Source organism: Primulina huaijiensis, chromosome 18, assembly GCF_012295235.1.
Source record: "Primulina huaijiensis isolate GDHJ02 chromosome 18, ASM1229523v2, whole genome shotgun sequence".
Taxonomy (NCBI): Eukaryota; Viridiplantae; Streptophyta; class Magnoliopsida; order Lamiales; family Gesneriaceae; genus Primulina; species Primulina huaijiensis.
This window is the reverse complement of record NC_133323.1, coordinates 19,494,548-19,566,636: the sequence shown is the minus strand read 5'-3', so window position 1 is coordinate 19,566,636 and position 72,089 is coordinate 19,494,548. Positions and strand designations below refer to the sequence as shown.

General features: G+C 34.0%; 5 protein-coding genes and 1 long non-coding RNA gene across 7 annotated transcripts; 1 reads left to right on the top strand and 5 right to left on the bottom strand.

Annotated features, from left to right (window-relative positions):
- Window positions 1-4,041: 4,041 nt before the first annotated feature.
- LOC140963987 (uncharacterized) lies at window positions 4,042-4,491 on the bottom strand. Its single transcript, XM_073423466.1, has one exon. It carries the CDS (start codon window positions 4,489-4,491, stop codon window positions 4,042-4,044), a length of 450 nt encoding a protein of 149 aa, XP_073279567.1.
- A 793-nt stretch (window positions 4,492-5,284) lies between these two features.
- On the bottom strand, window positions 5,285-5,904 carry LOC140964952 (probable calcium-binding protein CML29). Its single transcript, XM_073424952.1, has one exon. It carries the CDS (start codon window positions 5,869-5,871, stop codon window positions 5,401-5,403), a length of 471 nt encoding a protein of 156 aa, XP_073281053.1. The 5' UTR covers window positions 5,872-5,904; the 3' UTR covers window positions 5,285-5,400.
- Window positions 5,905-6,434: 530 nt separating this feature from the next.
- Window positions 6,435-12,626, bottom strand: LOC140964525 (mitogen-activated protein kinase homolog MMK1-like). Its single transcript, XM_073424382.1, has 6 exons — window positions 12,343-12,626; window positions 12,108-12,237; window positions 10,438-10,575; window positions 7,871-8,203; window positions 6,880-7,060; window positions 6,435-6,787 (listed from the first exon to the last, which is right to left on the bottom strand). Exons 1-6 carry the CDS (start codon window positions 12,546-12,548, stop codon window positions 6,612-6,614), a joined length of 1,164 nt encoding a protein of 387 aa, XP_073280483.1. The 5' UTR covers window positions 12,549-12,626; the 3' UTR covers window positions 6,435-6,611.
- An 18,979-nt stretch (window positions 12,627-31,605) lies between these two features.
- Window positions 31,606-33,984, bottom strand: LOC140964119 (uncharacterized). The gene is made up of 2 exons (XR_012172822.1): window positions 33,700-33,984; window positions 31,606-32,610 (listed from the first exon to the last, which is right to left on the bottom strand). It is a non-coding gene; the product is annotated as an uncharacterized lncRNA (long non-coding RNA).
- A 3,313-nt stretch (window positions 33,985-37,297) lies between these two features.
- LOC140964832 (histone acetyltransferase of the MYST family 1-like) lies at window positions 37,298-42,337 on the top strand. 2 transcript variants are annotated; one of them, XM_073424788.1, is made up of 9 exons: window positions 37,298-37,666; window positions 38,184-38,272; window positions 38,453-38,512; window positions 38,967-39,176; window positions 39,434-39,502; window positions 40,301-40,462; window positions 40,927-41,020; window positions 41,265-41,407; window positions 41,900-42,335. In XM_073424788.1, exons 1-9 carry the CDS (start codon window positions 37,342-37,344, stop codon window positions 42,101-42,103), a joined length of 1,356 nt encoding a protein of 451 aa, XP_073280889.1. In that variant the 5' UTR covers window positions 37,298-37,341; the 3' UTR covers window positions 42,104-42,335. The 2 variants fall into 2 exon arrangements, with proteins under 2 accessions (XP_073280889.1, XP_073280890.1); XM_073424789.1 differs by lacking the exon at window positions 40,301-40,462 and having other exon boundaries at window positions 41,900-42,337.
- A 13,710-nt stretch (window positions 42,338-56,047) lies between these two features.
- On the bottom strand, window positions 56,048-56,671 carry LOC140963986 (uncharacterized). The gene has a single exon (XM_073423465.1). It carries the CDS (start codon window positions 56,669-56,671, stop codon window positions 56,048-56,050), a length of 624 nt encoding a protein of 207 aa, XP_073279566.1.
- Between the last annotated feature and the right edge of the window lie 15,418 nt (window positions 56,672-72,089).

The following is a 72,089-nucleotide window of genomic DNA, read 5'->3' as shown; positions in this document are numbered from 1 at the left end:
TCTATTCGTGTGATACTTGTGATTGGCGCCTTGCGAAATCTTGAAGTACACCAAATGGATGTAAAGATATCTTTTCTAAATGGAGATTTAGAAGAGGAAATTTACATGGAACAACCTGAAGGATTTTCTGCGACTAGACAAGAAAACAAGGTTTGTAAAATGGTGAAGTCTCTATATGGCTTAAAACAAGCACCAAAACAATGACATGAAAAATTTGATATAGCTATGATAGAAAGTGGATTTAAATTCAGTGAATGTAACAAATGTGTAAACATAAAAACCACTGAAAATGGATATGTCATTTTATGACTTTATGTAGATGACATACTTATCATTGGTAGTAATGATAAGATTATCAAATCCACCAAGAAGTTATTGAACTCAAGATCTGATATGAAAGATTTGGGCTTAGCCGATGTAATCCTTGGAATTAAAATCCATAGAACATAAGAAGGGCTAGTCCTAAGTCAGTCACATTATGTTGACAAAATACTTGAGAAATTCAATAATGATGACTCTGCATTGGCTAGAACTCCGATAGATACCAGTCAGCATCGATCAAAGAATCGAGGTGAGACTATGTCTCAATTAGAATACTCTCGAGTCATTGGAAGTCTGATGTACTTAATGAGTTGTACAATACCAGATATAGCTTATGCAGTGAGCAAATTGAGTAGATTCACGAGTAATCCAGGAGTTGAACACTGGAAAGCAATTATCAGACTGCTAAGAAAATTAAGGTACACTCGTGATCATGAGCTGCATTATACCAGATATCATGCTGTTATTGAAAGATACAACAATGCAAATTTGATATATGATATGAAAGACTCAAAATATACAAGTGGATTTGTATTCACTTTAGGAGGTGCTGTAATTGCGTGAAAATCTTCTAAACAAACTGTAATAGCCAGATCTACGATGGAATCTGAGTTTATATCTGTTGAGAAGTGTGCTGAAGAGGCTGAATGGTTGCTTCACTTCTTAAAAGATGTTCCAGGATGGGAAAAACCAGTGTCGGCTATAAGCATACATTGTGATAGCCAATCTGCGATTGGAAGGGCACAAAATAAAATGTATAATGGTAAGTCTAGGCATATACGTCGTAGACATAATACCATTAGACAACTACTCTCAACTGGAGTTATCTCTGTTGCCTTATGACCCATGCTATCACAGTTATAGTATTTCCATAGAACTTCTTCTTTGAAATGCCTCCTTTGGGTCCCATGTTCTACCTTTTGTTGGAGGAGGAAAATGTTCTATTTTTCGAGCTTTGACCATGCTCGACAATATTTGCTTTAGCATATACATGAGAAAACAATCGTCTTTCCGAACTCTTGTTGTCTTCCTCGATACGAAGTCGAACAATGAGCTCTTCAACATTCATCTCATTTCGCTTGTGCTTCAAGTAATTTTTGAAATCCTTCCAAGCTGGTGGTAGCTTCTCAACAATAGCAGCCACTTGGAATGATTCGCTCAAAGTCATTCCCTCACCGTGAATCTCGTGAATAATCACTTGGAGTTCTTGAACTTGGCTGATAATCGGTTTTGAATACACCATTTTAAAGTCCAGAAAGCGGCCAACAAGAAACTTCTTGGCCCCAGCATCCTAAGTTTTGTACTTTCTGTCAAGGAATTCCCATAGCTCTTTAGCTGTTTTCTTTTCGTAAAACACGTTGTTGAGCGAATCGGCCAATCCGTTTAGTACATAGTTTCGGTATAAGAAATCAGAATGATTCCATGCCTCAACCGCACTAACAGATTCAACATCTCCCTCACCCTCATTGAGTTTAGGAGCATCCTCAGACAGGAATCTGGTCAAGTACATCATCGTCAAGTAGAACAGCATCTTCTACTGCCACCTTTTGAAGTCCACACCAGTGAACTTCTCAGGTTTTTCACCGTGACTGGCTGGGACAGCAACCGCAGCAGCACGTGGGGTTGCATGAGGGACAACCTGAGCCACAGTAGGGACAACATGACCAGTTCCCTTTGCACGCTGGTTTCAGTAGCCATATCTGAAACAAACCACGTAATGAGCAAAATCTGTAAAACGAACAGAAGAAGAACGTAGAGTAGTAGGAGAAAGTGGATTTCGGCGTGTCTTTCTTGGCTAGGCACCAAGAGTTGGGGAGGCGAAGCACCAAAAGCCAAGCCATGTGAAAGGTCTCAACCAAAAAAATAAAATAACAAAAGATGGCATAGACTGCTAGGTGATTTTTGCCTTGATCGGTCCGACATTCGACTCACCCAGGTCGCGCTCTTACGCTTGCACACAAGTCAAGCCTTTTTCCATTGCAAATCGGGCCAATGATTTGCACCCCCTGTGCCGACGTGCGTGAGAGAGAGCCTCTTGACCAATCATTATTACACCTCCACAAAGTGTAACACAATATAAATTTAACTATACCACTTTAATTTTCTAATGTGGGACAAACCCATCTTTTCGAATTTCCATCCACTTACATGGAAAAACCCATAAACCTCAAGCCCATAAACCTCACATTTAATCCAACAAATTGTACATAAAAGGCGTACCATGATTAGGGTTAAAAGTTCTGAGTTAAAATAGAATTTTATTGTTCATGGCAACTAGATGTGATTCAAGTAATATCTCAAAAACATAATTAAGGATTTAATATGATTTTTATCATATCATCAAATATATTTATCTAATTTAAGAACAACATACATAAAACTATAAAGTTCTGCTCATGAATATCATTTTCAATCTAAAGGATTTTAAATCCTCAATACAAACCACTCGTCTTGTTGGGTGAACTTTAAATCGAGAATTTTGATTTTTTTTTTAGTTGTATTCTTTTTTCATATCAATGAATTGCAAATCTTTGTTTCATGTACATATCAAATATCTCAATCTAAATACAATTTTAGATTTTTCGAACCAACACGTACTTGTTTCGTATTTAATAAAAATTTTGGTACGTATTTTTTATTCATTTATTAATCAAAATATGAAAAAAAAATTATGTGTTATATAGAAACAAAAGCCAAAATTATAATCCATCTTAAATATAAATATATAGCCGCTATGGAAAATGGGCATAGTGTTTGGGCCTAGTAGTAAGGGTTGAAACTCACTGTTGTACTTAGTTCTTCCATTCGTGTTATATTTTACTAAAATAAATTCTGTTTGCAAAAATTATTAAAAACTAAACGCATTAAACAACATGTATGAACAAAATACAATTTATCATTAATTAAATATTCGATTCATATATTATTTTAAACAAATAGATAATAAATTATATCTCAAGTACAATAAATGATTAAAAAAATATATTGATGATTTTTTTAATTAAAAAAATAGATGAATCAAATGTTTTGTCTGTGATTTATTTTTGGTGTTTAGTGCATTTCCTTTTTAATAATTTTTGTAAACAAGGTTTGTTTGAGTAAAGTGTAGGATGTCTTGAAGCATTAAGTGTAACTGAGGATTTCGTTTTCAGTCCACCAAATTGAATAATATTGGCCAATTTGTGTTGCCTAAAGCCCAATGGGCTTTTATGATGGCCCGAGCTGATTCAAACGTGATCTTTTTTCCACCTTTTTCTAATTGGCAATTTAGAATGAAATGTAATATATGGAAATTTTAAATTTCCCACTGATGGCATTATTTTTAAGATGACAAAAAACTTGTGTGAGGCGATCTCACGGGTCGTATTTTGTGAGACATATCTCTTATTTGGGTCATCCATGAAAAAATATTACTTTTTATGCTAAGAGTATTACTTTTTATTGTAAATATCGGCAGGGTTGACCCGTCTCACAGATAAAGATTCGTGAGACCGTCTCACAAGAGACCTACCCTATTTTTAAAATTGATCTTGTTTATAGATTTAATGAAAACTTCAATAGAAAAAACATTCCCTAATTGAAAACAAATTCAAATTCTCCAATGCAACCAAACGCATTACAAAAGACAGAATAACATATACCAAAATAAAGTTCTTATTTCTCATGATTACATCACTTTATATAGTATATATTATAGATAAAATGCAAGCAGATTTTGCATCAAACAAGGGCATTCACCACAAGTTCCAAATCCTTGAAACTTATAACAGCTTGAGTCCCAAAATTAGTAATTGATGCCACGAGTTCTTCAGAATCAGAGGGAGAGAACTGAATCCCTTCTCCGACCATAGCGTTACGCAGTTCTTCCCCTGTCAAAGTACCCCTTCCCGAGTTCATACGCGTTATAGCACTTTTAAGTGCTTTTCCGAATTCATCAGTAGGGCCGAATTTGTCGACGCACAGATCAAGAAACATTGGGATGCTTAGTTCCCCGTTTCTGCGCAACGTGGCCCTGATATTCGCCACTTTCGTCAGAGGTAATCCTCTGATTTTTTCAAGTTCTTGAGCATTGATCGATCCATTCTTGTCGGAATCGGCAGCATGGAATTCTTTGATGAGACTTAAGGCATGCTTGAACGGCTTGATTTGTTTGTGGTAGGACTGAGCCATGGTTTGAGATGGAAGAGCTTTCATGCACGGATATCTATATATAGACATTATAAGAATCCGTTGTTCAAATTCTTCGAGAAAACGTACACCTGCAATCAAGATTCGATTCCCACTAATTATTAAAGTTGAGAAAAATAACGTACATGCATATATAAGAATCAATACTCTATTTCTTTAATAAAGAAAAGGAATAAAAGAATAGAATCGATGCTTAGCTTCCTTACAAAGAGATCGGAAAATAAAGGATAAAGATCAAGGAAAGAATCAATGCTAGCTCTACGTACCATGCATTAATATCTTAACACACAAGATAAACTTGAAAAATCTCGTAACCATGAAATTTGATCCCGATATAATAATAATAAAAAACCCAAAAATTAACCACGTCTTCTACTCTGATCATGATCATATGAAAACTATAAACGATATTTTATCGTATTATTAATTAATATATAAACTCGGAATTGCACGATGTATTTGAAAATTTTCATTTTGTAAAAAATCATAATAATTTGAAATATGTTATACTTGACATATTATAACTCCAATGTCTATGAACATTATATGAAAAAGCTTACCGCGCATCATTAGCTAGCTTCAGAGACAATACAAGTATTGATGTGTGTAAGAGATTGGTACGTACAGGTGCCTCCATGGAGTGAAAAGGAATGCAAAAGTACTAAGTGTAATTTATTTTATTTAATTTCCATAAAGAGCCAAAGATAAAAGAAATTGAACTTCAATTTCCTTGAATTATAAAATACATGAAATTTAATTTAAAAAATTATCGAAGTTAATCAAATGTTGTTTTTCATAAGATATTAAAAAGAAGATAACACCAACCACAGACTGGATTATTTGTACTTATTTTACATTATATGTAAATTAAAAAAAAGCCACTGCTAAATTTCAAACAAGTGCATTCACAATCAATTCCAAATCTTGAAAACTTATTGTCCCTGCATGCCCATCTCCACCTATTGATGCCACAATATCTTCACAATCATCCAAAGACAATTCAATCCCCACATTCTCTATGACTTCACACAACTCTTCCCCTGACACCAAATCATCCTCTTTCAACTTCAGTTCTTGCAAACCACTTTTCAGTGCGCTTCCGAAATCGCCAAAACCCAAGTTTTGAACGTTCAAATCAAGAAACTCCGATATATTCAGTAGCCCATCTTTGTTTGTGTCTCCCTTCTGCATCATGTCATTGATATCTTGTCCACTTAGGTTGTACCCAAGTGATCCCATGATCCCGTTTAGCTCTTGAGCGTCGATCGAACCGTCGTTATCTGAGTCGAAGGCATGGAAGGCTTCTAAGAGCCTTAAGGCTTGCGTTAGTGACTCGATTTCGGTGAGGATGGAGTGAGCCATGGAGGTTGGGTTTGAGGTGGGTTCTTGTAGGAAGAACTATCATGGAGTTATATAGTTGGGGAATATGTTGCATGGTGTTTGGTCATTGTCAAGCTTGTCTTTTGTGCTTCAATAATGGTAGAGCATTGTTGGTTCATATGCTTTGGATGTTCTATTCTCATATTTAGTTATGTGGAATAGAATTTTTATTATTCATGACTTTTCCAAAGATTTATTGTCCCTTGATTCGTACGAGTAAGTTATTTTTGTCTACGCCATGGTAGCATAATTATTGGAATTTTTTGTAGGTTAAAACATTTAGATATGGTCGAAAGAAATGACATTTGATTACATTTTATGTTTTAGGAATTTTGAATTACATATTTACTGTCAACTATGTTGTTTATATATTTTAAAAAAAAAAACTATTTGATTTATCTAATCATTCACACATCAATCAAGACAGTTTAACCTACCTTTGAAATAATTATACGATCACATATTTCTTATATTTAAACAAAAACTACGTTTCACTTCCACAAAAACCCATCAACCTGAACCTTCGAGCGTAGAAAGCTTGCACAAAATTAAGAACAAATGAAATAACTCCAGAACAACCAAATCATAAGTCACCGGATGTATTCTAAAATCGAATCCATCCAAGTTTTTGTTCAATAGATATATACATAGATCCATAAAAGATCAAATAAAACAGTTGAAACTTGACAAAATACAGTAATTTAGTACCAAATGACAACTATTCACACACACTGATATTCGGGATTGAATGCAAGAGCCTCCATGTAAATCAGCTCCTTCATCTGTTCCTCGGTCAGAGCATGCTGCTCAAAGTCGAAGGTAAAAGGTGTCGTGCAAATAGGCTCATCGCTTATATCATGCAATGAGTTCAGATATGGATGTGCCAATGCATCTTCAACTGATATGAACATATTACAAGTAAGCAAATTTCTAAGATATAAGAACAGTTTGAATTCAATGAATCAAACAAGGTAGGACAAAGTTTCTTACCTGTAATCCTTTGTCTAGGATCGAATGTCAGCATCTTCTCAACAAGATCGATAGCGAGAGGGTGGACACGAGAAAACTTTTCGGTAAATGATTGACGATGATAAGGAGGGAGTTGCTGTATGTATCTTTTAGCATTTTCATTCAGACACCCCATCTCAGATTCTGATGGGGTACCGATCAACTGCAAAGCAAGAAGAATCGTATTCATGAGCAAGCATGGTTCTACGAGTCGGTATAAATTACATACATCAGCCAAAGTTTTTAAATGTAATGAGCAGGATATTATTTTCTATTTATTTTTAAGGTATATATACACAGATAATGTTCCTTTCGTAAAGGAACCATATAATGTCCAAAACTAGTCCCTTTTAATGAAAATCACATCGCCAACAAGCCATTCCTGATATCAGATAACCAAGTATTTCAACTCATACGGAATTATTTGCAAGTCAAAACCATCCAATTCAACTAGGTTTTTGGAATCTGCATGATGCATCGAGTACAAAAGATACAAGGAACCATATAATTTCCAAAACTAATTCTGATTAATGTATGTCACATCGCTGGCATGACAAGCTATTCCCAATATCAGATAACCAATTATTCAACTCACACGAAAGTATCTGCTAGTCGAAACAAAATCCAATTCAACTGGGATTTTGGAAGCTGCATGATGCATCGAGTACAAAAGTTTATGCTGCCCGTATTTTCTTAAAAGAAAGTATCACGTAATCCTCTCTTATACTAGAGATTCTTGAATCGGAAGAATGAGAAATTCTGGCTCAATTAAGTCTACATTCACAAGTACAAAGAAAGGAACACAATTTCCTGAGATTCTGTTATTATGTATTCAATAGCAATAACAATACAATGAATTCTAAAGGGTAAAATTGAATCAACATAGTCAAACACATGTCGAAGGCAATAAAAAAATCTGATAATCTCATACAAAACTTTGATATACAAATGGAATTTCCGAAAGAATAGATACCTCCAAAAGTAGCCGTAACTGATGAACGTGATCTCTACCAGGAAATAAGGGCTTACGATCCATTAATTCCACGAAAATGCAGCCCACCGACCATACATCAATAGCTGCAGTATAATCAGACGAGTTTAGCAAAAGTTCAGGAGGCCGATACCACCTTGTCACAACATATTCAGTCATAAAATCTGTTTCGGATGTGACACGTGCCAGTCCAAAATCACATATCTTCAGGTCACAATTTGCATTCAGGAGAAGATTGCTAGGCTTCAAATCCCTGTGCAGAACATTCGCTGAATGAATGTATTTCAACCCACGGAGGATTTGATACAAGAAATACTGCACCAAAACACGAATATAACTAGTTTAAATCAAAAATATTAAAAAAAAAAATACATGATTCCACAAACAACATAAATTTTTTCTAATACTAAAGTAGAGGTGTGTTGTATTTATTAAATGTTAAAGAACAAGGCAAAAGATGGAATAAAATCTACTTGGAGAAAACGTTAAATCTATTCAAGCGAAATATTTAGGGGTTATTCGGTTTCATTTTTTTTGGGGAGGGGACTGGAGTTTTGTAAAGCGTAAGGACAAGATCGATACCTCTGAGTTATATAAGATCGATACCTCTGAGTTATTTGAACTCATGGCTAACCATATAAGGAGTGGGGTGAGAGAAGTACTTGGAGAGACTAAAGGGAAAGGACAACACGACAAAGAGAGATAGTGGTGGAACAATGTGGTACAACAAGCCATTAGAGAAATGAAAAGAAAGTTCAAGAACTGGCAAGAAGCTAGAGACCAAGGATTGTATGAACTATATAAACAAGCCAAAAGACTCAGTAGCAAAGCAGAGTACGGAAAAGTTAAGCGTGGGTAGACATGAGATGCAGAAAGTAAGACATCTAGTGTTCCATCGTAGAACTAGTGCTAAGGAAGTAACAGAAGCACTGAAGAGGATGATACCGTGGAAGGCAATTGGAACGGATGAGATACCAATTGAGGTATGGAAATGTCTAGAGGAAGTTGGGATCCAATGGCTGACTAGTCTCTTTAATAGGATTTTAGATATAAGGAAATATTCAGAAACTTGGAGACATAGTATTATAGAACTAATTTATAAGAATAAAAGAGTTATATAGGACTACTCAAAGGGATTAAGCTTATGAGTCATATCATGTAGGTATGGGAGGGAGTGATAGTCTGATAGAGCGGAGACTTTGGAGTATCACTACTGTATCAGAGAACCAATTTGATTTTATACCAAGTAAGTCAACAATGGAAGCTATTTTTTTTATTAGACAAATAATAGAAAATATAGAGAACAACATAAGAGTCTGCATATGGTATTTAACGACTTAGAGAAAGCTTGTGATAGAGTACCTAAGAATTAATCTGGTGGATATTTAGAAGGAAGCATGTGCTTCAATGCTACATCAAATCATTAAAGATATGTATGAAGGTGCCATAACTAGTGTGAGGTCTACATAAAGGGATGTCATGTGAATTTCATGTGGTAATAGAACTTCATCGAGGATCGACTTTAAGCCCTTACCTCTTTGCTTTGGTTATGGATGAGCTGATGGGACATATTCAGGATGAGGTGCCTTGGTATATGTTATTTGCAGATGATATTGTCCTGATAGACGAAATTAAAGATGTAAATAAAAAATTAGATAGATGGCGTGAAGCTCTTGAGAGTAAAGGTTTTAGAATTAGTCGCTTAGAAATGGAATATTTAGCTTGTAACTTTGGTCTTGAATCTAGACGAATAGGTAACCCAATTGAGATTGACGGTCGAGAACTCCTAGAGAGTGAAGTTTTTCATTATTTAGGATTAGGATTAGAGCAAGGTGGATGAAATCTACATATGCATAAGAAGGCAATAACAGATATGTGCATGTTAAGATGGATGTGTGGCAAAACGTGAAAAGATAGAATTAGGAATGAAATGATTATAAGCTCTTTAGGTTTAGGCCCCATAGATAATAAGATTAGGGAGAGACGTCTAACATTGTTTGCTCATGTGAAGAGGAGATCAAACACGGACTCAATCCGAGTATCGGAAATATCTTAGATTGGAAGGTTAATAGAAACAGCAGAAGGAAAGGTAGATCATTGAAAATTTGGATAAAGGTGGTTAAGGAGGATATCTAAGATCTTGGTTTAAGAGATGACATGTGTGTGTGAAAATCACTTAGTTTGGAGAAGTAATATCCCTGTAGCCGACCCCGCAACTAGCGAGAATGTGCTAGGATGATGATAAACGGAAGAAAAGTTATGAAAGGACTTAGCTCAACTTGTTCGATATTTGATCAACACATGAAACTTCCAAGTTTACAGACTTCATTTCCTGTGGTGACAGCTACCAAACTATCAGCCAAATTCCAAACTTTCTCCTCCTCATCCGACTACTCTTTTTCCAAGTTCTTCACATGACCCTTGTCATTTCTTTCTCTACAGAAGGATGCAACTCTTTTTTTTTTCCAAGAATCTTGGGGGTGCACGCCATAAAGCCTAGATGCAAAGCCTTAATATAATGTACATTTCAAATTTAACACTATAAGAACCTGGCAATGCTCCTCTGATAACCCTTGATTAGAACGGATAATTTGATGGAGATCGGTGTCCATAAGTTCATACGCAATGTACACATCGTTAAATGACTCCCTCTGAGAGGGTGGAATTATATCTCTGATAGCAACCACCTGCAAAAATAGAATGCATCAAGGGCGACTAAATGTACTAAATTATTAACGAAAAGAATGCCAATGTGTTTGTTTTCGCACCACAAAAGTCACTTATTCTGCTTAGTTAATAAAGTAGCGGAAGTTCTGAATTTAGCAATTAAACACACTTGATGTTGGGTATAATACTATGATCACATATGAGAGTGAATGCTCTGTGCTAACAACATAGGCCAGGAGCCAAAAATAGAGAAATGAGAAAATTGCAGAACTGCCTTAGCGATTATCAAAATGACTAGACAAGTAAGATCTTAACAGGCTGTTTCAGAGTAGGAAATTTAATTCTCCACCTGAAAGCCACTTTCTAATGCTCATGTGTTCCATGATGACTAGAGTTTTCCAGGTCAAATTGACACAGCATGAGAAAGCACATTTATCTTTCAAAACAGTGTTCCGTTATAGGTGTACCGTGTACATAGTTAAAGTGCCAAAATTACACATCCAACATTGGATAAAAAGTTAAAAGATATTCTGTTTCAAGAAAATTCCAAGATATCCTGGCAATTTGGTGTCGTTCCATCTCATTTCTTCAAAAGATCTATAGGTATCTACTATACTTAGGTTTGGCCAAAGGCTGTCCACACCAAGCTGCAAATTCACACATGAAACCTTAAGACCACGACTCGCCTACTAATTTTATCCAAAAATCATTTCCTTTTAATATGTAATTCTTGATTGATTGACCATCAAATTTTAATGTGCTTGAATTAACTTGAGGAGAGTAAACAAAATAGAATCTTTTCCTTTACGAAGCCAAGAATAGAACCTTTCTCCTAAAAAATTACTATCGTCTGACAACGCAAATCAGCAAGATTTTTCTCCAACAAACTAAGAACCAAATGCTTTACTAAATCGAAATTATAAATCATCCAAATGAGAAACATTAATAATTTCTGAAAGGTTTCTTTCTCTATATAGATTCATTGATTCAATGAATCTATTACATTCTTAAGAATTTCAAAGCTAAAAAACACAACTAAAAACAAGCCCCACGAGTCCTCAAAATCAACCAAGTCAAGCATAGCATGACTGAAAATAAAGCAAACAAAGTTTAATCAACATAACAAAAATAAACATGGAAATGCTCCACTGATCACAATTTTTTCCCCACGAGTCATCAAAATCAACCAAGTCAAGCATATCATGACTGAAAATAAAGCAATCAAAGTTTAATCGACATGACAAAAATAAACATGGAAATCCACCGATCAATTTTTTTTAACACGGCTATATAAAAAAAAAACCATCATAAAATAACACAAAAAGTCAGGTTTGTTCTTAAAAAACGAAATGTAGTTTCTTTGAGTTGTTCGATTCTATTGATTGATAAAAGATTAACCACCCCGCAAAATATAAAAATTGCACACATTACTATAGTTTATCGAAGACATCACTTAAACTCAATGAATTTTCTTAATTAACCGGGCTACGCTGCCTCTGTCATGCCCACAAGAATAAATATATAATCAGCACACGAGTATTAATCTACTAACGTTTTCATGATCCATATGACGAAGCAGCTTTATCTCACGCAGCGTCCTCTTCCCATCAATTTTATTGTCGAAGGCATTAGCCACCTTCTTTATCGCCACATGCTCATTAGTCTCCGAATTCAATGCCGAGCTTTTCAGCAAAAATCAAGTCAATTAGCGCACACTGACAACATAAATCAATAATTAAAGACATTGAAAAAACACAGAAATGCAAAGAGATAGAAATCTTTCATACCAGACGATGCCGTATGCGCCTTTACCGATGGGCATGATTGGGGGTATATACTTGGATGTGACCTCGAAGATGTTGCCGAAGATGTTGTATTGGATAAATCTTCCTCCGTGACTCAGAGTCGCGGGAATATGATCAATCGTCGGCTTCGGAGGAGGTGGCTGCGCCTCCGACATCACGGCGTCCCCCGGCTGAGCACCGCCCTCCATTTTCCGTTGCTCTGATTTGCCAGTTAACAAATGAAACACTGACTCACTCACTCGGCCATTTATTATGTGTCGGCTTTTTCAGTTTCCTACCACTATTGGTCGGCAGGGTATTCAATTAAATAAAGACTATATTTATTTTGCTACTAATTTTTGGAAATAAATTTTATTAATAATCAAATCAAAATTTATATAAGACAGTCTTATGAGTTAATTTTTTGAAACGTATATTATTTTTAGATCACTCATTAAAGAATATTATTTTTTATGTCAAGATTATTACTTACTTATTATTGTAAATATGAGTTGGGTTGGTCTGTCTCACGGATCTTTATGTCAAAAATATTAATTATTTATTATTGTAAATATTGATAAGATTGACTTGTCTCACTAATAAAGATTTATATACCGTCTCACAAGATACATACTATTCAAAGTATATAAATTACATAGGAAATATCTAAAATAAGTAATCATACAATCAATTCAACATTCGAAATATATATAATTGAATTATTTACGAGGAATTTTGTTCTCAAAAAGTCATCGATTTCATGCATTCGATGTGTTATAAATTAAAGAAGACGTAACTCAATGCTTCATATTCGAAGTAACAGGTACTCTATACGCGGGAGAATACAGGATTTATGTGTCATGAATCAAAAGATGTCGACAGTAATTCAAGAAAGCCTATCGTGGTTTCTTCTCGAATCATGAAAGCACACGTGTTTGAACAACAAGGAATGCAAAGGTGTTTGAGGATTCTGCTGGTTATCTTGATAAAACTTTCTGTGTATATATATTTTAAGAAATTGCTTCGGAATGACATGTTTATATGATGAATTGGATTTATCATTATTCCAATAAAAAGTTGGCGTTGATCATACAGCACAGCTATAATCTGCTAGAAATTTATGAATTTGAAATGACATCTCTTAATGAAGTGATATGAAATCTAACGATTCGAAATATATGAACTGACATGAGATCTCACTGGTTGTTATTTCAAATCCTTCCAGATTTCAAGAAGAAGATATTTGAAATATCTACTTCAATAGTTTACCTAAACATAGTTAATGTATTTGAGTGAATTTGAAATTCACTCGTTTCAAATCCTACTATCTAAACACGATCAAACTTTTATGTTGTAAATGAGGTATTATGTGTTGCCATATTAATTAATTAATGAAATTCAACAACAACCCAAGTATAAACCAAAAGGTACGTACGACTCCAGAACAATTAGAGTTATGGCAAATTATGAAACCATTGACAAAATTGTCGATGAAAAGTCATTAGTTTTGACATTTATGACGTCAAATATTTATTCTCAAAAGTCAATAACTATGTCAAAATAATGTATTCTCGATTAATAAGTAGGTATGGGTAGAGTCAACGACTTCGTATCACAACTTCGTAAATTAAATACCACACGAGCTAACTTGCATTTCTTCAACTGTTAAGTCATTACGAACTATGTGGAAATAACCATCAAACAGGAGAACAATACACATGGGGGCCGGCCGATCGGAGAGAAACGATCGNGACTCCAACTCTCAAAATTTTTCCGTATAACTCTGGCAGATCTTTTACAACACAATTTAAGGCGTTGTGCTGAATTTCGGAGTCCTGTCGGGCAGCATGAGCTATGTCATGAACTGGACAATAAGAATGATTTTTTAAATCATCCCAAAACACTTTCTCATATTTGTCGTCTGGAATCAAGAAGAGACGCTCCTGACTGGAGTAGTCGCTTCACAAAAGGATGATATAAGAGCTGAGCAGCCCATTGGCCGCGAGCTTGGATCTGTTAGTGTAGGTTTCTAGCGAGCCAACTTGTGGCGTGGATTTTATTAATTCTTATGTTAAAACGATCTTTATTTTAATAATATTTTACGATTTTATCTAATTATGAATTTTACTTTATCTGTATGCATATGCAAGCTGCATAGATAAAACTCTTGAATATACAATAGGTATCATGAAATCTACCACTCAACTTAAGATCGTGAAACTCATTAGGAAGTTTACTGTATATTCTAAATTGGTTCCTAGTTGATTTAGCCGCATAAAACAAGGATAAAGATTGCTCGAGCTTGAAACTAGCATTTGTTATGTAAACATCATATTTCTTTGGTGAGGGCATGAATATGTTCATTTATACATATGAGTTATCATTTGATAATGCATTGAACAACCATCCATCGGACTTTCGGGTGATTATCAATTATCGAATGGAATAGTACGCGGTTATGATTGTACACCATTAGTCCTTAGACCCAGGACAACATAGAGGCTCTGCGTACTAGCATGCAGTTTGACTCGTTTACCGACTCTACTGAAGGTCATTAGGTGGTGAAATTAGGTGTAGTTTAGAAATATATAGGAGTCAATGTATTATAGTGGGGGAATCTCCACTCACCTACGAGTGAAGATATCATATGTGATCTGATGAGTTAATAATGCAAGAAATCTCTAGCTAGATTAAGACATGTGTTTTGAAAATGTGTTTCCTCAGTTACATATATCATGTAACTATTATTACTCAAAGATACATCACATCATACTTGAATTCATATGCAACTCTAGATATACTAATAGTTACATATTCGATCAAGATATATGAGTTGAAGGGACCGTATTGTGCGTTAACCATAACTTAAGATTCTTGCAGTCACTATCATGATAAATAGGGTATCATGGGATGCTACTAGACGCTCTTACCATGATCCGATAGGTGCAATCAGGCTTGAGTTTTGACGCTGTTGATCAATGGGTTGATGAAAGAATGAGACTAATTAGGATAAGCCCAAAAAAGAACAAATGTTGTTATGAATCATGAAGTTGTCAAATAACGGCTAGCTGTATCCTTAAATCATTGAGGGTCACACAAGTATCGAATTCTGTGCTCTTGTTGAGATAGTCAAGTTTAAAAAGTTGAATAGGGTGATTGTAGTTGATAGAGATCAAACAAATTGGCAATAAAGAAGTTTATAAATAGTTCTTATATTTTGGAAATTGTTGAAGTTAGCTTAACTTCTAATTAAGTGTGGAGAGTATAACTGCCTATTTTAGTGAAGGAGTTCACAAAACTAACATCTTCCAAAAATGAGTCAGTGCAAATTTTTGCCTTTGAAATTTTCAATTTTCATTATATGAATGAGATTTGTACTCTCGATACATCGTTTTTGTCTGATCGTGATTATAATGAGTTCACAATCATTTATTTAGTAAATTTAGAATATACTAATTAAATAATAAATTAGTAATAATGACTACTAGATATTAGATTTTCATAGAATATTCTAGAAGAGTTTAGAATTAATTAATTAATTAATTAATAGTTATTTAATTATATAAGTATTATGAAAAGTTGAAAAATACAACATAGAAACATGACTCATTCATGGATCAATAAGGTTGGAGAATGCTAATACAACTCTAATTAGTAAGAGACCTAGTTATATCATAAAACCTTGTAGATTTTTTAACGGGAAAAAGAAAAAAGTTAGAATATTAATAGGATTCTAACTTAAGAGTCCTAATAGGATTCTAATTCAAGAAAACTAGTAGGATTCTAGGTCAACCCATGAAATCTACAAATATGACAATGCATGTTATGTTAGAATGATATAATTTTTTTATGTTTAAAATTACTCAAAAATTCGACCACCCTTGTCCCATGAACAAGACCTCTGGCCGATCCACCTCCGTCCACCACCACCGACTGCCGTCGCCTACCGCCGTGGTTCCGCCACCTTCCGACAAAATAATCTCAACACAAATTTCTTCTATTGCGAAGTAGAACAGGAATCCATCTTTCGATCTTGGACTTGATTAGGCGATTGAAGAAAGGTGTTTGATCCAGTAGATCGTTCTTAGGGAAATATATGAAGGTCCAGTATATCCGCATAAAATCCAGAATAATTAAGAGCCAGCGTTTAAAACGCAAAGGTAAACATCTTATCACCTTGTGAATGAATTAAATCACACGACGCTCAAGGGAAATTTGATTGTAAAAACAAAATTTTTAAACTTCCGATGCTCCTTGGGTGCTAGATAACGGTACTCCAACTGTGGTATTAGAGCCTAGGTTTGTCTATTGTATAATTCATTGTTGTTTTTGTTTAAATCTTTATTACTAACCACTTAAGAAATTACAAAAGCGCAAGCCTTAGCTTGAAAATCAGATTTCGAACACATAAAGAAATTTTGCGGCTGCCCAGAACTATTACAGGCAGCACACATGCACAAAGGCTGCCCCGGCAATTCTGAGCAGCAGCGACTTCATAGCAGGGCGGTTCGCTCTGCCTGAGAACAAGACTGCTCGACCCATCTGCTCGTGCAACTCAGGTAACAGGCACGGTAATGGCAAGCTGCCCGAGATGGTCTCGGGAAATTCTACCCCACGAACTCGAATTGTTTGGGCCAAATGCGATTTTGTGATTTTTGTAAAATTATGGGTCAAATTGATATCTTATGAAAATTTGATAAAATTTACCCTGGAGAATAATTTTGATAAATTTTGGAATTTTCTTACAAAATAAATAGTTCAAATATGTTTTTTTCATTTATGTTAAAATGTGTTTTATAAGAAATTTTAATTGCTAATAAATTAATTGGAGAATTGATAAAGGTATTTGTTCAATTTATTTTAAATATAACAGTTAGTGATAAATTTACAATATATGTGATTTGATAATATTTGATATTATGTTTTTATATAATATATAATATTATAAAGTAAAACGATGATTGCGAGTCATGACCAAGTTGTTAAGTGTATGTTAGGATATTTAAAACATGATGTATTGTTATTTATTAGATAATTATTAAAGTGCGCATGTGTGTGGCCTGTTCTCATCTTGTATCTCAATGTGCAATTGAAATTTAATGTAACTATTAGATTAGTAGCCAGTAGGAGGTCAAGATTTCAAAATGGTGGCCTTAGATCCTTAAGAGTTTTGAAGATCAAAGACATGTAAAATATTGGAAGATAATATAATATTGCATTTCCATCTCTGTATTTACCTATGTTTTGAACTTGGATCCATATTTGCCTTATACGGATCAATTAGCTCTTCATTATCGATCATCATTTATCATTTATAATGAATGTGACATATTATAAATAATCAGTATATCGTTATTATTATTATAATAATAACTATAGTTGCATGAATCCGAAAAACATACAAATAAACATAACACGATACTTTAAAATTAATTATGAGACAAATTTTCAAAATTAAAATCCCTCGTTTTGGATAAAAATCCAAAATTTATGTCAAACTCAGCAACATAAAAATAAAAGGAAAATTTAATATTTATTTCCTTTCATCAACGATGCTTGCATGATGAACATTACCCGCGATTAGACTTTGGCCTAGATAATTGCGGAGATCTGAACGCCGGAAAGTTGTAAATTCCACTAACATGTTTGACGTGAATTACATGGAATTCCCATGACTTTAGCCTAGATAATTGGGGATCTCATGGAGACCTTTTACTAATATTCAAAATTGATAGGTAGGGCTTGACACGTAAGATAAACGGCATCATATTAGTGGGTCTTTATCCAATGTGAGGTAAAATTATGTGAGGACTGTAAAATGTTGCAATTGGGCTCTATTTTTTAAAAATTATGATTTTCCATGATAATTCAGGATAATAATTTAGCAATTGGGCCTTGCGTACTCACTAAAACATATGATTTCCTATTTTTATCATAGGCTGATGAAAGTGGGAGGTAATAAACAAAATTCCATATTTTATGTCTGATAAAATATATAAAGTAGTTTGCAATAAGTATCTGTTTCATACCCATTATATTTACGATTTCGTTACATAATCCATTTCTATTATTTTTGAATAAAACAAGCTAAACGAACTCTAATTTTCAATATTGGCTAAGAAAAATTGTTCTGAATTAGGAGAAAATGACATACACACTAATGTCAGTCTTGTTGAACAGGCAAATCATGCAAGATAGTGGGACAATAGTATGCGATATATGTGTGTGTATATATTGTATTATCAAAAGTTTAAAATGATTTAATTATGCATGGTATTTTCAAGAGTGGAAATACATACATGTGAGATTTTGAATAATGGAATTATTGTATTATGATTCAAGTTGGATTCCTCATTATATCAGGAATTAAAACTTATAAATATTTCATTAAAGGTTATATGAAATAACATAACTTTTGCACACATATTTTTGTCCACAAAAATTCTCTCTACCCCTTACAACATCGGCCACCCCTATATTTTGGAGAAAATATTTTCGGCCACTTCCTTCCATCGCGGCGTCGCCGCATTATCGCCGGGTTTCTGAAATTTCGACAATCCAATCTCGACGTAAACTTTTTTTACATCTCTAGTGTGATCTATACGAGGAATAAAGTTTCTAATCGTGGACCTGATTAAGAGACTGAAGAAAATTCGTAGGGATTTACATGAAGATCTATTACTACCTAAACACCGAGATAGTCGGAGCCAATGTTAAATACACAAAGATAAATCAGATCTAAAAGACACTATGAATTATTTAAATCATAAGACGTCCAATGAACATTTTGAATGTCAAAACTAATTTTTTTCAAACTTTCATTGAGCTATAGGTATAAGAAAACAATACTCCAACAAAGCTGTTGCCGTTTCCTCTTCTACTACCACCTCTCGGAACACTAGACTCTCTTGGATAAGAAAAATATCTTTGAGTTGTTCTGGTTTGTTTCGATGGCTTAGGCTTCTGATATTGCCTGCTGATGGTTTTCCCTTTATTGTATTTATCCAAAGAGTGTGTAACCATTCCAATTTATCTAAGGTTCATGAAAATATATCCTGCTTCTGTATCATCAGTTCCATCTGCTGATTTCTTGAAAAATCCTCAAGCAAGATGTACCTATTGATTGCATCAGTCAGGTCATACATATCAACCTTATTCCTAGTATCATCAATCCGGTAACCAACATTGTTGTCATCGAGCTCCTGCAACCTCTTATTCATCCAAGATAATCCATCTACCATAATATCAGCGGGGCTTTAATTTCTACTCAAAGTGATCTCTGGTAATGAACTTTTCTAAGGAGTCATGGAACTGTGTCTTAGCATATTATCTTGAATGCTCTGCAGATGAAACTTCTTATCCTTCAGACCTTCTCTTGTAGCAGCAAACATGGGATCTGATGGAGCTTGGCACTCCATTCTACCTAATTGAATCGGTTTTTCTTGTATCCCATGTCCAATAAAAGCTGATGGTGTCAGATCAGACATCCTGCATTGTTTTCGTTGATTATGAGGTCATGAAGTATTTTAGATGATGATATAACAGTAAATTGGAGATAAATCTCCAAACTCAAACGTAAATTTTTTTTAAGTCCCTACACCCAAAAAACTTTGTTTCAACTCCTTAAAATAATAAAAATGACAAAAATACCTCTATAGGTGTTGATTTTACTGGACCAAAAATGGTATCAGAGCCTAAGTAAAATTATTTTAAACATATAAAATTATTATTATTGAGTAATTATGTATCGTCCAAAAAATCCGGTTACGTAAACCGCATTCTTGAAAAATTTTAAATTTGCTAAATTATTTTAATTAAATGATTTTGGATGTATGAATGATATATTTTGAGTGATTAAATGTGTAGTTCTGCTTGATTTCATAATTTAAAAATTTTCAGGAGAATGTCGGTGGTTGGACGGGGACAAAGGACCGGAGACGATTATGGTGTTAAAAATTTAAAAGATAAATTTTTTATTTTAAGTTAAGGAAATATTTGTTTTAAATGATTTTAGAATTTTATTATTTTTGGAGTCAATTTTAAATTAATTAGTGGCAGCAAGAAATTTATGTAATTTATATGGGATTTTGGAAATAAGTGTTTTTAAATCTTTTAATTTGAGGCTTAAAGATTTTATTAATTTTAATGAGTCTAATTAATTATTTAAAAACTAAGGTAATTTAGCCCATTAATTAAGTGTGTAGGAAGCTTTTTATATATATATTTTTAAAAAGAGCCCTAACCTACACGCACACATGCCTAAACACCTAGTGCACACACACGGTATGTGAGCAGAGGCAGAGCACTTCTTGCCAAGGGGAAGTTTCAATTTTTTTCTCCTTTATTCCTCCTTATTCTTCCTTCCAGCGACAAACACTCAACTCCTTTGCACCTTAAGGTAGGTTTTCCGGTCGGTTTTGTCGAGAAAAAATGGTAAAAATCGTCCTCCGTTCGTCACCGACGCTTCACCACACCGTTATTTGTATTTCGAGAGTTTTAAATGCAAATACATGTTCTAAACCCTTCTTTTTTCATCATTCCAACCTTATTATGCATGTTTAATGTTTTGTTGCATGAATAACGTCTATGGTTTCGGTTTTATAAAGTTGTAACGCATTATACATCGTATCGACGTTTTAACGAATGTTTTGGATGGTTATTGATGCAACAGAACGCTGCTGCCATAGGGGATGCTTGGGAGGATGTTTAGATGTTAGATGTATGGTTTTACAATGTCTTATTCATCTGGAAGTCGAGCCAAAGGGGCTGGGAGGGGGGCCACAAGAGCCGCATGCATGCGGTCGCCAAGGGGATGCGCGACTTCGTCCTCTTCGAGCTTCACCTTCGGGTCATGGTTGGCCAGCATCTTGTGGCTAGAGAAGGGCTACATGAGGACTTGTTCCAAGGTTGAGGAGTTCCTAAGGTTGTGGTTAAGGGCTGGAGTCAGGAGGGGTTGCATGAAGTGCAAGGGCCGAAGCATAAAAGCTTGGGACGCATGGGTGCGGGCAGCGGCTTTACTAGATTTTAGGGACTTCCAGCATATGATGAAAGGTTTAGGGGCTCGTCCAGGGGCTGCTATGTGTCTTAGGAAGGTGCTTAGAGCTTGGTTGTGTCCGGGTTCGAGTCGGGAGGAGTTAGAACGAAGGATAAACACATACTGGTCGAAACGAGGCTTGGGTGGAGTCGTTCATCGTCGATCCGTGGGCTGTTGCAGCAAGTTTAGACGTGATATAGGTTGTAAATAATTTCCGGGATGGCTTAGAAAGGGAACGGGTAGAGGTCAAAGTATAAAATCGAGGAATGTAAAATTTAGAAGTTTTTGGCAACGTTCCGAACAAATTCGATGACCCGAAAAATATATTTTTGTGTCGTATGTAAAATTTATGATTTTATAATGTATTGTCCACGTTGGAAAATTTTATGATGCGAAAATGTCTAAATATGCTTTAAAATGTCGAGGCATGCTTATGTTAGAATTTTCGAGAAAACAATATTTACTATATAAACGGAGGGAAAAGAAAATATTTTGAAGGATGTAATTTGATTGTGATACAGAGAATATGTGAGAGATTCATAGTAAAAAGGCGCAATGAACTTAATTTATTTAATGACAAGAGTTGCTGACGCCCCGTCGCCAGGTACCATGGTTTATAGATTAATCAATCGAACCGACGATAAATGATAAAGAATTATCACTTTCAATGATCAAACTTCATCAAAAATGATTTGTGATAAATTATGAGGAAATGCTTTATAATGTTAAGTATTTTAAATGATTTATGAAAATGTGTATGCTAACGATTTTTAAAATTATTCTTTTTAAATGCATGTACTTGTATATTTATTAATTTAGGCCGTATGTATTTTATTAAAAGTATTCTTTTTAAATGCATGTGCTTGTATATTTATTAATTGCTATCACAGTTATGATTGTTGAGTCATTAAACTCACTAGGTTTGAATGGTTGTAGATGAGGAAAATGATGAGCTTGGAGAGTCTTCAACGGACTGGGTTGGGAAGTACACACCCGAAGACCTCTCGTTTCCGCGTTGTTTTAAAGAATTAATGAAAGTTGAATTTTATTTTGAGGAGTTTTAATACTTGATTTTATGGTGGTTTGAATAATTTTTGAGGACTTCGGAATTTATTTTGATATGGTATCGAATTAACTTTTCATTGAGCATTTTTCCCAATTGAAGCTTGAATTAATTATTTTCACGGAATAATCATTTTCATGATTTGTAAAAAAAAAATCTAGTATTATTTAATTAAAGTAAGAGCGAGGGAGGGACATTTCAAATTAACTGTTTGAGGAGGATAATTTTCTCAAATAATATAGATCCGAACCCAGGTTCGAAAGTAATTATTTGCCGGGTTTATTCCAAAATAATGGAATATTTGAAATAAGAAAATATAACCAATGTTACATATCAAGAATAAAGTGGAACTTATCGGAGTCCTAAGATAAACTTATGATTCAAAATAATAGGTTCCCAGAAATAGTACCATATTCCTATAAAATTTCCGGAGATATTAGATAAACTCAAAAGACAGTACAAAATTATGACAATATGTTATATTATGTACTACAAAATGTAAAGAAAATCTTTGAAAAACAAGAAGAAATTCTTGGAACATTAAATTATATTCAAACAAGAATTCAAATCCTAGAACAACAACCAAGTTATAGTAAAAGAACTTCGAAAATAAGGTTACCACCGTCTTTTGATACTGAACTCTTATTATACCAAAGATGGAATGCCGAAGTAATGCCAAAACCTTTGACAGACGAAGAAAAATGATCAATCTAATTAAAATTGTCTCAGAAAAGAAATTAATCTGATGAAAACTTTATAAAGTATTGGTCTCGATGATCTCCAAAACCTTGCAGAATCTTTGAAAATATCAAGGTCGTAGATCTAAAGATGAACACAACTGAGGGTGAAACACCCGCAATAACTCGGTCATCTTCTCACGAACCATCAAGAGAAAGTGAGGGATATCGTAATACAAATATGAGAAGACCCCAAACAGATTTTCATAATGGTGAAGAATCACACCCAGCGGGAATAAGGTCATGGAGAAATCAAATTCTCTCGCACCAAAAAGCCTACGGGAAATCTGTTTTGGAACTTATACATCTTTGTGGGGTTATGTTTAACTTTGATGTACTGGACTTCAAAAAGAGAGAAGATCTCATAGCTGATTAGAAATTGACTATGAGAATCGTAGCAGGAACACTTAATCTCAACAATGAAGGATTTATTAAATTTTTATAAATTAGTCTTGTGAGATCAGTTAAAATTTCTCGGGACATGAATTCGGTAGAAACCAAAGAGTCAGTCCTAGCCGGAGAATCTCTCAGTGAGATAGCTGGTAGAATGGCTACCTTATTTAAAGCATAATTTATAGGTGTAGAATATTTTAACAATCAAGACAGAAAAAAAAATATATACTCAAACTCTATATAGTTTTCAATTATATGACATCTGTTTAGTGGATAAATATATTATATTATTCACTATATATAGATGTAATTCAGTGGTCAAAGAAAATATAGCAATGCAACTTTTCTTTGCCAAAATGCCATATCCCAGGAGAAAAATGATAAGTAGGAAATATTTCTCGGGAAATCCAGATACTTTGGCACGAAGAGCCTCTTTTCTTAAAGGAAAATTGGCAGAATTGTGTCATATGATAGCATTACAAAAGAATTACAAATGGCTAAAAGATATTAACAAACGTAGTCCTTTATGATGTAAAGAAAATCATCTTCCAACAATTATTTGAAGTAAACCACAAAGGCAGAAAAGAAAGATCTTTAGATCTCATCCTTATACCAGAAGTGGAAGAAGTTCTCGGAAGTATGGTCTAGAAAAAAGACAGATCTTACAAACCTGGGCAAAGAAGTGGACCATCAAGAAGTAGGATGTCATCCCAAGCATCGAGCAAATCTCGTGCCTTGTGTGATTTCAACTTATGATATGCATACACATACAATCACCCATTCTGCATCAAAACACATTTTAGTAAATTTAGAGATCCATCTGCACAAACTACAAATCCTCCTAAGCCTGAGGCAAAGATAAACCGGAGCTATGATTAGCTTTTTTCAAAGTAAAAAAATCTGACTCACATTTCATAGTCCAAAAAAACGTTGATCCTTATGCGTCAATTAGGTCATAGGTCTTTCTATATGAGAACATCCTTCGATAAAGATTGTATAATCACCCAGACAATTACAAAAAACTACGAATCTCAAAAATATTTGTCGGTGTTGACCAGTTAAGAACCTATACCTTGATTGGATTAATTGACACTCTCTGAGATGATATAACATGACTCAAAAAATTAAGCCCAACCAGAACTCGCACCTTGAAATTTGGCATATAACCCTGTTGCCATGAGAGTTTGAAAGACTATTCTCAAATGTTCTCAGTGCTCTTTCTTTGTTTTCGAATACATCGGTGTATCATTAATGAATATAATTACAAATTTATCTATAAAGTTCCTAAACATTATATTCATCAATTCCCCTCACTATTTGTGTATTCGTCAAACCATATGACATTTAAACAATCTTAGAAATCCTATGTCATGTGCTAAATATTTTTTGGGAATATCTCCCTTTCCAATCCTCGTAACTGATCGATCATATCACTGATTCTAGATAGTAAATATTTTTTACTCGCAATTATCAACATATGAACCCGAATTACCATACAGAGATTGTCGCGTCCAAGTTACATATTCTTTCTAGTTGAGATTAGATGATTCACTCTTGATATTTAAATAAAATTATACTAAATTAACATAATTATAATCAGTTTGATAAAATGTTTCCAATATATTAAATAATCAGTATTTATATTATTGTTTCATATTATTCTCTTATTCATATATTATATACCCAAAAACTTATAAATTTTATCAAGTATTTATTAAGCTATATATTTATAAACACCAAATCAAGGTAATCATTTTGAATGGTTGGTAATATCAAACTAACATTTAAATGATAAAAAAATTCAATATTATGATAATAAATCAAGGTAACTACTTTAAATTGTTGGTAATACCAAACTATTATTTAAGTGGTACCAAGAATTTGGTATAACATATACCATCGATAAATCAAAAATCCCACATATAAGTAGGGTATAAAAATGCTTAAATAAAAGAAACTAAATATAACATAAATAATAAATAAAGATTAAATAATAATACTTTATTATCATACCAAAAGATTCACCTTTTCATCTCGACTCTGGAAGATTAGCTACCCATGATGGAAATGAAAAACTTGGATTATATACTTAGCATGATAATTATATTTAAGTGAAGAAATTTAGAGAAAATAAAGAGAAAAATTATGAACTCACATTTTAATTCATAGATACGGGATGATTTCATTCATCACAATATACTCGTATTTATAAGTCAATTAGGGGAGACAAAAGAAAATAAAATGTTATTTTGACTTATAATTGGAGCAATATTTACTTCATGAATGACCTAAACATTTATTGCATATTGCACTATCTTTGATAATACTCCCAATGGATTTGAATCTTCCACATAAAACAAATGTTTTTCATAATTGAATTTATAAATTGTGGTAAATTTTCATATTGTTTTACCAAGTATTTTGATGATGTGTTCAAAATACTCAAGTTTGGTAAAACTGTAATTCCATTGGTACGACTTTCACTTGTTGCTCAATTTGACATCAATTGTGAGAAGAATTTTATTTCATTTTTCATCAACATTGTGAATATTGAAATCAAATTTATTCAGGTTTAAGAGTCATCTCTTTCTCATTTTTCTAGTCAATTTTATTCTTCTTTTACGGAACCTGTAAAACTAAAAAAAAATAACACAATTATACAACAAATATATTTTTTATACAAATTATTATACAACTTATAAAACTTAAATAATTAATGCAATTTAAAATATAATATATTGTACAAAATATTTAATAAATATACTTTTTTTTTATATTAATCAGTCCACTAAGTGTTAGCACAAGACATGATAACTGTTACTTAATTACATTTACTGATGACTTCCCGAGGTATGAGTATGTATATTTGATGAAATACAAGTCTGAAGCATTTGAAAAATACAAAGAATTCAGAGTTGAAGTAGAGACATAACTGAGAAAGAATATTAAAACACTTCGATCTGATCAAGTTGGAGAATACTTAATTACTGAATTTCAAGACTATCTTAAGGAGAATGTGATTCTCTCACAGTGGACCTCATCTGCCACACCGCAGTTGAATGGTGTGTCAAAACCTCGTAATCGGACATTGATGGACATGTTTCGATCTATGATGAGATGCAGCGAATTGCCGCCATCCTTTTGGGATTTGCACTTGAGACTGCATAAATGTTGTGAACCAAATCCATATAAAGCAGTGGATAAAACTCCTTATGAGATATGGATGAGAAAGCCTCCCAAATATTATTTATTAAGAATATTGAGAAGTCCTACTTATTTAAAGCAGACAGTAAGAGACAAATTAGATAGTAGAGCCAATTTGTGATACTTTGTGATAAATTTAAATAATTATGTTGGATATTACTTCTATGATCCAAATTAAACAAAAGTATTTGTTTCAAGGAATGTCACCTTCTTAGAGAATGAGTTTATATTAGATAGAAAATTAGAGATGATAGAACTTGAGGAGATAAGATAAACACCCACTTCTGAAATAGTAGAACCCACACCCCAACAGCAAGCTGAAGAAACACAAGATCCTAAGAAGTCTGAAAGGATCTCAAGGCCACCTAAGAGGATGAGCCTGCTTGTTGAAGAATGTCAAGATGAGTCCATTCCTAGATTTGATACAAGAAACTTCAAAGAAGCATTATGAGATGTCGATTCATCCAAATAGCTTGAAGGCATTCAGTCCGAGATAGACTCCATGTATTCTAACCAAGTATGGCCCTTAGTAGATCCACATGAGGGAATTTTTCCTTTAGGAAGCAAATGGATTCACAAAAAGAAGCTTGGGGTGAATGAGAACCTAATGACCTCCAAAGCTAGATTGGTAGCAAAGAGATACTCAAAGGAAATGAATTGACTATGATGAAATAATTTCTTCAATCGCGATGTTCAAATCCATAAGGATACTGCTATCCATAGCATCACAATATGACTATGAAAAATGTCAGATGGATGTGAAGACAAAATTCTTAAATGATGACATTAAGGAAGAGATTTATATGTCTCGGTCTGAAATATTCATATAAGTGAGAAGTGCTAATAAGGTATGCAAACTTTAGAGTCTATTTAAGGACTCAAACAAACATTAAGGAGTTGGAACCTCAAATTCGATAACACTATCAAAGAGTTTGATTTTGTTAAGAATTCTGAGAAACCTTGTATATACAAAAAGTTTACTGGGAGTATAGTGACATTTAAGGATGTAATCGAGCTGAGCCGAACTCTTGAATATTTGAGCTTGGCTCGTTAATAATCGAGTCACGTTCGAGCTTTATTTAACGAATATATTCATGGCTCATGAACTTATTCAAATTTTTGTTGAGCCTAAACGAGCTTAATAAATATAAATTATAAATTTAAATCTTCATTAAATTCATTAAAAAATAAATTATATATTTAGAGAAGAATATAAATATTTTTATTAAAATTTGTAAATTTGTTTTATTAAACAAATTTAATAGATTTTTCTATATATTTCATAAGTAATGTACAAAATCAATAAATCAAATATCAAAACTATTATTTTTTCATCTAAGAGATGACTCATGAACTTACCAGCGAACATGTTAACCAGCTAACGAGCCGAATATTTTAAAGCTTGAGCTTTCTTTGTTTATCTTAACGAGCTTCATTCAACGAGCTCAAACGAGTTTTCATCGAATCGAGCTTCGAATAGCTCACAAACGGTTTAGTTCATTTACATCCATAGTTACATCCTAGTACTTTATGTTGATGACATAATACTGATTGAAAATGATGTAGGTATGTTGCAATCAACTAAAGTATGGCTGGTTAGTAAATTCTACATGAAAGATATGGGTGAAGCATCTTATATATTAAGAATACAGATCTATAGAGATAAATCAAAGAGAATATTAGGGCTTACCTAATACACTTATATCGGTACCATACTTAAGAGATTCTCCGTGAAGGAGTCCAAGAGAAGTCATCTCCTAATGTTTCAAGGTATAGTTCTATCCAAGTCTATATGCCCTAAGACTGATGAAGAGATAGAAACCATGACCTGCATCCCATATGCGCCTATCATTAGTAGTATTGTGTATCGTATGAGCAGATACTGCCTTTGCACCAAGTGTTGTAAGCAGATATCAGTCGAATATTGGTTCATTGCATTGGAAAGACTAAGAATTTATTTATTGTTTATGAGATTGGAGAATTAAAATCGAAAGACTATACTGATTCTAGCTTCCATCAGGAATGGATGATTCGAAAGCAACATCTGGATTTGTATTCAAGTTCAACGGTGGTGTTGTCTCTTGGAAACGTTTCAAGAAAGACACCGGAACGGATTCAACCACTGAGGTCGAATACATAGTTACATCAACTAAAGTAACGAGGCTCTTTGGATGAGTAATTTCGTCAAAGAGTTGAGCGTTATTTCTAATAGAGATGTCTATATCAGGAGAGGACTATGGCCGAGCTGATTATAATCGAGTTGGATCCTGTGCAGATGAACAAACATTAGGGGGCACTCGAAGTGTTTTCGGTGTATCCCTTCCGACGCCTAAATCAGTCTGGAGAGCTTGTTCTAGAGTTTTATAAGGATATGATTTTATTCACCACCACATTTGTTTGAGTTCAGGTTGACTGATAGATTATCCTGGACCAAAATTCTTGTCCGGAACTTTATCGAGGAAATACTCCCAATCCAAAGTGGTCAGGTTGGGTATGCGTTGTCTGCGCTGTTTCAACTTCGAGTCGATGCTCGCATAATTTGGCTAATCCACCAAAACATGCTCGGCTGCTCGGGACCTGTCGTGCTCTATCCTTCCCTGAGTCTCCACATGTGTCATTTGGCTCTTACCTTCGTCTCAACTAGATTTAATATAAGCCATTTGTTTTAACTAATGGGCCATTTGATACTCTATGATTCCTACCCAACTCGGACTTTAGATAATTCAACCCAATATTTTGACATGAAAATAGACATTGGGATGAAATGAAAAGGGCCTGCACATTTGCCACCTCGAACGCCGTTCCACGATAGATTAAGCTTCATCCGTCAGATGAGAATTGTACTATTCCTTTTTTTCTTTTTTCTTTTTTCTTTTTTAATGGGAAGATGTTGATTGTTGACAATTATTATGTTGCTATGATGTTAAAGTAAGATTCTTCTTCTGATGTTAAAAAAAAGATTCTTTTTTGCGTAATTGGGTGGAGTAGGAGGGCAACGTGAGACATTTTTAATTTTAAACGTATGTAAAATTATAATCATAATTTATATAATATTTTTTTAAATTTTTATTAAATACTTAATTTTATGTTTAATTTAATAATAATTGATAGTGAAGGATCTAGTGCAATTTGAGAGAATTAATATTTAAAATAAGTTGTGATAATTTTGAGAAAAATGTTGGTGTAAGATTAATTTGTGAAACAAAATTTGGTGTCCTTTAGTTGACAAATTATTTATATAATATTAATGCATCGATGCACACAACATTTTTATAATCCATTTGATTTATATTTAAATGATGATCAAAATATAATTATAAGAAATAGTGAGAAACTATACTGTAATTTTGATATATGAATTTAAAAATAAATAAAAAAAAGAAATGAATGAAAAAAGACACAAGTAAGAATTGAACATATAACTTGATTGCTAAGAAGAGAGACTCTATCTGCTGAACTACATGTGACTTGCATTAATATATTAACACTTTATTAATATATATAATTATTAAAACATACCCTAAAATATCAAAAATTAGTTACTCTAAGTGTCTCAAACTTAATAATATGCAATTTATAAAATGGTCATACCACATACCAAAGAAGTTATTATTCATTGCTCAATTTTTAATAAAACTAGTACACGGACGCACGCGTTGCGTGCTTGTACGATATTTTTTTAATAATTTATTTGGTTTATATTTAAATGAGAATCAAAATATAATTATAAGAAATAGTGACTGACTACACTGTAATTTTGATATATGAAATAAAAAAATAAATAGAAAAAAAGAATAAAAAAAACTCAAGTGAGAATTGAACCTACAACCTCATACTTAAAAAACAAAGAGTTTATCCGCTAAACTATATGTGAATTGCTTTAATTTTTTTAACACTTTATTAAGATATATAATTAGTAAAACAGACAATGACACCAAAAAATAGTTACTCTAGATATCTCTTTCTTAATAATATAGTATGGATGAAAATATATATTTTCGTCTTTTTGATTATTTTTTTATCAAGATATTGATTTTTTTAAATAAATTATCTATATTTCACATCTCTACTATTTATTAAAGCTCATATGTTAATAGAAACCGCTTCTTCTCATTTATTGTGAGGACACCAAATTTTCTTTGACCTTTTTGCTCTTTAACCTTTTTTCTTTTCTCAAAATACTTACACGTCTCCAACAACACAGTTACACAATATTTTATTCTCCTAATCCCAAAACTCTCATATTCCCAAAACTTCCGATTTCTTTCCTCTAGAAGGGGAAAACATGCCTAGGTAGGACATTTTTTTACGAGGAAATCACTCGATTAAGTGAAATTTCAACTCATATCTCTACTATTTTATTAAAGCTCAGATGTTAATAGAAACCGCTTATTCTCATTTATTGTGAGGACACCAAATTTTCTTTGACCTATTTGCCCTTTAACCTTTTTTCTTTTCTCAAAATACTTACACGTCTCCAACAACACAGTTACACAATATCTTATTCTCCTAATCCCAAAACTCTCCTATTCCCAAAACTTCCGATTTCTTTCCTCTAGAAGGGGAAAACATGCCTAGGTAAGACATTTTTTTACGGGGAAATCACTCGATTAAGTGAAATTTCAACTCATATATTTAGTAAAATTGCATTCAGAATAATGGATTCGGGAGAAATTTTAGTGTAATTGTGGTAAATATTTCATAGAAGAAGACAAACTAGGAAAGGGAAAGGTATCGCAGGCGGAGACGGGGGCACGCGTGGGAACCGATTGACCCGGCCACGCGGAGAGAAACTCCTGTTTTGAGTTTTTACGCAAGCTTTTATATATACTAGCCAGAATACATCAGGTATTAGTCCGGATTTGTGTTCCCTTGCTTCCTTTCAATGATTGAAATGTGTTCGTACTACTATATGTATGGAGAAGACATGCTCGAATCACAAATGCGTTGGTTTATGGGGAATTTTGATTTTGTTCGGTTGATTGTGAGTTTATTGCATATATTTACTTAGAAATCATCATTAGGAACCTTCCACGTGCACTATGATGCTTTTAGATTTTGACATACATAGTGCTTTTCATTTAGTACGATAATTGCTTCATCATTTTGATTAGTGCGATAATTCTTTTCAGAGGATGATTTCTTTACAAATTTTGGGTTGATTGTGAGTTAATACGATGTTGCTTTTAGATTTTGACATCTTAGCCGTTCACAGAAGAAACAACATATAAATGGGTATGCGATTTGAGTTGTTCATTATAGCTTCAAGAATTTTGATTCCTTCTTTCAAATATTATCTCTAAAAAATCTTTCACGGCAGACTTTCTTTTCTATGAATGTTTAAAATGCATTCATTATTAGGCAATTTTTTAATAATGAGAAATTCATATATTTCTATGATTTATTGGACATTTAATTATATATTAGCTTAGACAAATTCTATATTAATCTGGAATCAGGTTTTGTCAATCTTGCTAAGAAACGTAATTTTTAAATTTTGAAGCATATAAGAATCGTATTCATTAAAGGGATTCTTTGGATGTGATTTGGGGGCAATTTGCGAAAAAGTTTCATAAAATTATTATTATTATTAACATTTTTTCATGGAGTTTAGCGTAAAATTCGTTTAATTTTCTAGTCTTTTATGAAGATATAATATTTCAATGTTTGGACCTTTAGTTACGAGTTTGTTGATGAACATGCATCAAACCGTGTCAAATAACACCCAAGTTTGTGAAATGAGTCTGCTGAGTTTTGGCGACATTTTTAATGAAATTGAATCCCACTTGCATTGTACTCCGTTTCACTCACACCACTTTTCTTCAACCACTCAAGATATTCTAACATACTCCAATGGAAGGACATGGATATGAAAAATATTTTTAACAAAACAAAAGAACTCACCAAAAGAAAATAAAAGTTCAACACATCACTATCCATTTCAAGTTCATAATGTGTATCAGAAGAGAAGAGCACAAAAAGTGATTACCAGTATAAAAACAGCTGGGTACAAACATACATGTTACTTGCAACGTATCAAGATCTTGGTAAAAATTTAGTAGAAACAATCGTGCATGTTCATCAACAAACTCGTAACTAAAGGTCCAAACATTGAAATATTATATCTTCATAAAAGACCAGAAAATTAAACGAATTTTATGCTAAACTCCATGAAAAAATGTTAATAATAATAATGATTTTATGAAACTTCTTCGCAAATTGCCTCCAAATCACATCCAAAGAATCCCTTTAATGAATACGATTCTTACATGCTTCAAAATTTAAAAATTACGATTCTTAGCAAGATTGACAAAACCTGATTTCAGATTAATATAGAATTTGTCTGAAGCTAATATATAATTAAATGTCCAATAAATCATAGAAATATATGAATTTCTCATTATTAAAAAAATTTCCTAATAATGAATGCATTTTAAACATTCATAGAAAAGAAAGTCTTCTGTGAAAGATTTTTTAGAGAGAATATTTGAAAGGAGGAATCGAAATTCTTGAAGCTATAATGAACAACTCAAATCGCATACCCATTTATATGTTGTTTCTTCTGTGAACGGCTAAGATGTCAAAATCTAAAAGCAACATCGTATTAACTCACAATCAACCCAAAATTTGTAAAGAAATCATCCTCTGAAAAGAATTATCGCACTAATCAAAATGATGAAGCAATTATCGTACTAAATGAAAAGCACTATGTATGTCAAAATCTAAAAGCATCATAGTGCACGTGGAAGGTTCCTAATGATGATTTCTAAGTAAATATATGCAATAAACTCACAATCAACCGAACAAAATCAAAATTCCCCATAAACCAACACATTTGTGATTCGAGCATGTCTTCTCCATACATATAGTAGTACGAACACATTTCAATCATTGAAAGGAAGCAAGGGAACACAAATCCGGACTAATACCTGATGTATTCTGGCTAGTATATATAAAAGCCTGCCTAAAAACTCAAAACAGGAGTTTCTCTCCGCGTGGCTGGGTCAATCGGTTCCCACGCGTGCCCCCGTCTCCGCCTGCGATACCTTTCCCTTTCCTAGTTTGTCTTCTTCTATGAAATATTTACCACAATTACACTAAAATTTCTCCCGAATCCATTATTCTGCATGCAATTTTACTAAATATATGAGTTGAAATTTCACTTAATCGAGTGATTTCCTCGTAAAAAAATGTCCTACCTAGGCATGTTTTCCCCTTCTAGAGGAAAGAAATCGGAAGTTTTGGGAATAGGAGAGTATTGGGATTAGGAGAATAAAATATTGTGTAACTGTGTTGTTGGAGACGTGTAACGATTTTGAGAAAAGAATAAAGGTAAAAGGGCAAAAAGGCGTGTAACGATTTTGAGAAAAGAATAAAGGTAAAAGGGCAAAAAGGTCAAAGAAAATTTGGTGTCCTCACAATAAATGAGAAGAAGCGGTTTCTATTAACATATGAGCTTTAATAAATAGTAGAGATGTGAAATATAGATAATTTATTTAAAAAAATCAATATCTTGATAAAAAAAATAATCAAAAAGACGAAAATATATATTTTCATCTATACTATATTATTAAGAAAGAGACATCTAGAGTAACTACTTTTTGGTGTCATTGTCTGTTTTACTAATTATATATCTTAATAAAGTGTTAAAAAAATTAAAGCAATTCACATATAGTTTAGCGGATAAACTCTTTGTTTTTTAAGTATGAGGTTGTAGGTTCAATTCTCACTTGAGTTTTTTTTATTCTTTTATTCTATTTATTTTTTTATTTCATGTATCAAAATTACAGTGTAGTCAGTCACTATTTCTTATAATTATATTTTGATTCTCATTTAAATATAAACCAAATAAATTATTAAAAAAATATCGTACAAGCACGCAACGCGTGCGTCCGTGTACTAGTATTTAGCAAAATTGCATGCAAATAATGGATTCGGGAGAAATTTTAGTGTAATTGTGGTAAATATTTCATAGAAGAAGACAAACTAGGAAAGGGAAAGGTATCGCAGGCGGAGACGAGGGCACGCGTGGAAACCGATTGACCCAGCCACGCGGAGAGAAACTCCTGTTTTGAGATTTTACGCAGGCTTTTATATATACTAGCAAGAATACATCAGGTATTAGTCCGGATTTGTGTTCCCTTGCTTCCTTTCAATGATTGAAATGTGTTCGTACTACTATATGTATGGAGAAGACATGCTCGAATCACAAATGTGTTGGTTTATGGGGAATTTTGATTTCGTTCGGTTGATTGTGAGTTAATACGGTGTTGCTTTTATATTTTGACATCTTAGACATTCACAGAAGAAACAATATATTAATGGGTATGCTATTTGAGTTGTTCATTATATCTTCAAGAATTTTGATTCCTTCTTTCAAATATTCTCTCAAAAAAATCTTTCACACCAGACTTTCTTTTCTATGATTGTTTAAAATGCATTCATTATGAGGAAATTTTTTAATATTGAGAAATTCATATATTTATATGATTTAGTGGACATTTAATTATATATTATCTTAGACAAATTCTATATTAATTTGGAATCAGGTTTTGTCAATCTTGCTAAGAAACGTAATTTTTAAATTTTGAAGCATATAAGTATCGTATTCATTAAAGGGATTCTTTGGATGTGATTTGGAGGCAATTTGCGAAGAAGTTTCATAAAATCATTATTCTTATTAACATTTTTTCATGGAGTTTAGCATAAAATTCGTTTAATTTTCTGGTCTTTTATGAAGATATAATATTTCAATATTTGGACCTTTAGTTACGAGTTTGTTGTTGAACATGCATCAAACCGTGTCAAATAACACCCAAGTTTGTGAAATGAGTCTGCTGAGTTTTGGCGACATTTTTAATGAAATTGAATCCCACTTGCATTGTACTCCGGTTCACTCACACCACTTTTCTTCAACCACTCAAGATATTCTAACATATTCCAATGGAAGCACATGGATATGAAAAATATTTTTAACAAAACAAAAGAACTCACCAAAAGAAAATAAAAGTTCAACACATCACTATACATTTCAAGTTCATAATGTGTATCAGAAGAGAAGAGCACAAAAAGTGATTACCAGTATAAAAACAGCTGGGTCCAAACATACATGTTACTTGCAACGTATCAAGATCTTGGTAAAAATTTAGTAGAAACAATCGTGCATGTTCATCAACAAACTCGTAACTAAAGGTCCAAACATTGAAATATTATATCTACATAAAAGACTAGAAAATTAAACGAATTTTATGCTAAACTCCACGAAAAAATGTTAATAAGAATAATGATTTTATGAAACTTCTTCGCAAATTGCCTCCAAATCACATCCAAAGAATCCCTTTAATGAATACGATACTTATATGCTTCAAAATTTAAAAATTACGTTTCTTAGCAAGATTGACAAAACCTGATTTCAGATTAATATAGAATTTGTCTGAAGCTAATATATAATTAAATGTCCAATAAATCATAGAAATATATGAATTTCTCATTATTAAAAAATTTCCTCATAATGAATGCATTTTAAACATTCATAGAAAAAAAAGTCTGTCGTGAAAGATTTTTTTGAGAGAATATTTGAAAGAAGGAATCAAAATTCTTGAAGCTATAATGAACAACTCAAATCGCATACCCATTTATATGTTGTTTCTTCTGTGAACGGCTAAGATGTCAAAATCTAAAAACAACATCGTATTAACTCACAATCAACCGAACGAAATCAAAATTCCCCTTAAACCAACGCATTTGTGATTCGAGCATGTCTTCTCCATACATATAGTAGTACGAACACATTTCAATCATTGAAAGGAAGCAAGCGAACACAAACCCGGACTAATACCTGATGTATTCTTGCTAGTATATATAAAAGCCTGCCTAAAAACTCAAAACAGGAGTTTCTCTCCACGTGGCCGGGTCAATCGGTTCCCACGCGTGCCCCCGTCTCCGCCTGCGATACCTTTCCCTTTCCTAGTTTGTCTTCTTCTATGAAATATTTACCACAATTACACTAAAATTTCTCCCGAATCCATTATTCTGAATGCAATTTTACTAAATATATGAGTTGAAATTTCACTTAATCGAGTGATTTCCCCGTAAAAAAATGTCTTACCTAGGCATGTTTTCCCCTTCTAGAGGAAAGAAATCCGAAGTTTTGGGAATAGGAGAGTTTTGGGATTAGGAGAATAAAATATTGTGTAACTGTGTTGTTGGAGACGTGTAAGTATTTTGAGAAAAGAAAAAAGGTTAAAGGGCAAATAGGTCAAAGAAAATTTGGTGTCCTCACAATAAATGAGAATAAGCGGTTTTTATTAACATCTGAGCTTTAATAAAATAGTAGAGATATATATTAATAAAATATTAAAATTTTAATAAAAGACATAAGTAGTTTAGTGGATAAAATATTTGTTTCTTATAAATTAAGTTATAAGCTCAATTTTTATTTGTGTTTTTTTTTTTTATTTTTTTAATTTATATATCAAAATTATAGTATGTCATGTCGTGTCGATGCGCTAGTTTATATAAAAGATGTAAAAACTGGTCCACCCCTTCCGTTTGAATCTATTTCGTGCACAATGGTTTCGGTTACGCTAAACGCACCGGTAAACGGTGGGACCTCCGCCGCCGGGAACGGCAGCGTCGCTTCCTTTGAGAAAGGGCCTGACATCGAAGAAGGAGCAGACGTTCGTCCGCCACACGCCGCGGTTGATTACGGCGGGGCTCAGTCTGCGACCGACTCGTATCGGAAGAGGAGAATGACGATTATGCCCTTGGAGGTGGGCACTCGCGTGAATTGCCGTTGGCGTGACGGAAAGTACCATCCTGTGAAGGTCATCGAGCGTCGCAAGCTTCCTGGTGGTGATCCCAACTATTATGAATACTACGTCCACTACACCGAATGTGAGAAGTAGTTTAATTAATACTATTTCTCATTTGTTCTATTTTTTTATGAAAATAGGTTTTAGATTTGGGTTGTGCGAAAAATGAGTATCCGAGCGCTTGATGGAAAACCCACTTTTGATGTCCTTGATGAAATGTCTTATTCCTATAGAGCCAGTGATTCTTTATTCTGTTACCAAATTCATTTTTTGTTTTTAATGAAAAATTGCTTCAAAACGTTGATCGTATGATAGCCAGTGATCTTTTCTGATTGAATGTTCATTTCATTATTTTCACTAGATCATACATTTAAAAATATGATACGATTTTAACAATTTCTGCTAGTAAGAAAAAGCAACAAAAAAATGTCTGTCATTAGTCAGCTGAATGATGGATCCTTAAAGAGTTTGAAATCCACAGTAGAAAGAGTCAAAGCGCTAAGCTTGTTGCCTGAGTGCAATGTGGTTTCTTTGTGATTGTTTATGCATGATTAATTTGTTATATCACATAACTTATTAAATTTTCTATGGGCTGACAGTTAACCGCAGACTTGACGAGTGGGTGACGCGTGAACACCTTGATCTTGATTCTGTGGAAACTGATGTGGATGAAAAGGTTGAGGACAAGGTAATGTTATTACTCCTTGGTTTTCTGCATTGTCTTCTCTGAGGACTATTTGAATTTGCCACTTTTTTCTGATTATCGAAACATGTATTCTCTCAGTTAAATTTGATTGCTTTTACACTATATAACACATGTATTTTTCCATCTTTCTCCTAGGAATATTCTCACATTTGACAATTTCAGGTGACAAGCTTGAAAATGACTCGCCATCAAAAGCGCAAGATCGATGAGACCCATGTGGAGGTGCTCCTTGTTTATATGATTGTGAACCAATTAGTTCACATATAATTTGTTGTGGACATCATTACATGTTGACATCCATGCATGACATCATGAGGCTGTAATTTGGATTGGACAGACACTATATTATACTCCATGAGCTTCACCATGATCAAAATTTGATGCATCTATAGCTCTTTTTGTACTTATATGCAAAATGATGGGAAGTCAAGGTTAAACAATACATGTTAGAACAAATGGCTTAGCCTGTAAAGTAAGCATGTCCTTGTACTCTGAATTTAGAAAATCACCAAATGTTGATGAAGTGTGAACAGTCCAACATTACATTTGTATTAGTTTTAGGCTTTATATATGGAGTCACACCCTTTAAAAGTGTGTAACATAATAGTTAGTCTAGAATACATACAAACGGAGCTGGCATGGATGATCACGAGGTGGTGTTTGAAAAAAATTGCAGGGCCATGAGGAGCTTGATGCTGCTAGCTTGCGTGAACATGAGGAATTCACTAAAGTAAAAAATATTGCGACGATTGAGCTTGGAAGATACGAGATTGAGACTTGGTACTTCTCCCCCTTTCCATCAGAATACAATGACTGTAACAAGTTGTACTTTTGCGATTTTTGCCTAAATTTCATGAAGCGCAAAGAACAACTTCAAAGGCATATGGTGAGCACTGACATGCTTTCATTTGATTGTAATTGCATTTTAGTGATCAGAATGTTGGCTATTTATACTTGTATATATGCCATTATGATGTTATTTTTGGCATTGATGTCAGTCATGTTTGTCGAGTTTCAAGCTGTGCACTCTTTCTAACTACTGTTTTATTTCATAGTTTCATGTGCTTTACTATCATATACTTGTTTTTATTGAACTTCAGCTGTGATTCCCAGTGTTTATCTTATTTTCCCTTTCACTTATAGAGGAAATGTGACCTCAAGCATCCCCCAGGTGATGAGATATATCGAGATACTACCTTGTCTATGTTTGAGGTAAGATATTGCGTTCTTCACTTTTTATTTTGGGAATTTATAATCATTTCATTGGTTACATTATCTCTTTGTCTCCAGATTAATAGTTTACCCATAATTTTCTTTAACTAACTCTGAAGTTTTCATTCGCATGATCTCTTAGTTTATCTTTCAATGTATGTATGATTAAGTTACTCAAATAGCCTCCTCCCATTTTTTTTTTATGTTGACATTGTTACTATCCCAGGCAAATGAAGCTTTGGTTTACGCCTCATTCCAAGTAAACGTCACTAATTCACTGTGCAAGCCATCAAATATTATTGAATGGTTGTTCTGATCAGTCTCAAGTATTTCCGCTAATGAACAAAATTGCTGTAACCAAAAATAATATCCCAGCCCTTGGATAACGAAATTTCCATCTGGTAGCTCTCTTACCAAAATTAGGATGGGCAAGCATTGAGTGGTTGCTTGTGTACCCTTTCTGTTTACCCTTCTCCTCCAAATGACATTAGGGTGATGGATTTTGATGTTTGTTGAAATATTTTCCTTCAGGCTTTCAGGTTGATCACAATCTCGTGGCAACTGAGGATGTATTTTTTTGGCTTTCGATTCCCCAAGTTGTTTTGCATCTCTCTCTTAAATATCGGAATTTGAGGCCCAACTTTGTTTTTACATCAGATCTCTTTTTCGTTTGCACTCAGATGCTTTATTGGGTCACATTCTCTTGCTTTACATGATATCTTTCTAGCTGCCATAATCTGATTCTGAGCAGTTGTCATATAGGAAACTTCTATCTAAATTTGAAATATGCTGAAACAGGTTGATGGCAAAAAGAACAAGGTTTATGGGCAGAATCTTTGCTATCTTGCTAAATTATTTCTGGATCATAAGACCCTGTACTATGACGTGGATCTGTTTCTTTTCTATGTGCTATGTGAATGTGATGATCGAGGATGCCACATGGTCGGCTACTTCTCCAAGGTATTTGTATAATTGTTGTCCTTGCCTTCTGTTATTAATTAGGATCAATTTATGACTTTTTTGTGGAAATGAAGGTTGTCCACATATATGTTCACTTTCTCAACGCAGAGTGATAAAATCATGTAATCTTCTTGTCACATGTAATCTACCATAATTGGATTCTCAACTACTTCATTGCCTTGACTTGCTTAGTATTCCTTGTCTTTGATCAGTGTGCATGCCATTTTTACGTTGATGAATAAGAAATAGGATTTAAATTTGACTCTATTAAGCTTTATCTTATAATCATCTGATATGATTTTGCAATGATTTTGTCTACTTATCAAATTTCACGAAAGGAGAACCAAGTCACGTGTGGAATAATTTATGTAGATGCGTTGCTATTGCATTGGCTGAAGGTCTTGCATTTTATGAAAATATTCCAAAATTGTAGGTTTCTGACTTTTCTTTCTTTATATGTGAAGGAGAAGCATTCCGAGGAATCCTACAACTTGGCCTGCATTCTTACTCTTCCTCCTTATCAGAGAAAAGGCTATGGAAAATTTCTGATTGCATTTTGTAAGCTCAGCATCTGCCTCGCTTTTGTCAAGGACATACCTTAACTTTCTATTGTTGATGCTATTGATCAAAGTCATGTTTTTGTGTGTGGGTGGGGTGGTGGTGATGGTGGTTTGTTTTAGGAATGTTGATGGTGTTTTAGATCCCAAGATTGAAAGAATAAGATCATTTCATCCTCTTCTTGTAATTTATCTATTATCTAATCTTTTACAGAAGGTTTATTTTTTTCTTCTCCATTTTGTAGCATATGAGCTTTCAAAGAAGGAAAATAAAGTCGGAACACCAGAAAGACCTCTTTCAGACCTGGGACTATTGAGTTACCGAGGGTACTGGACACGCGTTCTCCTCGATATACTGAAAAAACACAAAGGAAATATCTCCATTAAGGTTTGCATTGAATTGCTTGTTTCAAATTCAACCATTGTCTTCGAGCAGAAGCATGGATAGATCATCTCCATTTACATGCAACTAATTATCTGCGGTGAAAGAGTTTTTTTAGTAGTTCTTTTAGTTTAGTCTACTTAGTAGAGTTTGAAATGAGACACAAAAATGAACTTGAAAAGTTTCTACCCTCGTAGTTTGTGCGTGCATGATTGGAAGACAGTCGATCAATTTTTGTGCTTAATTAAACCTGAATCTCGGACTCTGTACATGTAACATCAAAAACGTGAAGCATTAAAAGGGGAAAAGGGAAATAAAACAATAAATAGTGAATAAAGAAATAATCAGGAAATATCATTCGAATATTTTATCGTAGCAATCATTGAGGTTGTTGCTTGTTTGGGTACCGGGTGAAAAACGGCTAACATGTGTTGGCCTTATCTTCTCTTTTTAATGTGGTACATTTCAATTTGATTTCTTGTTAATTGCCTTCTCCAGGAGCTCAGTGATATGACGGCTATCAAGGCCGAGGATATATTGTCTACACTTCAAAACTTAGAGCTAATTCAATACCGGAAGGGACAACACGTTATATGTGCGGATCCTAAGGTCTTAGACCGGCACCTTAAGGCTGCAGGACGTGGCGGTCTTGACGTTGACGTATGTAAATTAATATGGACGCCTTATAAAGAGCAGAGCTGAATTTAGTGTGGTCTCAGGTTCTTCTCTTTCTTGCCACCTTTTCTTGGACTTGTGTTCGGCAATTTTCTGTTCTGTATATAATAGTGTTTGCAGCATGTAACTTAGGACACTAATCGCCACTCGTGTCTGAGATGTTTCTTACGATTATATGGTTCTGATAACATAATTCAGTAAGCATTGTGATTACTGTAAAATGTTGTGTATTAGTGTACCTTTCTACCGCAATTTGTCGATCACTGGATTGAAATTTTTTACTTTCTTCATCTATCTATATACTTATATATAGGTATATATATAAAATTCTAGCATTCTTGTTGAGACAATAATTTTCAGAAAGAAAAAAAAAACATACAGATATTAAAATCCCCGTTATTTGTTCCCCAGTGGTTTAATTTGTAAAGCAGGTCCTGGGAAGAAATTATGTATTTTCTAGATATAGACGTGTAGTTATTTAATAAAGTATTTCAATAAAAGTGAAGAAAATGCATTTAAGATTCAAATAGTTATTCTACATCTTTCTTTCTTAATAAGAAATTCTCTAGTCAATTTTTTTTATAATTTTATCTGAATATTTTCATGCATCAAGATTTTCCCATGTTTTCGAATTTGAAATTGACGTGAAATATTGATAATAAATTTTGAAAATCAAAGATGACCTTACCTTTTCGTTAAATTTATGTATCCGACTCGAACAAAAGAAATGCCAATAAAAATGTAAATTTAATGTAACCTCTAATTGCTTACATAAAAATGACTTAATAACAAGAAATATTGTCACAAAAGATAAATTTACACACGTACAATTGCCATGAAACCTGCTTTTCTTTTTTTTCTATAAAAAAAAACACACATATACACCCACTATCCGTGGCGCAAAACCAATATCAAGTCAATTCCAAATTTTAAAAAAATATAAATTATAAATATAAGACTGAAATTTAAAACATATCAAAATCCCAAAAGTTCAAAGTTTTTCCTTAAAAAAATATTAAGTAGCCCTAAATTATAATGCTCAATGTGCATGAACCATATTTTCTAATACAGTGTCCAGCGAATCAATTTGTGGCTTGTGCTTTATTGACACTATTGTATAGCGATCTTTATTTTAATAATATTTTACGATTTTATTATGGCATTATACTTTATCTATATACCAATGCAAGCTGCATAGATAAAGTCATTGAATATACAATAAGTACCATTACTTCTGCCTCTCAACGTAAGATCATGAAACTCATTAGGAAGTGTACCGTATATTCTAAAGAGGTTCCTAGTTGAATCAGTCGCCTAAAATAAGGATAAAAATCGCTTGAGCCCGAAACTAGCATATGTGACGTAAACGTCATTCATTAGCAAAGGTATGGAGATGTCTATTCATACAAATGTGTGATCATATGATGATGCACTGAACAACCTTCCCTAGGACTATCCAAGTGGTTCTTACTTATTGAGTGGAATAGTATACGGTTATGGTTGTACACCATTAGTCCTTTGACCCGGGACAATGTAAGGGCTATAAGTACTAGCATGCACATTGATCCATTTATCGACTCCATTGAGAGTCATCAGGTGGTGAGGTTAGGTGTAGTTTCGAAATACGTAGGAGCAAATGCATTGTAGTCAGGGATTCACCGTTTGCCTACGGGTAAACGTATCTTATGTGGTCTATTAACTATTAATAGTGCAAGGAATCTCTAGCTAGATAAAGACATGTGCAGTTTGGAAAGTGCTTGCCAGTTGCGCATACCATTACACTATTACTCAAAGATAAACCACATCGTTATCGAAATTATATGCAACTCTCGATATACCAATGGTTGCATATTCGATTGTGATATATGAGTTGAAGGGACCGTATTCTACGTTAATCATGACTAAAAGTTCTTGCAAGCACTATCAACGATACGTAGGGGATCATGAGATGATGATACTAGACGATCTTACCATGATCCGATGGGCGCAGTCAGAAATGAGTTACGAAATTCTTGATCAAGGAGTTGATGAAAAGAATGCGGCTAATTAGGATAAGCCCGAATAAGAGTAAATGTTATTCTGAATCACATGGAGATGTGGACCCACGACTAGCTGTATCCTTGAACTATTGAGAATCACACAAGTATCGGATTATGTGTTCCCGTTGAGAAAGTTAAAGTTCAAGAAGTTGAATTTGTCAACTATAGTTTGATGGAGACCAAACATGTTGCTTATAAAAGAGTTTATAAGTTGATTCCAAAAGATGGAATAAATGGAAGTTGGCTCAATTGCTAATTAAGAAAGGATAGTAGAACTGCCTGTTTTGGTGAAAGAGTTTACTAAATTGGCATGGCAAGTGAAAATTTTGATCTTCGAAATTTTCATTTTTCATTATATGAACAAGACTTGTATCCTTGATACATCGGTACTCTCAGATCGTCGATCGAGGTTATAATGAGTTCAGAATCATTGATTCAATAATTTGGAATTTATTAATCAAATGTTAGTACTAGTAGTTGTGACTACTAAAACTTATGAATTCTCAAAAAATGTTCTAGAGAGGTCTATAATTAAATTAACTAATGAGTTAATTAAATAAATTAAATAATGATTGTTTCATTTAATTATTATATTTATGCATGTATTAAAAGTTCATGTGTAAATATATTAATATATATACATATGTACATTTTATATGGTGATATAAAATATGTGTATATATAGTATTTATGTATCATGTATTATCAAATGTTGATGACTACATTATATATTAATATTATGAAAATTTTAATATAGTGAAATATAGAGTCCTAGTGGGACAAGGATTAGGAATCGTTGTGGGAGACGGAATTAGGCATGATATCATAACATAATCTTGCACACAAAATTCACAAGAAAACTTCCCATCCTTTAAGAAAAGCTCTCGGCCACCATAAGAAATTTCTGAACAAATTTTCGGCCCTTAGCTTCCTTCCGTCGCCAAGCCTCTATCGTTGGACCGACTCCGGGTTCTGGAAATTCGGACATCATAGTCTCAATGCACAAATCCTTGCTATTTCTAGTGCAATCCAAGCGAGAAATGTGGTTTCTGATCGTCACCTAATTAGACGATCAAAGGCGAAGATCCGTTTGTAGGGATTTTAGAAGATGGACTATCTCCGCTTTAAACTAGGAATAGTTTGGAGTCCAAGCGTAATATACGTGCAGGTATAAAATTCTAATACCATATGAATGGTTTTAAACATATGACGCCTAAGGATCATTTCGAATGTCAAAACAAAAATTTTAAACTTCTGCTGCGCCTTGGGAACGAGAAAAAAAGTGCCCCAACTGTGGTATCATAGTCCGATTATTCTCATCGTATGTTTATGATTAAAAATCGTGTTGAGTTTAATTTTCTAACTGCATAAAGATTTTCAGAAAAATGCTGCCCTTGAAAATCGTTTTCAAAAACAACAAAAAATAATAATAATTTTAACATGGCTGCTCGGAACGGGCAGCAGTGCCTCGGCCAGGCTGCCTATCTTTTAAAAAAAAATTTAGGGGGTGGGCAGGGCTGTGTGCAGCCCTCCGAAAGTTCATTCAATGCACAGCTCGCTACCCGAACAAGGGCAGGGCTCATGCAGGCTGCTCAAGATGGGGAGCTTGCCCGGGGAGTAGAGCTCGGGCTTGCACCTGCCCGGCTTCAGCAGAATCCACCCTGTAGATTGACCCTGATTTGGGAATCCATCTGATATCCCGGGTCAACCATGACCCGGGCTCTTACAGGGGTATCATCACACATCCCTTAAATAGTCGGGCTAAAGTCATACTCGCTGTCCCGATTAGTCATGCTTGGATTCTCAAAGAGATGATCAATCAGGTATTATAAAAGTATCGGGGGCTTTATGTCTCCCAGAGATGGTATGAGGAGCCGGAGTCTCGTGTCTCATGGACTTGAGACAAGATGTCGGGGCCTCGTATCTCTCGGACTCGAAATGGTCAAGGTGAGGAGCCTCGGGCTAGGGTGTGGGTCCCTGAACTTAATAGATAACCAAGGTGCGGAGCCTTGGGCGAGGGAACATGTCCCGGGACTTGGGAATGGTCGAGGTGCGGAGCCCCGAGCCAGGTTTGAGAACCTTGGGCTTATAAATAACCAAGGTGCGGAGCCTTAGTTCGGGGAACATGTCCCGGGACTTGGAAATGGTCGAGGTGCAGAGCCTCGAGCCAGGTTTGAGAACCCTGGGCTTATAAATAACCAAGGTGCGGAGCCTTGGGCCGGGGAACATGTCCCAGGACTTGGGAATGGTCGAGGTGCGGAGCCCCGAGCCAGGTTTGAGAACCCTGGGCTTTTTGTTGATCGAGGTGTGGTTTCCCGAGCCAGGGTGTAGTGCCCTGGATCTTAGACAATATGCCAGGGCCTGATACCTCTCGGACTTTAAATAATGTGCCGGGGCCTTATATCTCCCGGACTTTGAAGGGCCTCATACCTCCCGGGCTTAAGATAATGTGTCGGGGCCTCAAATCTCCCAGACTTTCAATATATGGTGCCGGGGTCTCAAATTTCCCGGGCTTAAGATAATGTGTCGGGGCCTCAAATCTCCCGGACTTTCAATATATGGTGCCGGGCCTCAAATTTCCCGGGCTTAAGATAATGTGTCGGGGCCTCACATCTCCAGGACTTTCAATATATGGTGCCGAGGCCTCAAATCTCCCGGGCTTAAGATAATGTGTCGGGGCCTCAAATCTCCAGGACTTTCAATATATGGTGCCGAGGCCTCAAATTTCCCGGGCTTAAGATAATGTGTCGGGGGCTCAAATCTCCTGGACTTTCAATATATGGTGCCGGGGCCTCAAATCTACCGGACTTAAAATATGGTGCCGGGGCCTCATGTCTCCCGGACTTTCAAGATTTTGCTTTTCCTGCTGTATTAGTTTTATTAAAAACCAAATCACTAACCTGGATTTACTGAATCTGAATTCATTTCCGATAGAGTGAAACTTCTCTGGTTGAGCTAAATTAGGTGACTAATATAGCTGTATGCTACTGAGCGCATAGCAAATACTTTTCCACACCAATCCGGAATAGCTGCTGAGCTTCGAGCCCATATGAAAATCCTTAGATAAAATCTGAGTGCCGAGCTGGTCGGACTTATTTTTGAATGGAAACCATATCTACGTCTTGAGCTCAAATTCCCACAGACGGCGTCAATGATGCGATCTTGGTGAAATGGATGAACCGGGTCGAGTGCTCCACCGGATCTGCTATCAGATAATGAAGGGAATAAGAGCAATGAGATATAACTCTGTAATATGGCTTCAGCTGTAACCTGCACACAATGAAATGAACTCGTGAATGGGCGCCGGAGGGGTGTCTGGCGTGGCCACTCCGATGCTTAAGTCAGCAGATGTAAAAGAGGAAGCTCTTTAGAGAAAATATTGCTGTTGGTATGAATAGGAGTGTGCACCTGTGTTTAATGTAGAATGAACCTGATATTTATAGTAGGAGATGTGATGATGACCTCGTTCTGCGTGCTACCTACTAATTATAGTAGGGCGGCTATATTCTGACATGTCAAATCTCATACTGGTCACATCCAGCCCATCTGATTTTGTCAACCCATCGGTCTGGTGTCAGAGATGGGACAGTCGCCCACATCCTATTCTACTAGTGTACTCGAGTGCGGTGCTCATATCGAGGTGGCCCGGTTAGAATGCCTACCGGAGGCTTATATAAGAGCCCAGGCGTCTGGTTGCCCGGGGAGTAGAGCTCGGGCTTGCACCTGCCCGGCTTCAGAAGAATCCACCCTGCAGATTGACCCTGATTTGGGAATCCATCTGATATCCCGGGTCATCCATGACCCGGGCTCTTACAGGGGTATCATTGATAATTATGCAGTTAGTGATAATTTACAAGAAACACAATTTGTAGATAACAATTGATATTAACAATAAATTTAATATAAGATATTATATGGTAAAAAGGATAATCGAGAGCCATGACCAATTTTCTAGGTGTATGTTAGGATATTTTATGCGTTGTATTTTTTATTATTGTATAACTAAAAGTTCATTTGGTTTATGGTTCGTTCCCGCCCCTAAAATTGTACCCAATGTGACATGAATATTTAATGTAAATATTATAATTAGTGAGAGATCAAGATTTGAAAACGATGGGCCCGATCCTCGGAAAGAGTTTTGAAGATCGAATACATGTATAATATTGGAAAATTATGTACTATTGCATTTGCATCCCTTCCTTTACCTAGCTTATGGACATTGATCCGTATATGGCTCGTACGGATCAGTTAGCTCTCGGTTATCGATCATCCTTTATTATTTATAATGTATGTGATATATTATAAATAATCAATATGTGCGTTATTATTAAAATAATAACAAGAGTTGCATGAATTCGGCAAGCATGCAAACAACATGACACAATTTTTTAAAATTCATGATGAGACAAAATTTTAAAAATGAAATCTCTCATTTTGGATAAGATCCAAAATTTAAATCAAACACATTAAAAGGATAATTAAAAAAAAGTTTAATAATTCATTGCTTTTTATCAACAGCAGTTGCATGATGAACGCTACCCGCGGTCAGTGTCTGGCTCATAAAATTGGGTAGGCCTGGACGTCGGAAAGCTATGACTTCCACTGACATATTTGATGTGAACTACATGGAACTCCCATGATTTCAGCTCATAAAATTGAGGGATCACATGGCTACCGTCCACTGAAGTTCGACATTGATGGATCGAGCTCGACACGTAAAGAGAAAGACAATCATAAAATTGGACCATCCTCAAACTTGAGGAAAAATTACATAAGGGTTGCAAGGAGTTTAAATTGGACTTTATCTTTTGAAAATTGTGATTGGATGATAAAATTCGGGATCATGATATAGCAATTGGACCTTGCGTACTCACTAAAAAAATAGGATTTTAGGTTTCTCATTATAGGTGATGACAATGTCAAAATAGTGGGAGGCAATTCGTAAAAACAATAGTCCATATTTTACGTCTTACAAAATATGTTAAAATAGTCAGTAACGTTTATTATGTTTCCATATCAGTATATTTACGATTTCGTCACGTAATCCATTTATGTTATTTGAACAAGCTAATTGAACCCTAATTTTCAAGACTGACTGGGAAAATTGTTCTAAATTCGGAAAAATGGCATACACACTAATGTAAGTCTTGCTGAACTGACAAAACATACAAGATGGTGGGACCATAGTATGCAAGCTAAAGTGTAATATGTTCGCTTCTTTGTCAAATGAATTGTAGAGACAGTTTGAGGAAATGTTGAATGCTGGTGACATTCGAATACACATGCAAGAGTTGCATGACGCATGAAACTCATACAACGATGTACAACACTTTCAAAGAGCTCGTGACTACATGCATGCAAGATGGGGTTCCGGCCAATGAGCACGGTGAACATATGATTCGGCTTATTGAGAAGGTGATGGGTCTAGAATTGGTGATTCCTAACGAGTTAATGACATCATTTCTTTGTCATTATCTTTCTCATTTGACGAGTTTATGGTGAACTTCAATTTGAATAAAATAGAAGATAGCCTTTAAGAGCTAGTCAATATTCTTATGATTTATGATGCTACCATAAAGCAGGGAAATGTTGCTTTTTAGTGGGCTTCTTGTCAGGGAAAAAAATGGCCCACAAGGTAAGAGAAAGAAATGTTCTGCCCCTTACAATAAAAACATGCCCAATAAGAGTCAAGTATCAAAGGACACTTCACAAAGCTCGATAATTCAGAACATGTTTGTTTCACTGCAAGAAGTCTGGACATAATAAATTATCTGGGCAGAAATGTTTTGGTAATGATAAGTGATTGTCCAAGTAAACATGATTTCAACAACAAACAAAACAAAACAAGATAGTCTAAATCAAGCACATTGTTAGGATCGGTTTGAAGGTTCAAAGTGTTTAGAAGGAGGGTTGAATAAATACTTTAAGATTTTTGACTCTTTTTCGATAATGGTGAATCAGTTTAGTGATAAACTGTATTCAAGAATCTTGTTGTCGTTATTAGTCAGTTAACTAATATAAGTATGGAAATAAACTAACTGGTAGATTGAATACTCAATGAATAACTGAAACAAAGAACACAAAGATTTTATGGATGTTCGGAGGCTTCAAATGCTCCTACGTCACCCCTTCTATCACAAGGACATGTTTTCCACTAAAAGACTTTGATTAATTACAAAAGCTGTAATAACCCACTTCAGTTTGGACTTAAACACTGCCAAACTGAAACTCTTAGTTCTCTTTACAATTTATTAGTATACAACTGATTTTCTTTTCTTGACACAACTGATCTTAGAATATCGAATACAGCAATGTAATGTGCTAGTGCTTTAGCTCATATGATAGCCTGAAAGCTATGAAATATCTCTGTTAAGTGTGAGCTTTTCTGTATGAATATCGTAACTGAACTTGTATGTTTGAATTCAAAATTCACTCATAATAATTGTTCAAAAGTTCTTGTCTCAGCTGAAATCATCGGATATTTATAGGCTTTGCTTCCAACGGTAACATTGAATGCATTAATTAATACTTATCCGTTGATTTGTCCTTTCTGAATGTGTCAATATTCTTCTGACAATAGTACAATGTGGCATTCTGACATGCGGCGCTCTCACTATGAGTTACAGTCTGTTTTTGTAAAAATTTTCGGTTGTTGGCTACGCTTTAACAGATGACATGCCGATCTGTTGAGCTGAGTGTATAACTGATCAGTTCCAACTGATGGTTCAGTTATCTTTTCAGATTCAGTTAGCTTCGATCAGTTTGATTGCCTCTGATTATTTAACTCATTAATTATCAGTTCGGGTAGTTTAAGATCGAATTAATTCAGTTGAGCCTATCAGTTATTCAATCTTCAAAAGCTTTATTTGTCAAACTCCGAAATTCTAATTCTAACACACATTTGTGGCACTCTAAGCTTGAACATATTTCCCAAAGAAAGATGCACAATCCAGTGGGAGAGGGCATGTTTGACTCGTTAGACATAAACTATCCAGAGACATGTGAGTCATGTCTGAAAGGAAAGATGACCATGGCCCATTTCCTGGGGAAAAGGGAACGTGCACATGCTCTGTTGGATTTGATCCATACAGTGTGTGGCCCGCTAAGTGTTAGCATGAGATATGACCAATCTTACATCATTACCTTTACTGATGACCATTCGAGGTATGAGTATGTGTATTTAATGAAATACAAGTTTGAAACCTTTGAAAGGTTCAAAGAGTTCAGAGCAGAAGTAGAGAAACAGTTAGGAAAGAGTATAAAAAAACTACGATCAGATCGAGATGAAGAATATTTGAGTACTGAGTTTGAATACTACCTTAAAGAAAAGGAGATTCTCTCACAGTTGACTCCGCCTGCCACACCCCAGTTGAATGGTGGGTGTGTCAGAACGTCGTAATCGGACATTGATGGACATGGTTCGATCTATGATGGAATTCATTGAATTGTCGCAATCCCTTTAAGGTTTTGCGCATGAAACAACGACAAAGTTGTTGAATCAAGTCTATATAAAGACAGTGGATAATATTCCACATGAGATGTGGATGAGAAAGCCACCCAAATATTCTTACTTAAGAATATGAGGATGTCCTGCTTACGTAGAGCGGGCAATGTGAGACAAATTTAATAGTAAAGCCAATTTGTGCTACTTTATGGGATATCAAAATAACTATGCTGGATATTACTTCTATTATCAATGAAACAAATGTGTTTATTTCAAGGAATGCCACTTTCTTGGAGAAGGAGTTTCTATTGGATAGAAAATACGGGATGATAGAACTCGATTAGATTCGAGAACCACCCACCACAAAAGTAATAGAACCCACACCCCAATAGTCCATCAAAGAAACACAAGCTTCTAGGAGTTTCGACAGGATTTCAAGGCCACCCAATATGATGAGCCTGCCTCTTGAAGAGGACCAAGGTGAGCCCATTCCTGAATGTGATCCAAGAAACTTCAAGAAAGAATTATCAGATGTCGATTCATCTAAATGGCTTGAAGCCATGCAGTCCTAGAAGGACTCCATGTATTCGAACCAAGTATGGTCCTTAGTAGATCCACCTGAGGTAATTGTTACCATAAGATGCAAATGGATTTACAAACGAAAACTCGGAGCTGATGGGAAGGTGATAAACTTAAAAGCTAGATTGGTAGAAAAATGATATACACAAATGCAAGGTATTGACTATGAGGAAATACTTTCTCCAGTCGAAATGTTCAAGTCCATTAGGATACTGCTAGCTATAGCAGCATGATATGACTATGAAATATGACAGATGGATGTGAAGACATCGTTCCTTAATGGAGATATTAAAGAAGAGATTTCATGTCTCAACCTGAAGGATTCACATCTGTCGGAAGTGAGTATAAAGTATGCAAACATAAGAGATCCATTTATGGACTCAAATAGGCATCAAGGAGCTGGAACCTCAGATTTGACAACATTGTCAAAGAGTTTGATTCTGTCAAGAATCTTGAGGAACCTTGTGTGTACAAGAAAGTTAGTGGGAGTGCAGTGACATTCCTGTTACTTTACGTTGATGGCATACTACTCAATGAAAATGATGTAGGGATGCTGCAATCAACTAAAGTATGGTTAGCTAGTAAGTTCTCCATGAAGGATATGAGTGAAGCATTATATGTATTAGCAATACATATCTGTAGAGATGGATCAAAAAGGATGCTAGGACTCACCCAATCCACATATATCGATACCATACTAATGAGATTCTCTATAGAAGAGTCCAAAAGAGGATATATCTCAATGTCTTAGAGTGTAACTCTATCTAAATCTATGTGTCCTAAAACTGATCAAGAGATAGAAACCATGAGCCGCATTCCATATGCGTCTGCAATAGGCAGTATTATGTATGATACGATATCTAATTGACCTGATATTTCATATGCATTGAGTGTTGCAAGCATATATCAGTCGAATCCTGGTCCATTGCATTGCAAAGCCGTGAAGTACATTCTTAAGTACTTGATAAGAACTAAGAATTTGTTCTTGGTTTAAAGGAGTAGGGAATTAAATTTGAAAGACTACACTGATTTTAGATTCTAACCAGATGTGGATGATTCAAAATCAACCTCTGGATTTGTATTCAAGCTCAATGGTGGTGTTGTCTCTTGGAAGAGTTCCAAGAAAGACACCACAGCGGATCCAACCACTGAGGCCAAGTACATAGCTGCATCAGATGCAGCAAAGGAGGGTGTTTGGATGAGGAATTTCGTTCAAGAGTTGGGTGTCATTCCCCAAACATTTGATCCTGTCCCAGTCTACTTTGACAACACCGGTGCCATTGAGCAAGTAAAAGAACCGAGGTCTCATCTTCAATCCAAACATATACTGAGGAAGTTCCACATAATCCGAGAGATTGAGGGAAGATGAGACATATCGGTAGAGAGAGTTGTCTCCGCATACAACGTCGTTGATCCACTGACCAAGCTCCTTCCAAGACCATTGTTTGAGATGCATCATGAAACAATGGGTCTATGATCTATGGATAGTTGGCCAAAGGACAAGTGAGAGATTGTTAGAGTAGGTTCCCGGCGAACCAACTTGTGACTTATGTTTTATTGAATCTATTGTATAAGGTCTTTGTTTTAATAATATATTACAATTTTATTATAGTATTACACTTTATCTATATACCAATGCAAGCTGCATAGATAAAGTTCTTGAATAACAATAGGTACCATTAGTTCTTCCTTTCAACGTAATATCATGAAACTCATTAGGAAGTGTACCGTATATTCTAAAGAGGTTCCTAGTTGAATCAGTCGCATAAAATAAAGATAAAGATTGCTTGAGCTCGAGACTAGCATCTGTGACGTAAACGTTATGTTTCATTAGCAAGGATATGGAGATGTCTATTCATACAGATGGGTGATCATATGATGATGCACTGAACAACCTTCTCTAGGACTATCCAAGTGGTTCTCACTTATTGAGTGTAATAGTCCGCGGTTATAGTTGTACACCATTAGTCCTTTGACCCGGGATAATGTAAGGGCTATAAGTACTAGCATGCACCTTGATCCATTTGCCGACTCAATTGAGAGTCAGCAGGTGGTGAGGTTGGTGTAGTTTCGAAATACGTAAGAGCAAATACATTGTAGTCGGGGATGCACCGTTTACATACGAGTAAAGGTATCCTATGTGGTCTAATGAGTTAATAGTGCAAGAAATCTCTGGTCAGAGTAAGATATGTGCAATTTGGAAAAGTGTTTCTTCAGTTGCGCGTACTATGACACTATTACTCAAAGATAAATCACATCGTTATCGGATTTATATGCAACTCTCGATATACCAATGGTTGCATATTCGATTGGGATATATGAGTTGAAGGGACCATACTCTATGCTAACTATGACTAAAGGTTCTTACAGACAATATCAACGATACCTAGGGGATCATGGGGAGATGCTACTAAACGCTCTTATCATGATCCGATGGGTGAAATCAGAAATAATTTATGAAATTCTCGATCAAAGAGTTGATGAAAAGAATGCGGCTAATAAGGGTAAGCCCGAATAAGGATAAATTTTATTTTGAATCACATGGAGATGTGAACCCACAGCTAGCTGTATCTCTGAACCATTGAGAATTACACAAGTATCGGATTCTGTGTTCCTGTTGAGAAATTTAAAGTTCAAGGAGTTGAATTTGGCAACTATAATTTGATGGGGATCAAACATGATACTTATAAAAGAGTTTATAAATTGATTCCAAGAGATGGAAGAAGTGGAATTTGGCTTAATTGCTAATTAAGGAATCAGAGTAGAACTGTGTGTTTTGGTGAAGGAGTTCACTAAACTGGCAGCTGCCCAATATAGTAAGTGAAAATTTAGATCTTCGAAATTTTTATTTTTCATTATATGAACCAAGACTTGTATCCTTGATACATCAGAGTTCTCGGATCGTCGATTGGAGTTATAATGAGTTTGGAATAATTTATTTAGTGATTTTGAATTTAGTAATCAAATGGTAGTACTAGTAGTGATGACTACTAATATATACTCATTCTCGTAAAATGTTATAGAGAGGTCTAGAATAAAATTTATTAATGAGTTAATTAAATAAATTAAATAATAGTTATTTATTTTAATTAATATATCTATGCATGTATTAAATTGCATGTGTAAATATATTATTATATATATACATTTCATATGGTGATATACATTTTATATGGTAATATAAAATATGTTTATATATGATATTAATGTATCATGTATTATCAAAAGTTGATAAATATATTATATATTAATATTATGAGAATTTTAATATAATAAATATAGAGTTCTAGTGGGACAATGATTAAGAATCTTTGTGGGAGAGGGATTCCAGATGGGATCAGTAGTCACATTCTATAAATACACCATGAAGGGACGCGATATCATAACATAATCTTGCACCCAAAATTCACAAGAAAACTTCCCTTCCTAGAAGAAAAGCTCTCGGCCACCATAATAAATTTGAAAACAAATTTCCGGCCCTTAGCTTCCTTCCTCCGCTGCGCGTCTACCGCTATACCGATTCTGGATTTTGGAAATTCGGACGTCATAGTCTCAATGCACAAATCACTTGTGATTTCTAGTGCAATCCAAGCCAGGAACGTGGTTTCTGATCGTGAATCTAATTAGATGATCGAAGCCGAAGATCCGTTCGTAGGGATTTATAAGAAGGACTATCTCCGCTTTAAACCCGGAATATTTTGGAGTACAAGCGTAATATACGCGCATGTATAAAATTTTAACACATGCACTATGAATGGTTTTAAACATACGACGCCCAATGCAAATATAATTCGATCTCAAAATCTAAATTATGAATTTTTATATATAAAAAACTAAATTATGAAGCTTAATTTCCCTACTACAAGCCTACAATAGCTGCTATAGAGTTTGATTAATGATACTACTGCACTAGGTCGGAGAAATTTGATGTTCAATCTGTAAGCTTTTCAACGCCACCCCATTAAACCTCCGTTTCCAAATGTTCACCTCATTTCCGTCGGCTCCCGGAAGCGCCACCCTCTTCACCACCGGCAGCGGTGGATCCATTTCACTCATGATACCAATCACTGACTTGACACAACCTTCATTACCATCCTCATGATCATGCAAACTCTTATCTCCACTGCCGCGTCGTCTACACCCATTTCCACAGCTCCCTCCGCCGCCGGAGACGCCGACGGCGGGGTTGGTAGTGCAGGTGGTAATGGTGGTTGATTTAGGAACGAGGAATTCACTGGAAGCGCATTTCTTCATGCTCCTTCTGTGGCTTTGGAGGTTGTTGCTGGTTGGAGTTCTGGTAACCGCGGCGGCGGAGGGAAAACCAGTGACTGTTTTGTTTCTTTTGAGCTGCACCGTGGAACTGATTGTGGCGGGTTTAGGGACATCGGATCGATTTTTGGTTTGGTTTGGTCTTACGTCTTTGATTGACAATCGGCAAAACATTGGCAAGAAAATGTTTTGCTGTTGGATATGACAGCGGCCGCGGCGGCGGAGGTGGCCATGAATACTTTCATCCTCAGAGCCTTTGTTCATTTGCACCTCCTCCTCCTCCACTTTTTTGGTATCTGTTTGTATATTAGTGTGAATAAAATTTATATATATGGTTTCATAAAACACAATTCACTTGTGATATTTGCAAATTTACAAGAACACATTTATATATACAAATATATATAAATGATCAATTTTGATATCCTGCACACCTACCGTGCACACCTATATGAGCACCGATGAAGTGTCACTCACCCATTGGATGCAGTTTGATATCCTGCACACCTACCGTGCACACCTATGTGAGCACCGATGAGGTGTCACTCACCCATTGGATGTGATGAAATATAGAAAAATTGTGCATTCAATGGATGAGTGACACCTCATCGGTGCTCACGTAGGTGTGCACGGTAGGTGTGCAGGATATCAAAACTGTATAAATGATATACAAAATAAAATAAGATATTATATGATTAAAAAGATTTTGCAAAAACTTGTGTGAAACGGTATCACGAGTCGTATTTTGTGAGACGGATCTTTTATCTGGATCATCGATGAAAAATATTACTTTTTATGCTAAGAGTATTACTTTTTATTTTGAATATCGATAACATTGACCCGTCTCACAGATAAAGATTCGTGAGACCATCTCACAAAAGACCTACTCGAAAGATTTTATATGTTCATACATTATTCTATGTGGTTCATAAATATGTAGAGTAATATTAAATTTGGGTACATTTTCAAACCAATAAAAAATCTACTAGTTGCAATCTTATTAATAGCTTCTTAAATATCAGAGTACAAATTACTAAATTATAGTCAAACAGCTATTAAACTATGTAATAAAATATATTTAGTCATGTAGATATATCAAACTATTACATAAAAAAATGAAGTTTCTACAATCATTATTTCTAATTTTCCTTCTCTTTTTATAACTATTAATTATATATTATGCTTTTTTTAAAAAAAAATCAAAGAAATCGATAAACTTATAAATTACCCTCATAGAATATTGCAAGTAGAATCGAAATATGATCAAAGTGTCACGCTCCTAAAAAGGCCTTCACAACTACCATAATGAATTTTGGCCTTCAAGTAAATTAATTTTCTTAATTTAAAGCATATATATGGCCTTCAAGTAAATTAATTTTCTTAAGTTCAATAATACGCNAAAAAAAATTACACGTCAAACCCAAAAATAAATTAAGATAGAAAAATTTATATACATAAGGGTATTTTAGGATTTTTAAATGATGTCAGGATATATTATAAAATTTTAAGTAAGCTATCCTATTTTTAAAAGTAGAGGATTTAAATGGATCGGTAGAACTCAGTTCCCTTGTATATGAATAATTAATATATATATTTTTATCAATAAGATTATGACCATCATCTGTACTATCCAAAAATTAGTATACGTAAATTTCATGCACGATTAAAATAATCTAAGTATTTAATTAATGTTGAGGTGATGCATGTTATGTGTTAAATTATTTTAAATGTATATATATATATTTTATTATGTAATTTTATTATATTTAAGTTGTTTTCATGAGTTTTATCTTTTAGACAATATTCGATGCCTAACCGAGAAAGGAGACCAGAGATGATTAAGATGTTAAAAATTTAAGTTATATTTCATTTTAAGTCGAGAAATTATATATTTTAAAAGATTTTTAAATTTTAGCATTTTAGGGCTAAATTTAATTTATCAAATGAAATAAAAGCATGTTAAGCATTTTAATTAGCAAAATTCAGAAATAAAAGATTTAAATACGTCCACTCAAAATAAAATATTTTAATAATTATTTTTATGACTTAATTAATTAAACTGGGTAGTATTTAATTAAAGGTAAAATTTAAAATTTGTAGGACCCTTAATTTCAAAAATTGGAGGGCTTAATTAATAATTTAAATTGTGAGGGCTTAATTAGTCATTTTAATGGTGTTTTAATTAAACTAAACACATAATAAACATCTTAATCAATCTATGAAAGAGTCCTAGCTCTACCTTTATTCAAAAACATCACACGACACACACACAAACACCAAAAACACACACTAACACACCAAAAAAACACACCCTTGGCCGTGACTTTCAAGGCCTAGGATTTGGATTTTTTTTTCCCATTTACTCCCATCAGGAAGCTCAGCCCATCATCACATTACAAACCTTGATAAATTTAGTCACTTTTCGAGCCATTAAACGCAGCAATCCTTCTCTATTCGACCTCCGTTTTCCCACGCATTCGTTTTAATGCAAAGACATGTCTAAACCTTTCTTTTATACACCGATCATATTATATACTATATTTTTATATAAAATATGCATGAAAAATCATTAGTTTAATTATATGTATGCTAGAACTTGATTAAAATTCGTTTCGATATATATTACGTATGAACTTCTTCGTTTTCTCGAGTTTCTAATCGTCGCGCTGGACCGATCCTATGGCTTGCTGCTATGTATGATTATGTTTTAGGATGTGTTTAAGTATCATTAGGTGGCCCATGATGGGGCAAAAGGCTGCTGGTGCAATATAAAGGAAAACTAGCACACAACCGCACATAGGGTGGTAGCCACGAGTTTGGTGTTGGGTTGGTGGTTAGGCTGGACCAGGGTGCATGGATAGGGTCTAGGTGGGGTCTTAGGGTCTCATGGTAGGCCTGGTATGGTCGGTTAGTGTCCAATTGGATGGAATGGCTGTTGGACTTGGGGTCCTGCCATGCGCATAGGAAGGAGAAGCACGACTGAGATACTTGCGGGTTGTGTTGTTCAAGGGGATGTGGTGCGTTATGGGCTGGATCAGAGGCTTAAGTGATGTCTAAGGGTCGAGTCTAGGGCTTGGTTTGGGTTTGGTTCGAGCTAGAATCGATAGAAATTTGTATGGAACACATAAGTGTCATAGCGTCACTCTTTGGGCAGTTTGTGTCTAGATTGTTCGTTGTGCATGGTACGGGGTTCGGTCATGGTTCGGGGTTAGTTTAGGGCCTTAGACAGCAATTTAGGATGTATTTTATGTATGAGTTGAGTCCCGAGTCGATTGGTACGTCCTAAGTTGTTCTATTTAATTTGGGAGTCTTATGTGTCAAAATGCACTTTAGGGGCTATTTTCGGAATAAATTTTAGTATGTTAGGGTAGCAAGTCCGGGGACTATCCAATGAGGTTCATGAATTTTCATAAGTATGTATGACGTGCAAAATAATTATTTTTGTGGTATGCGATTTGTCTGGTGGTCAAATTATGTTACGGGTTTTAAAGCCGGAGAACGTGTCCAGGGACCTCTACAAACTCTTTGGAGGAATTATGTTATGTTAGAGAGTGGTATCCATTCCAAGGGCTGTGGTGATCCCTGTCGGCCCAGTACTGTAGTTTAGTTTCATTAAACGATTTATGAGTCTGGGCTACTTGCATTGAACAAAACTCTACGCAAAATGATTTACGAATATGATTACGATGATGAGTACGAAAATACGATTTTATAAAATTTTTTATGTAGGAAAGTCGCGTTATACATGTTTATGTTTATATTATGCTATGTACGATCTATGTTTAAAATTGCATGAATTTTTATTACGTATTATTTGTTATTCACAGTTCATGCATGATGAGTCATTAGGCTCACTAGACTTTGATCGATGTAGATGATGTAGTTGAGGAGACAGAAGGCGATGACCAGCTAGTAGGCTCGGACCAGTAGCAGTGCAAACCCGATGACCTTGTAGTTCACAAGTTTTTATTATACACATTTTAAACCTATTTTCTCTAATTTAGGCCTTAGTATTGGTGACTAGTAAGTTGAGACTTTTTATATTACGTTGGATTTTTCAAATTATGGTGTATGTTTTAACTTGGATTTTTGGTTGTGGCTTTCAAACGTTGGAGGTTTAATATTAACTTTATTTTTAGTACGAGTGGTGACCGTGATTTATTTTACAATTATATTTTTAACATATTATTTAATAAGAAAATTTTAAATTTTTCTGCAAATATTAAAAGATTAGTATTTTAAGACACGGTTCGTCACATCATCAATACTAGAGCTGGCTACAAGTATATGTGTATATATAGGGTTTAGAGTTACACATATACTTGTATATATCTATATTGGATTTAGAGTTACACATATACTTGCATATATATATATATATATATTATACTTGCTACATTGTATATATTCATACACAGAGGAATACCATTTTTTTTCCGAAATCGTCTGTATACTAAATAAATATGTAAATTCAATTTGATGAATATATATACTAGTAATTCTAAATATTTCTCATCAAATTTTTCCATATTTTTCTAAACTAACTATTATAGATAGGATAACTAACATTTTAATCAATTTATTTATATATTATTTTAGAAGTAAAAAATTATGGACCCCAACTTACAATATCATTGTTATATTTTATTTAAAGATGCGGAAGCGTGTACAATCATTGACTTAACAAAAAATAATCCAAATACTATCAGCACAGTCTCGAATGAAAGACAAACGTAATTACACGAATTTTCTAAGCCAAAATTTCAATTTCCATAATTTTCATCCTATTTTAGTAATGTAATCATATATCTCAAATTTACAATAAATATAAAAAAATAGAGGTTAACCGAAACGTCCCTTTATTTTTAACTTTAAAATTTAAATAAAAACTAGGGATTTTTTTATAAACATTTTCTTCTATCTTCAAAACCATCCAACATAAAAATAATATTTAAAAAATTTAAATGCATAAAAATCCATAAATAGTCAACCACCAAATCGTACGTCAATTTGAAATAATCCAAAACTAAACTTCTAAATAAAGTATAAAATCTTTAAATCATAATTCTCAAAATCTTTATTTTAAAACTTTAAATACTAAGCTATGCGAAAAATAAAAGTCCATCAGGAGTGTACTGCGGGACCAGATCCACTCAAGCGTTAGCGCCTATCTCAAAATCATCATCGCATGTGACCATTCAAACCTAGTGAGTCTAATGACTCAACACGTTTTTAACATACGTAACAAATAATACATATACTGGCACATGCAGCTTTAAAATAATTCTTTTAAAAAAATAAGTCAGCGTAAAATCTCATAATCATATATCCCATCATAATCATTAAATCGTAAAGTTTTTCATTATCGTATATCATTTTTTAGTGAAGTTTGATCCTTGAAAGTGACTATCATATATCATATCATCATGGTCGACTGATCAGTCTAGCTATACCAAGTACCTGGGGGCAGGGCGTCAGCAACTCTCGTTACTAGGTCGTGGCCAAATATGAAAATACGATCGTCGGGCTCCCTCTAGGTCCTTTTCCATCACGATATCCACATTAAAACTTTGGTGTCACAGTCAGTTCACATATTTCAAAATATTTTTCCTTTTGTTTTATTTATAAAATATCATGTCTTTTAAAAATATCATTTTTCGGGAAAAATCGTAGATCCTTTGCATATATAATAAAATATCATATTTTCATCATAAAGATTTTAAAATATCATTTAGCATGCGTTATGATTCTTCGGGACACTGCCAGACCTTTCGAACTACCCGAGACGTAAAATGACCATTTTACCCCTGGACTCCAAGCTTCTCGATTTTGACTTTTTCTTACTTTTCTTGACTCAAGTCTATCCCATATCATCATATAATATTATATTTGACTTCTAATATTTTACTTACACGTAAACCCGAGCCTCTCGATTTAATGACTGAAAAGTTAAACCGTGAAGCATTTTAAACTCGAAATAATTCCAAACTTAATACTTCCATCCCAAATTTTAAGCATAAGCTTTTCTTCCCTAAACTACCCCCGGAACCACGAATCAACTCCCGTGAACTACGGTTCGAGCCCATACTCTTCCCTTAGCCAAAACCGAACCATAAGCCCTAATTGAGCCACGTTTCTCCCAAACACCCAAGCCACCCTCGGGCCACCATAGACCAAACCATTCTTGGACCCTCCTAGAAACCTTCTTGACCTAGCCCGGACTAGCACACTAGACCCTAGTCCCTGTAACCAGCCACGCGCCTCTCTCCTCTACTCCCCAAAGTCGCAGCTCACACTAACCCGGCCACCTTGGCCCACGGCTGCACCAGACCATGCCCCGACCTCGAGCCATCCTCCTTAGACTCTATTGGACCAGCCTAGCCACCCAACCAACCATGCGTCCAACCCTTTTACCCGACCAGCCGCGCCCAGGCTTGCACCAGCCCACCGATCCAGTCCCTAGGACCACCATGAACCCTTCTAGACCAAGCCTAGCCGCCGAGCCCGCTCTTCCCTCACCTACACAACCCATGCGCACAATGAGCCCTAAAAACCCTTCCCAAGGCCACGACTCCTCTTCCCTTGTGCGTCCATGTGTCCAGCCATGCTAGGACTCTCCCTAGACCTAAGAACTAGCCCTCAGAGCGCCTTGATCGAGCCTGGCTGAGCACCTGGTCCAGCTGTCCCCTTGCTTCCACTATAACCCATGGAATAACGTAGAACTAGGTTCGAATTTCTCTTATCCATGCACGTTCCAGCCTACGTTCCTCTGTTATACGACTCTTTTTATAACCTCTAAACGTCTCTTATTGGCAGTGTGTCCCTTAGAACGTATAACGTAACTCGTATATGCAGTCGAAGCTTTGAAAAATATACGTCTAACGTAAAACTATTTGAACTTAAACGTTTTTCATGCAATCAAACAAAAATCATGCATAATATGATTTAAATGGTGCAAAAAGACAGTTTAGAGGCGTGCCTTTGCGTTTAGAACGCTAGAATATTCAATCGTCGGTGTGGGTAGCGAAACAAACGAACAGGTGACGAACAACCTTGAATTTTTTATCTCAAACTTTTCGAAAATTTGTGTGTGTGGTGTGTGAAATTTTCGGTTAAAGTGAGTCTTTAGAAGCCTAGGGTTTTGGTTTTATAATTTAGTGTTTTTGATAAAGGAGTCTAGAGTTTAGAGTTTTTAGGACTCTTGATTTAGAAATAATTAAGCCCATTAATCTTAGGTAAATTAGGCCCATTAAGGCCCAATTAAATATAAAATAAAAGTTTACAAAAATAGTTTTAAAAAATAATAACTTTTGGGTCCACAAAATCATTCGTTTGACTAAAATCGACTTCCCAGATAAAAAAGGTTTGACTCGTCAAATAATTTAGACTCTAGCATTTTTAGAAAATTTTCATCCTATCAAATCATTTTATCACGCCTTAAAAATATTTATCGAAAATATTTTTATCTTGGTCGTCCCCGTTCTCCTTTCTCCAGCCTAATATCGAATATCCGGACAAAATCTTTGATTTCATGAAATCATACAATTTAAAATTTTAATCATATAGCATATATCATTTAAGATTTTAAAATCAATTAAATAAAATAAATAAGCAATTTAAATAATTTGCATGCATGTTATTTACGTAGACTGATTTTTGGACGTTTCATTAACTCTTTGGGAACTTAGTGAGGGAATACACAGAGCTTATATATATTTATAACAAATCAAACAGAAATATCTTAATGTAATATTTCAATGTGAGATGGCACATATTAGTAATATGTATCATTATGAAAATATCTTGTCAAGTGATACAGTGATAGTTCAGGAATCTGAACTGAATAGCGTGGGCTAAAGAAGCGGCTCCCACCAACATTCGGTGTAGCATTTTTCTCCATGTACTCATGTAGGATCCATATAATCGATCGTTTACAAGCCAAGGTAAAGTCACAATTTCGAACTGAAGTCACGTTGTTAAGAGGAACCATATACTAGGTTTTAAACATGTAGCTCATTGGACTTTACTTTTCAGGCCGAAGTCGCATTGCCCAGTGGACTAGCAATATTTTACATAAAATGTTGTCCAGGGCTCCTATCATTCAATCATACTTTCATTCAATCATTCAATCAGTAATAGCTTATCGGTAACCATTTATGAACTAATAAATCTAGAAATTCGAATATACTGTACAACTGTATATTCGAATTTATGGTCCTTTTGCCGAATGCCAGAAGGTCCATAAATGAAGGAAAAACTGGTAGTGAATTCACGATAGAAACCTCACTTTTGAATCTTACTTTTTCCACTCGTTTTTAATCCCAAGACAAGATAATTTCTTATAATATAATTTGAGTGATTTTATACTAGTTAAGACCCGTAGTAGGTGTTGAAACCTTTTGAAATTCATTTTTGTACAAACTTGCACCATATAGTTTTGAATAAAGCTTTAAAAATTTATAACAATTAAATTTTATGTTTAAAAATTACAAAACTTTCCAAGAATGCCTAAATATAGCTCGGCAATTGGAAAATTCATGTAACACATTGGCGCGAGAACCAGAGTCGCCGCCTTGACGCAGGTGGTTGAGCTCCGACCACGTGTGGCCAAAAATTTTACAGGGAACTTTTCTCGTTCTGATAAACAGTAGAAATATTTTGAAATTCCTTACTAATATTGCCCAGATTTTGAAAAACAAAGATGATTATTTGGCTAGCTTCGTCCGAACAAAAACAATGCTTCTGGTGAGTGAGTGGAAGGATGATCGATTAGAAGAATAAAACATCTATAATTATAAATCTTATGTAAATATTTTTTTTAATTTGTTAGTAATTATTTTAGTTATAGAAAAATATTCACAATTATACTAAATAGTCACCTCAAATTTTTTAGCGTTACAATCACTCCTCCTTCAATCAACTCTTGTTAGAGGAGAATCTGAAGCTTTCAGTATGTATCATCCTCATATTATTATTAATATGTTTGTATTATTAACAAATATTTTGTCTCATTCTTAGTTAATGTTAACATCATGGTACTATTATTGATCAATCTAATATTTTTGGTTGTCCATTTATTTTGAATATAGAATATTAATTTTAGTTATAGTATCAGGTTCAATAATCAACAAGATATTTATTTATCAGGAAATATAATTCCAAGTGATTAATTATTCGCAAAGGCTAAAGGTAAAATTATAATCTCCTTGAGACATCCTCGAATGATACCATCATTTTTCAGGTGGTGGATTGACGTCTTCTTTTTTTTTTACTAGCACATATGTTCCAGCAGGAACTTTAGGTTTTGGTGCAATGGTATTTTGTCCTTCTTAATCGGACAATCTTGATCCGTTGTTGGTAACTTCTACATATATACCACACATTTTTCATGTTTCCTCCAACATCTTTCCTCATTATGATTGGAGTTACCGCAATCTCCACATTTCTGATTGTAGTTGATGTATGGGTTTTCTCGAAGTTTTTTGCTTGAGGGTTCTTCAAGAGGTTCCATTTGGATATCTTTTTCATGACTTCTTTTCCTACCATTTGTTTCAACGGAGTTTGGGATTCCATAGTTTCTTTTTCTTTCTTCTCTCCTAAGTAACAGTTTTATATCCGCCTCCAATTGCAATGCTTTATTGACTGCAAAACTATGATCCACGGCTTCGGTAGATTATAAGTTTGCCGAACGAATATCGAGGTTGAGACCTTGAGCAAATTTCTCTGTCTTTCTTGGCTCATCTTTCATGTAATGAGGAGCGTATTGAATCAAATAGTGGAATTATGCCTCATATTATGCCACCCCAATAGAACCTGGTATTAGTTCCATGAAATCGCGTTCTCGTATGTCGGGAATCACCTGGTGATGTATTTTTCTTCAAAAGCCCGCATGAAAATTTTCCATGTTTTGGGAGTCTTATTTTTCTTCCACTGGTGATTAACGACTCTCCACCAATTATGTGTTGCCCCCATCAAATTGTTAGGGCATCTCCAATTGCTGCACTTTTTTGGTGCAGCCAATGCTCTCCAATGGGGGCTGCGCTATTTTGCTAAAATAACGCAGCTCCCTTCCTCTGCGCCAAATTTGGCACAGAGGTTTTCAATTTTTTTTAATTTTTTTTGTTTTTTTATTACAAATATTTACCATCTGAGGCTTGGAATACAAATTGAATCTGATACGTGGCATTGTTTTATCAAATGTTTCCTTAGTGGCTTTCGCACACATGGAGATTATAAACCAACCTATATACCATATTCAAATTACTGAACTAATAAAAGGAGGTATTTAATTTCTAGAATAAGAATGAATATAAGGTTCATCTATGGCAATTTTACTAAACATAAAAGGAATTACAAAAGATATACCAGAGAAATTAAACAACAGAGGATTTTACTGAGGGCCGCCTCAGAAACATAAATTCATAAAAATCACCCATGAATGCCTTAAACGCCATCTCTCGGCTAAACAGGCTGAAGGGCTACAACATGAATTTATGTCTCCTGGTTAAACTCAAACCTTGTGTTTACTATTTTCTGGTTCGTCGGCTAAACAGGCTGAAGGGCTACAACATGAATTTATGTCTCCTGGTTAAACTCAAACCTTGTGTTTACTATTTTCTGGTTCGTCTTTCAACCTTATATTCAACCATTAACCCTTATATTACATCAAATTCCAGAATTTAAATGAAATCTTTTATCATTTCAATTTAATTCCAAGTTACAAATAAATAAAGATCATGGTTTAGTAATGGGATGATTTAACACAAATGTTTTAGCCTGTCATTCAGGCTAATATATGAAATATAAAAATTAAAACTGTAAAATAAAAACAGAAAATAAAAACAGTAAACTTACAGAATTGTAACCAGAAGAAGAAACTTTTATACAAAAGGTTGAAGCTTTTATTAAGAAAGGTTGTTGACAAGAGAGGAATAGAGGGGAGCAAACTCGACCGTCCCCTTCTAAGAACACAGACATAACCTATATATAGATGAACGAGCCGGACATGAACCCCGGATTTCAACTAAAAATATAAACAGTAAATTGCTTTATTAAAGCAAATAGTAACATGGTTACAAAAGTCAAAAATAAATAGTGAGATTCCACTAACTTGTGCTTTTCCACCAGCTGTCGTGATATGCCACTTGCATATAATTTGAAATATTAAAGATGTCCTAATCATTTTTAATATTATCTTTTAATGAATTTTTTAGATTTTCAAAAATGTCATTGATCTGAAAAAATTGAGGAATATCATCCTCCGAATCTTGAGCATCTTGCATTTGCATTAGATGAATAAACTGATTTTCACTTGACTCGGATGCCATAGACTTGTCATATTTTGAATTAGAACATCCAATATTCTTGTAGAGATCTTTCTTCATCTGTTCAATGTAGATTTCTACAATTTTTTCTTTGGAGTAAATTTCTGAATATTTTTTAGTCAAAATTTTAAATGGACTCATTGCATCTTTTTCTTTTTCTTGTTGATGCTGTAAATCTTTCTGGAATGCAGAAATTTTTTCTTCCATTTCATGAAGAGTTTCTGAGCCATAAAGCTGTCCAGTTGCTGGATCTTCTCTTAAAAGTTTATCCCAAAATTTAGTAGAGCTAACTCTCCATAGGCAAGGGATACCTTCATCAGTATAACCAAATTCTGGTTGCCATCTCCAGATCCATGGAATTCCAAATTCCATGAATAATAGACATAAAGTCTTCCCATCAATCCAATGTTCAGAAAAGGATTTTTTAATGTTTGGTGCAACATTTAACCAAGTATTCATTGGTTTTATAAAAACCTCAGGCAAAATTTTTGCTGATGGACCAAATATCTTCCACCATATGAAGAACCAATTTGGAACAGGATAATGAAAAATATTTTCGCAAATTTTCAGAAACCATATATGTTTCTTTTCTCATTTTCATAAAATAGAGTTTTATTAAAACTCTCTACATAATCCCAAAAATTAAATTTGAAACTCATTTTATGAGTATCAGAATAAAATTCTTTTTCAACTAATGGAGATATACCCCATTCTTCAATAGATATTATCTTTTTGATAATGAACTTGGAGAAGTTATAACTTCCTTTTTGCTGAGTATTACTGAAAAAGTGAGCTATATCAACACTTTTTGTGGATAACAGAAGATTTTCATAAAATCTTCTTTGTTTATAAGAACCAAATACATATGATGTATTTGTTAAATATCTCCCCATGATAGTCCACGGAGTCTTTTCCCATTGGATATCCTTTTCTTCTATAAGAAGAATTAATTCACGATGTTTGGTCTCTGTATATAAAGCCGAATCATTATCATCTTCTTTCATGATATTAGCATATGATGCTGAAGATTGAGAATCTATATTAGATTTCTGCTTCTGTTTCAAAAATTCTTGAAACTCATTGTATAACTCAATATTTTGCTCAGTATTACTGGCTGATGAACTAGATAAGTTCTGGGCTATTAGCCTCTGCTTGCCATGCTGTACTATTATATTAGGGGGTTTTCCCCTACCACCTCGCCCTCTATAAGAGGACTCTCCTCTACCTCGAGAATACATATCTGTAAAGAAAGACATTAAGATAAATATTCACGAGTTAAGAAATCATGTAGGTGATTGATTATCTTCACCTTTTTTGCAAATAATTTCAAAATCAAAAGGGGCTAAATGAGCCTGCCATCTTGCAAACATTTGCTTAGACACATCATGTTTAAAATCTTTATTAAACATAAATTTTGCAAATTTACAATCAGTTTTTATAATAAACTTTTGATTATATAAATCATCTTGAAATTTTAAAATACATCTAACAATAGCTAAGATTTCTTTTGTTACTGTAGAATAATTCTTTTGGGCATTATTCCATTTCCCAGAATAAAAACAAATCAAATATTTTTGTTTAGTTTGGGAATTCTTTTGTTTCAAAATTCCACCAAAACCTATATCAGAAGCATCTGTTTCAACAATTTTATCCCATTGGGGATTTACCAACATAAGACAAGGAAGATTTTTAACCTTTTCTTTTATAATCTGAACAGCCTTAGTATGCTTATCTGTCCAGAGTAAAGGATTTTTCTTAAGTCTATCATATAAGATAGCAGAATCTTTAGTAAGATTTTGAATATAAGGAGAAATATAATTTAAACTTCCTAAAAATCTCTGTAACTGAGTTTTATCAGTTATAATATCAGGGAATTTAGAACCAAATTCTATGCTTCTTTCAATATGAATAATTTTTCTTTTTTCAATCATATGTCCTAAAAATCTAATATTAGTTTGAAATAAAATCATTTTAGATTTTGAAATAACAAGACCATTTTTTATAACAATATGTTTAAACATTTCTAAATGTTTAAAATGAGATTCAATATCATTAGAAAATACCAAAATATCATCAATATAAACAATTATAAAATTGCTATACTGATAAAAAAAATATCATTCATAATTTGTTGAAATTCTGAAGGAACATTTTTAAGTCCAAATGTCATTACTGTCCATTCATAATGTCCTATGAGAACATTAAAAGCAATTTTATATCTATCAGATTCTTGTATTTGAATCTGTCAAAATCCTGATTTTAAATCAAATTTAGAAAATATGATAGCATTGACTAATCTATCTAATAAATCTTTTTTATTAGGAATATGATGCCTAATCCATTTTAAAATCTTATTTAAGGGTTTATAGTTTATTACTAATCTAGGTACTCCTCTTTCTTGCTCAGAGTGTTTATTAACATAGAAAGCAGTACATGACCAAGGAGATTGAGAAGGTGTTATTAAACCTTTTTTTAATAAAGAATGAATTTCTTTTTTACATAATTCTAAATATTCAGAAGTCTTTTGATAAGGACGAGCCTAGGTAGTAATATTTATTTCCTTAAAATCTTCTTCATATGGAAGAGAGATTATATGTTTCTTTCTATTCCAAAAAGCATTTGGAAGATCATTACATATTTCTAATGAAAATTTATTATAAATAAATTTAATCTTATCCTGTAATTTAGGATTTTTTAATGTATCATCTATAGTTAGAATTTTAACTTCTTCTTTTAAAAAATTAATTTGAAAAGTTTTTCTATCAATCTTTTCTTGTAATTCATTAAGAATTCTATGAACAGTTTTAGTTATAAACTGAAAAGAAATAGGATTACCTTGATAAGTTCCTATAATACCTGTTTCATCAACATGCTTTAAAGGATATATTTGATAAATAAAAGGTAAACCAAGTATTAATTGGCTAGAAATATCCTTTGCTAATAAAAAACTGGTTTGAATACAGTTTTTATCTTTGCAAATATAAGCTTTAGGTAATTTATAATTTATTTCTAAAGGTTCTCCTCCTGCATGAGAGAGAGAATGAGTAGTTTTATGAAAATATTTTGTAGGAATTAATCCTTCCTGTATAACATTCAAATCTGCACCACTATCTATCATAGCAATGAAATTCTTTTTATAAGAATTATCAATTAACAAAGTAATATTTGTATACCATTTTTGAGATATAATCATACTTAAAACAGATAAATGATTATCATCATTAAATGAAATATTTTGATTATTATCAATAGTATCAGATTCTTCTTTGTTATTTTCAATAACAGAGATACGATAACTCAAATGAGTATTATTCTGATGTAAAATTTTTATTTGTTCTTTAAGATTATTAATCTCTTTTACCAAATCTTGTATAGTAACAGGATTCTGTTTACTATATTTTTGTTGTAAAATATTTTTTACTTCTTGCATAGAATAAGCTTGTTCTTGTTTAACAATTATATTATTTCCACTACTTGTTGAAGCAGTGTTTTCCATTTGATCTATGATAGTAGATTTTAATACTGGATCCTTAATCATTTTAAGGAATTCTAAAAGATTATTATTAGTTAAAACATTAATATTTAAATCTTTAAATTGAGACATAAGTTTATAAAACTCATCATTTTTATTATCAGTATCACTTAAATTATTGATACAAGATTCTCCTTGTATACAATTATGACATTCTTCTTGATCTGAAGAACTGTAATCATTATCTAAAATTTCTTCTGAATTATAAGATTCTAAACTATTATCAGATTCACTATCTGAATTCTGATTAGAATCCATTATTATTTTATTGATTTTATCTTTAAGATTTTCATCAATATCTAAATTATTAATTTTGTTTTTAGCCCAACATTGATTAGCATAATGTCCTTGCTTTTTACATTTTCTACAAATAATTATTTTATTTTTAGCTTTATAATTTTCAGCTTTCCGTAATTCACGGCTTTCTTTTCTTTTCTTCTTTCTATCTTTTTGTCTATCAGACAAATGTCTTTTCTTCCTATAAGGTCTTTCGTCTTTATCTATTATTTTCTTTTTACCTTTATTAGGTAGGTCCATACCAAATTGATCACAAAATTTACCTAATTGTTTTCTCTCAAGTAAATTCTGTCTTTTAATTTGATTATTTAATTTTAATTCATTACAGAGAGCTAAACCCTCTTGGATACAAATACTTATTAATTTACCATAAGTATAACTATCATAAGAAATATTTATATCATCCTTTCTTAATACTTTTCTAATTCTTTCTGCAAAGAGAAAAGGTAAACCATCTATAAATTTGGCTTTCCAAAGACTATTATTACAGTCTGGTATCTCATAAATTCGAGATAAAAAAGTATCTTTA

What these genes read in the sequence shown, in the direction of transcription:
- LOC140963987 (XM_073423466.1), bottom strand. Translation starts at nt 4,491, where the DNA reads ATGGCTCAGTCCTACCACAAACAAATCAAGCCGTTCAAGCATGCCTTA.
- LOC140963986 (XM_073423465.1), bottom strand. Translation starts at nt 56,671, where the DNA reads ATGAACAAAGGCTCTGAGGATGAAAGTATTCATGGCCACCTCCGCCGC.
- LOC140964525 (XM_073424382.1), bottom strand. Translation starts at nt 12,548, where the DNA reads ATGGAGGGCGGTGCTCAGCCGGGGGACGCCGTGATGTCGGAGGCGCAG. An exon ending in GGCGCATACGGCATCGTCTG is followed by an intron (nt 12,238 to 12,342) that starts GTATGAAAGATT and finishes TTTGCTGAAAAG; the next exon opens with CTCGGCATTGAATTCGGAGA. An exon ending in TATCAGAGGAGCATTGCCAG is followed by an intron (nt 8,204 to 10,437) that starts GTTCTTATAGTG and finishes GTTTTGGTGCAG; the next exon opens with TATTTCTTGTATCAAATCCT.
- LOC140964952 (XM_073424952.1), bottom strand. Translation starts at nt 5,871, where the DNA reads ATGGCTCACTCCATCCTCACCGAAATCGAGTCACTAACGCAAGCCTTA.
- LOC140964832 (XM_073424788.1), top strand. Translation starts at nt 37,342, where the DNA reads ATGGTTTCGGTTACGCTAAACGCACCGGTAAACGGTGGGACCTCCGCC. An exon ending in CTACCTTGTCTATGTTTGAG is followed by an intron (nt 39,503 to 40,300) that starts GTAAGATATTGC and finishes ATGCTGAAACAG; the next exon opens with GTTGATGGCAAAAAGAACAA. An exon ending in AAAATTTCTGATTGCATTTT is followed by an intron (nt 41,021 to 41,264) that starts GTAAGCTCAGCA and finishes TCCATTTTGTAG; the next exon opens with CATATGAGCTTTCAAAGAAG.